This window comes from Cornus florida, unplaced genomic scaffold (assembly GCF_030987335.1).
Source record: "Cornus florida cultivar Cherokee Brave unplaced genomic scaffold, ASM3098733v1 CherokeeBrave_3.0.0_Hap2_Chr03, whole genome shotgun sequence".
NCBI classification, from domain to species: domain Eukaryota; kingdom Viridiplantae; phylum Streptophyta; class Magnoliopsida; order Cornales; family Cornaceae; genus Cornus; species Cornus florida.
In genome coordinates this window covers 50,120,202-50,192,290 of record NW_026775573.1, presented here as the reverse complement: position 1 = coordinate 50,192,290, position 72,089 = coordinate 50,120,202, and the positions used below count along the sequence as shown (strand labels likewise).

General features: G+C 34.6%; 1 protein-coding gene across 1 annotated transcript; it reads right to left on the bottom strand.

Moving 5' to 3' along the window:
• Nucleotides 1-41,937: 41,937 nt before the first annotated feature.
• On the bottom strand, nt 41,938-50,238 carry LOC132300483 (12-oxophytodienoate reductase 2-like). The gene is made up of 5 exons (XM_059797578.1): nt 50,084-50,238; nt 49,293-49,433; nt 49,039-49,169; nt 45,905-46,081; nt 41,938-42,730 (listed from the first exon to the last, which is right to left on the bottom strand). The coding sequence occupies exons 1-5, from the start codon at nt 50,182-50,184 to the stop codon at nt 42,138-42,140; spliced, it is 1,143 nt and encodes a 380-aa protein (XP_059653561.1). The 5' UTR covers nt 50,185-50,238; the 3' UTR covers nt 41,938-42,137.
• Nucleotides 50,239-72,089: the final 21,851 nt, after the last annotated feature.

Here is a 72,089-nt window from a genome sequence, read left to right as displayed (position 1 = left end):
CATTCAAAGTGAATGGGCAAAGGTTGAAACCCTACATTGAGGGACAAGTTTTTCAAAGACATGCGGAAGCCGCCCTCTTAGTAGATCCAATCTACAATGAGATTTAGTGTCTAGCTCAATGTTCTCAAGAGAAGTTCAATTTCCTGCATATTCTTGCATGTTCGATCGATCTCAAAATAAGTTCAATCGATCGAACAGTCATCTCTGCATCCAATCACCTCTCTGTTCCATCATGCAAAATTTCCTACATATTTCCTCTCCTATGTATTATGTGAACTGTCTTTCTGATCGATCTGAAAATTCCAAGATCGATCAAGTTTCCCTTAGATCAATCAAAGTTCTATACTTAGAAAATTTTTGGATATCTGCATATTTCATCTCTCTGTGTATCGTTCAAAGCTGTTTACAGATTTTTAGGTTTTGGATCGATCGAAGTTGGATCGATCGAAGTTAGATCGATCATTCTATGATCGATCAGGATGATTCTCCAATTCATTCTAAAAAAAAAATCAATCAATCAACACTTCAAAGCAGCATTCCGTCTTACTAGAGACGTTAAATTTAGCATCTACATAACACATTGTGCCCTTTATCTTTTATATCATTCATGTTCATGTTTACACAAAAAAAAAAAAAAAATTTCAACATACAAATCTTTGGTTCACCATTATGTCCCTTTTGTATAGTCATGCATACTTTATGATTTATATTGGGCTAGATCTCATATATGTCTTTCATCTTGTGATATATTGCCTTAGATTGCATGCCTTAGTTATTCTTATCCCATTTAATACTTAGTTGTGAGTTTGCTAGTGTGGTTATTCAAGTAGGTTGCTAATTCCAAGTTTGGATGAGACGTCTTTCGAATTGGATCATTGCCGAGCTTCATGTCTTTGCCACCACGGTATATTTTTTTCATCTTTTTCATTATTCTCATTGCACATTGAGGACAATGTGCGGTTTAAGTTTGGGGGTAAGGTGACCTTGTTGTATTCTACTTAAGTTAGAGCTTTAATTGCATGATTGAGATGTGAAATCCTTGCTAGCTATGATTTTGATATTTTGAGGACTATATTGCTTAAAATTTAAAAATTGCTTGACTTAAGAGTCCAATACTCCTTGTATGCCTTGTGGATGCTATTTAGGAGTAAATTTTTCAAAAGATTGATATCTTGCTTACATTTGTGGTCCACATTATCCTGATTTTGTGATTGTTTTGAGATTCACTCTAGGATTCTACACTAGTACAGGCGCACACTAGCATTCATTTGTGAAGTACATGCTTTGTTGATTATTGATTTAATTATATCCCAATTGAGCTAGTAGTGCATTGAAAGCTTTCATTCTTGATAAAGGTCGATAACAAACCCTTTTCATTGAGTAGCCGAGATTCTAACCTCATCAAGCACTGAATTTCTCGCGCCAAAAGGTGGAGGGCCCAAACTCTAGGTTAATAACTTGAAAAAGAAAAAGAAAAAAAAAGTTACAAAAAGCAAATAAAAAAGTGAGGACTTCTCCCAAAAGGTGAGAAGTGGGAAATGATTAGATGGAGGTTGTTTTGATTTGTAACCTAGTTGATCTGAGCTTGTAAGTCCTTAGGGGTGTTTAAACACCTAATGCCCTAAAGCCGTCCGATTTGAGAGTCATTGACCTAACGCTCGACCTCATGGATCGTTAGAAAGCTTAATAGATCAACACATTGCACCATACTTCCATCTTTGATCCTCTAGGTTAGTAAAAAAAAATCGAGTGAAAAGAATAAGCGTACCTAGATTAATAAAGTTTTAATAAAAGGTCCACTCTTTGTCTTAATAATCGGTATCAGATTTGTGTGCTAGTTTGAGCGTAAGAATGTAATCATTTCTTTAGTTGGCTTAGATAGCAACATATTTGATGCCAGTCCACTTAAAAGAATTCTAGAGTTGTTTTGATTTGCGTCATCATTGTCTTGATGTGTGGAGGACCATACTTGCTTGTTTGATGTTGAGATTTTGGGAGATTGCTTAAAAAGGGTTGACAAATTGCATACTTGAGGTAGTTTTCTTCCAATACTTGTTTGCAATATTGGTGCCTCTTTTGTGAGAATGAGCTTAATGTTTGTGGGTATCATTTCTAGAAACCCTCACGAGACTTCACTCGTCCACTAGGGGTAACCTAGGGGTTTAAAAGGCTTATTGCATATGCTAAATGCAATCGCGTTCCCTACGAAAGTGGCGTTATCCGTTTATTACTTTCTAATTCATAGTTGTATAGTTGTTTATTTCATTCCTTTACTTTGTAGTTCATTGTTATAGACTAGCAATATTTAAGTTTCGGGGTGTGTTGAGCGTTAAAAAGTGTGCATTTAAACCCCTTAAGTTTGAGTATTCTAGAACCTTTATCTATCTTATTTTCCCGTTTTAGACTAATTTCGTGTTATTGCCCTTTTCAGGCACTTATCCCCAAAATAAGTCAATTTAGCCAACTTAGAGCATAAAAGAAGCAATCTCAAGCTAAATGGAAGAAAGGAGCAAAGTGGTGGAAAACAACAAGTTTCGATCGATTAAACAAATCTTCGATTGATCTCACAGTGATCGATCGAGCCTTATCAAAATAGATCGAGCCTCTTATCCTTATCCCCAAGAATTTCCATCTTCGATCGATCCAACATCCTTTCGATCAATCTAACTTCTTTGATCTTATCCCCACCTACCACTTTTGTCTTTTTTCCAAAATATCTTAGATTTGTCTTATTCCAAAAAGGCGCCGCCATGGTTCTATCGATCTCATAAGAATTCGATCGATCAAACTCCCTCAAGTTTGAAAAAAAACAGAGTCTAGCTCATTAAAAGATGGCTCGTGGTGTAATCATTGAAGGGGCCCTAGTGTATGAGGCCTGACCATTGGGTGTGACACTTGAGCTACCTATATAAGGATTTTGAGCTATTTTTACAAAGAAACATCTTAGAGATACACAATCTTGGAGAAAAGTCTAGAGATTAGAGAGATACACACCATTTGGGAGTTCTTTCATTCATCCAGGGTTTCCATCAAGAAGAAGATCATTCCTACCATGGAGATAGCCCTTAAGGGTTGGATGACTACATCAATGAATGGCTAAATATCTTCTTGGGGCTAGAGTTAGCCTTAAGCATGCCTTCTAGATCTTAATGTTTTATATTTTGAGGGGATTTGTGTTGTAATTCTTGTTTTGACATTTGATTTATATATGAATCTTGTTTTTACAATGATTTGTGTTGTTTAATGCTTACAATTGATCATTTCATTCTACTCATATGTCTATGTATGCTAGAATAGATGTTCATGTGCTTATCTCTAGGTTTTGTGTTATTGATGCATGTCTATGTGTGTTGATTCTATGAATTTAGAGATTATCAAGGCATGGCGTTTTAATGGAATACTCTTGTGGTTTGTTTGATGATTCATACTTATTTCTTGATGGATTGTGCCTCTACCTTAATTTAATTAGTTTAATTTTCATGTCCCTACTTTAGTTGTAATGTAGTTGCCTTACTTTCTTAGATGGGAGGACAATCCATGCTTGTTATTTGATGTTCCATGCTTATGAATGCAAGTAGTATAATTCTCTAGCTTGTTAATGTGTTTTGATTGTGAGATTAAATGATGGAATAATGGCTTAGTTTGATATATTGTGTTATTCATTAGGTTGTCTAGACAATGTATACTTAATTAGTCATACATGCTTGTTGATTCAATCAATCACATATATTAGTATTGAAATATATATTTCCCCTCATTCATTACACATTGAGTATCTAGAAAGGTGATGTTTAGTGGTGACCTCTAATTCCCAAGATCCCTCTCTCTTATTCTCTACCATTTATTTACTTTAATTGCTTTGTATTGAATTTGTTTAACATTATAGTTTAATTAACCAATCAAAACATCTTTGATCACTCGACCTACTAGTCCAACGTTGTTTCCATATCAATATTGCTTCCTTTCCCTTGGGACGATCCCTACTCACCCTAGCTATATTAGTAGTTAGAGGTAGTAGTGGCACTTTACAAATTCAAACTTAGCCACTCTTTAGCATGTTTTAGCTAGTTGCCCACGACAAGCACACACAAAAAAAAAATAATAATAAAATAAAATAAAATAAAAACAGTTTTATTATACTTGTAGACTACTTGACTTCCCACCTCAATATAGTTGTACAACCCAAAAGAACTTAAAGTGTAATCTATGCAAAAGTAAAACCGACAATTCTGAAAATGCCCATAATACAAAAAACAAAAAATATCTAAAGATAATAAAGACAACAAAGATACTAAAGACAATAAAGTAAGGGAAAAGAAATGTAAATGTTTTGTTTGCGAGACCCAGGTTATACAAGATCAAATTGTCCTTATAGATTTAAGCAAAAACCTATCAAAAGAATACAAGAAAAAATTAAATATACTTACAGATATCGAAGATCAAATAGAAGAACTATATGAACTTGAAAGTATTTTTGATTCTGACATAGATGACAACAAAAGTATTTACAGTATCGAAAGCCTAGATGAAGAATTAGACGAAAATGAAGATCTTGAACAAGGAATTCAAGCGATAGGAGAATATGTTTATACAATGACAAATTCCTCATGCACTTATACTTTGCAAAAATTTCCTTTCCTATCTTTTACTTGCAAACAGTGCGATAATTCTATTCGAGAAGGCTATTATTAAAAAAATTATTGTAAAACTTTATTATGTCATGACTGTTATTATAAATACGAAGGCACGATAGTTTAAACGATAAATATTATATATAAACCATGTAGTCTTTTACAATTCCCTATTATAATATAATTTAAGAGAAACCCAATACAAACCTTAGCTATGTTAGATACTAGAGCATCTAAAAGCCTAATCCAAATACGCCTAGTACCTGACGAAGCTTTAATAAAACTAAATTATAATGTTAATATGAGCCAGTATAACAATCAAAAACTCCCAATAACCTATTGTATCCAAAATATTCCTATATTAATAAATAATGAATGTTTTACTTTACCACAAACTTGTGTAGTTTCTATTCCTAGTACGTATGATTTTATTTTATGATTAAATTTTATAAATTCACTCACCGAAGGATTCATGTATATACCAACTAGATTACAATTTTTTTTAAAAAGGAACTTTTTTCTCTTCACCTTCTACAAATATTCCTCAAAAAAAAAAAAAAAAAAAAAAAAAAAGAAGGGTACTTTACTTATATCAATACTTTACCCACAACAGAAGAGACTACAAAGAATTTATTTGACATCACTGATTATTTAGACAAGGTTTTAGAAGCCTTAATGTTTCTAAGTCATTTAGATGAACCAAAAATCTGCCTTAATAATAAAGTGATACTTAAAAATCCCAAGCTAAACCTTTAACAAGCCTTCCTAGGATTACTATGGACGCAACTTTATTCCCAAATTAGGACAGTTAGTTAAACCACTTTATTCTAAACTAGGAAAAAATGGGCAAAAGTATTTTAACTCCCAAGATGTTGAATTAGTTAAGAAAATAAAAACCCTAGTCACTCAACTTGAACCATTACAACTTCCGTTAGAAAATAGTTACAAAATAACCAAACCGACGCATTTGCTCTGGATGGGCTGGTGTGAAGACCGTGTCTTCTTTTTCCTTCTCTGATTTTTCGTCATTCATTTTTTATGTTATTTAATTGTTTGATTTATTATTTTTCCATGTTGCCTTAGGGTTTTGTTGCACATAAGGTAGGCTTCGGCGCTCGAAAACGATTTCCGGCACCACATGCATTGCATTATATTGTCTTTTACTGCCCGCGTATGTCTTAATGTCATTGTAAAGCATGCTCGTTTATTTTCCATTTCATAGGGGTATGGATGCATGATTTCTTCGGAAACATTTTTGTGTTTACGGGGTGCTTTATAGTCTTAGGGACTTTTGTGCAAATATTCCTTGGGATATCTAGAAAAGGGACCTCTTTGCAATTTGTAGGAATTAGTGATAAGTGTCACTTTTCCTTGGGGCCACTTGTCTTCCTCTTGGTGGTGAGACTTGGAAGCTTGTTTAGGTGACAAGTGTTGGGTGTAGGTTCACCCACTTGTTGGCCTTGGATTAGAACACTTGTTAGCTTGGGATGTTGATAAGTGTAGGCTTGTGATTAAGCCTTGTGAGGGTGCTTTGGGTGGTGATAAGTGGAGGGTGAAGATTCACCCACTTTTACACTTTTGATTGGAATACTTGTTGGCTTAGATTAATGACAAATGTAGGCTTGAGATTAAACCTTGTGAGGAGCCCTAGGATTGTGACAAGTGGAGGATGGATGTGCATGTGTATGAGAGAGAGGTAGTGTTGGTGTGTGTGTAGTTGGCTAACAAGCTTTTGAGTTAGTGGAGAAATGTGTGATTTTCATCTTCCTCATAAAGGCCACCATTGCAGCCACCTTGAACCCTCTCTACCATTTTCAGATTTTGACCTCCTTCCCTTAGGATTTTGGTCTTCCACCTTGAAGATCATATCTAGAACATTTTTTACTCAGTTTCTCCAATTGATGTTGATTGCCTTGGATTCTAGAGGGGCAATTCTTGGGTAAGGCAGTTTGGGAAATCCTGAAACCCTCTCCACCATTTTCAGAATTCAACCCCCTTCCTTTGGTAATTTGGTTTTCCACCTTGAAGATCAAATCTTCTTTATCTAGAACACATTTTCACAGTTTTTCAAATTGAGTCCATTTGCCTTGGATTCTAGAGGAACAATCCTCTCGTGAGGTAGGGGTTATAGTATGTTTATCTTCTTTATGTTTTAATTGTATTTGGAGTTTTATATATATTGCATAGATGCTTGTTATGTTGTAGGATTGCATTTAAATGATGATTCTATATACTTGACTTAGGTTTTAAATATTCAAGCATGTGTAGCTTATATATATATATATATATATATATATATATATATATCTTGTATAAGGTGTATTGTCAATTTAGTTGATTACTAAATTCTAGAGAGTATCTTGTTGTGATAATGAATTCTTGTGGAATATTGTAAGTATTTACCTTGCAAGCTTATTACTAAATTGTTGAGGATTTAGTAATTGTGGCCTACTTTGATGGGGAATTGATTTTGTATGATATATGATATCATGGTATGTGCAGCAAATCGCACATTGAAGATTTGACATTTTGTATGCCATTGTTTTGTGTAGCAAATCGCATATTGAAGATTGGAAATTTTAAATGCCATTGTAGACATGAAACCCTAGGATATGGTTTGTGTGGTTTCACCCTACTTGTGCATGGAAGGTGGTTTCATGCATTGTTGTTGAGTATGAGTTATGAACTTGTTGATTTTGGAAATGTTTGGGACATTGGCTTTGTGACGGCTAAAGTTTGGCTTTAGTACGGGAGATACGAGTTCTCCCCAAATGTGCGCACTTAGGTAGTACCTTGTGGGTTGTAATGGCTTGAAATAACTTGTAACGCTTTGGTTAAATCCGGGATTTTATGTCCAAACTTTCCACTATAGGATTTCACATTTAATTCTAAGTTGTTAATCATTGATTACTTGTAGCTTGTGATTTGGTGCTTATGGTTTCGATATTGCTTAGTATACTTGTGAATTGTATACTTGTGAATTGTGCATTTCATTTCAATTGTTTAATGTAGCTTGAGATGATCCCTTAGTTCACCTTGCTACTTAGATGTTAGGAGGAATGATCCCTTGTATTAGTCTATATTGAACTTGCAAGACTTTCGAAACTTTAGGGTATACGCATGCTCTTCTTCCTACGAGTAACTTTGGTTGCTCACCCTAGTGGATTGGGTTTTTTTCAGGTAAAGAAGTTATATTAATGGATGGACAATATCCTTAGACACTAATGTAGCTTGGTGTTGTGGATGTTTTTGTTTTTGGGAGCGAATGAATGCAAAGTAGGGCTTTTGTTTCAAATGTTAATTTTGATGTCATTGTTACTATTCATCGCTTTTTTTTTTTTTTTTTTAGTACTGTGCCGACCGTTCCAGGACTTCCGGGGTCATGAGAGTGTATTTGTATACCACATTATCAATTTAGGCCTTAGGAAAACCTCCCGAAGCCCCATTTCCATTTCTTAGGCAGCAACTCAACATGTTTTAAATTTACTTGACCTGATTTATCTTGGGGGGCATTTTGGGCATCCCAGGTTGTATATTATTTTTGGTTTGGACCATGGTTAATCAGAAAACATGATTTTAGGGGGGGTTACTTCACAAATCTTTTCCAAAAAACTTGATCATGTCCCTCAAAATTACATTTTTTTCTCAGATGTTGCAAGTAGCAGCGATCGTTCGCACTTGCACTCCTTTGTCTAGGTTTTTTTTGTAAACTTTGGGGTTTGATAACTTCTTCGTCTGGACTCTGAATCATGTGATTCTTGAGTCTATATTTATTAGTTTTTCGTTGTCTATCCATTGGTATGTACCGTGGTATTCATTTTTGTTTTAAATGACCATTTTAGTGTTAGTTCATTTCTTGTAAGGTTTTAAGACCCTAGCTTCCGTTTTGCTTCCATTGAGTCTCAAGACTCCTTGGGAAGCCACTTTGGTGTCTTAGAGATGACGTAGATCTCTAAAGACCTTGTTCCTTTTGTTTCGCTTCCGCATTTGGGATCCATTATCGGGTCAATTTCGGGGCACCTGCTGACGCACTGGGTTCTAAGAATCTGGGCTATCATAGCAGGAATATTTCTCCAAAGACCTACAAAAGAATGTCGCTATATAAGTGAAACTTTCAATAAAACCCAATCTACTGTCCCCTCAACAAATCTCAAAATATTAGGTGTTATAAATTCTATAGAAAAATTTCAAATCTTTCTCAATAAAGAGTTTCTTATTAGAACATATTGCAATAAAATTTGCAAATAAGACAAAAGAACAGAGCATGTTTGCGAAAATATGGATTTCTTTTATTGATTACATTACCGGAAAAGGTTTTAAGCCTTCATTTGAACATGTTAAAGGAAAGGATAATTATTCAGCAGATATTTTATCTCATTTACTAACGGACTACTAGTCTTAGAGGAATGGATCAATAGAGCTGTAATGTCGCGGATTTTTTTGGTTTTTTCTGCATTTTTATTTATTTATTTTTTAATGCCTCGTTTTGCATGCCATGTGGGTCCCAAGGGTCATCCGGAACATTTTCTTGAGCTTGAGAGTTTTAGAAATGTATTTTATTATCTTAAGCATGTTAGTGATTATAGGATTAATTTTAGGATTTTTCGAAGTCAGGACCGACTTCATGCGCTGGAATTTCTCCCGGTTTTCTCATTTATTATTAATTGTGGTATTTGGCATGTTATATATATGTGTGTGTTGAAGACATTTTAAGGGCTAAGTGGGAATGTTGTATAACTTAGAAGGGAATTTAAGTAACTTTAGCAAAAGGTGGTTTGGACCACATGGTGACATATGGCACATGGAGGACCACTTGGCCATTTTGAAGACTTGGCCAACACCTCCCTTTCTTCTCATTCTTGGCCAAGCCTCTCTCTCTAAGTTTCCTCGATCTTTCTCTCTATATATCTATATACATACATGTAACTACATATTTCAAGCCTACATTTGAGAGACTTAGAGTGAGATTTGAGAGAGGATAAAGAAGGCAATTTTGCTCTACTCATCAAGGGTTTCCATTTGACATTAAGTCTTGCCCCATTTGGAGGGATTTTGAATTTAGGCTAGCATAAGGCTTGTTTGGCTTACTCTCTTGAGTTGGGGATGTCTAAGACCTCAAGCTTTGTCTTTCATTGAGCATGTTGACTTTAAATTTTTTTTATTATTATTACATTCAAATTTGTGAACGAAATGCAAGATGTATGATGATGTGAAAAAGCATGCTTATATATATGTGATGCAAAATGTGCCATTGTATGCCAAAGAGATCCATTTTGTTACTTATGTGTAAAGGCGTTTAATTTTCAAATACTAGCATGATTGTGATGGGCAAATTTTAATGAGAAGCATGCTTATGTTTGATTTTTGATAATTGTCATGCCATACCAATGATGTTGTAGAATTGAGAATGAAGCTAAGTCAATACATGAATTATGTACATGGTATGTTATATTGGGGAGGTTGAATGGGAATGTTAAATGAGTCAAAGTAGAAAGATTGTGGAATAGATTTTATAAATGAACTGGATTTCGCGAGTCTGATGCTAACTTGACCTAAAGGAAGTATGTTGATCGGTTGGTCAATTAACATCAACCTTCGCAATAGCACGAATCATTGTAAAATAGGGCTATTGGTCGGGTAAGTCGAAATACTGTGACTGCGCTAATTTAAGGCAACCTAAGCGTCTAGAATCGTTTTAGAATGATAAGGGGGAATAGGGTTTTTGCTTGGTTTGTCACTAAAGCTATGAAATTAAGATGCATAAAATAGTAGATTGCAAGGAATATAAAGAGGTGAAATGCAAGTAGAGAAGACTAGGGAGATGAATCCGTCTCCATCCCTATACACATGCTAGATTAGAACTAATTAAGGGGAAAAATAACATATAATGGTCAAGAATTACATAACAACACATGGTTGCCATGTAATTGATCAAGAAGTACATTAAGTCTCAAACAAGTATAATCTATCAAAAGGGTAAACATGCTTAGACTACCTAACTAAAGTGTAGCTTATACACATTTACTTAAATGAAAGACTATCAAGTTCTTGACAAAATGATGAAGCACATGGAGCTAGAGATTAAGCATACACCATCAAAGGATTTCCTAAGCAATGGTCTATCAAAGTCACCTATCAACATGCCATGAAACCATTTCATAACCTTGTTCCCATTCTCACCATGAAAACTCAAGCAATAAGATTCATACAAGACATCACCTAACAATCAAGATAATGAACTTGAAGAAATCAACCATACATATATAAACATTCATTACAACAAATGAAAGGCTCTTAGTTATGAAAAAGACCATAGAAATATACATTACAATCCCCCAAAATAGACTACCCTAGGACATACTTACAAGGGAGGGACTTCATCACCTCCCTAGAAGAAGAGTTAGTTACCCATTGGAGCCTTAGAATGAAGAAGAAATTTGAACTCCATCTCCAATTTTCGAGCTCCCTCCTTTAAGCTTCAAGAACACCTTCTTTTCTTGCTCTCTTCTCTCCCTCTATCTTGCAAAAATTTTAGGATAGGATGCATGTGGCCCTTAGTTGCCTTATATCTATTAACTAAGCTCTCTCTCTCCTCCAAAGACATTCCCAACCACTCCATAAAGAAGGAGGGTGGAAATGTGGAAACCAATGCACAAGTGGGCTGAAGAGGGGTTCATTTCCGAGCTGCAATCTGGCTGATTTTTGAGCACTCGAAGAGTGGTCTCGAGCACTCTAACTTAGTGTAATGTGCAACATGCTCTTCTTGCTCAGCACTGACCTACTTTGGTAAAACTGCTATAACTTTGTGCCCTGAACTCCGAATGATGATCTGTTTGAAGATTTAGAGAGCTGATTCAGTGCTTCAAAAACTTCATGTTTTGATTAAGACCCAATTCTCAAGTCTGGTTGGTCGAAAATGGGGAGAAAGGCAGTACTTCAGTGCTGCCAGGCAGTTCTGCGCACCTCTGTTAAGAAGATCATAACTCTCTGTTCCGAACTCCGAATGATGAACCGCTTGAAGATTTGGAAAGCTGATTCAGAGCTCTAAATCTTTCATGCTATGATGAAAGTCCAGTTCTTGAGTTTTCTAGGTCGAAAATGGCGACAAAAGTCAGGTTCTACCGCTGCCAGAAATTCAGAATTGGCACCCTTTTTGTTCATAATTCCACAAGGCATCATTTTTGCTTCCTTTTTGCACTTTAACCTGAAAATGCACAAAAACATGCAAATGGAGTTAATCTACATAAAATAATCAATTAATGGACTTTGTTAATGTAATTTAGGGCGCCTGAATATACAGTATTCAGCGCTTATCATACGTGCCGGTTATAAGACATGTAACATTGATTACTAACCCACAAATGGTCGTTGGATTTGAGGCCATAGATAAGTAATCAATCTCATCTCGATAAAGTTAGTTAGCAAATTTTTAGTGTGACTTAGTTTGGTTTGGGATGGTTATGCATTACATTTCATTTACATACACTCGTATGTGAAACTGTATAAATGATGTTGTTTGAATTGAATTGCATTTTTAATCTCATAAAATCCCCAATGTATGCTCCTGGACTCTCTTAAACCCTTTTATGTGTTTTTTGACTCAAGGGTGTCTAAAGTTAGTGCCTTAAGCATCTCCTACTGAGCCTTAGTGCTCATCCCTTCCTCTAATATTTTCAAGACACGGCAAGGACGTTGTGGGCGATGCACTATCCTAGACGTAGATGAAGAATCCATTTTTTGTAATTTTTGTAATCAATGCATAGTTAATGATGATTATTTGTAAATCATTGTTTTTAAGACCTTAAGGGTCTCAAACGTGTATCTTTATTCCTTTGGGACTATTTTTGATATACTTTGGGTATGTAATGATAACCATGATCATGCTATCAAAGTTGTAAGTTTTTTAAGAGAAACGATGTTTATTAATGTATTTAGATCTTGTAATCCAATGTAAGATTTTGTTACCACTTAATTATTCATGTTTCTGAGTTAGGACAGGGGTGATAAGGTCAAAATGGCCAAATTGTTGCTTGGGGACGGGAACAAAATTGAAAAGGGGGCAAAAAAAGCCCATTTCTAGGTTCCTCTGAGCAATCGCTACCCCTGCTGCGAGCGCTCAGCCATTTAGCCGGGAAATTCCAGTTAGGAATTTCTAATACCTAGGGCTCAAACTGTGCCCAAGCTGTACTCATACGCTAGGGTGCTTATGGCACCCTCTGAGCGCTTGCAAGATATCCACTGAGCTCTCGGTGCATGCGCTGGGGTCCCTCTAAGCGCTCGAAGCCGAGCACTCGGTATTAGACTTTAGGGACTTTTTTTGGTGACTTTTTTTTTTGGCCCAGAACTTCAACGTAATGATCCTATTTGACTTCCACAATGCTTAGAATGACAAGATCGTGTCTAATTGTGAACTTTATGGCGTAAAATGACCATTTTAGCCTTATAAACCCTAGGTTGGAATCTTCACTCATTAATGAACCGATGTGGTTAGAAATGACTAGTATGACTTCAGTACGACCCCTAATGCATTATAAGGTGCACGATGACCATTTTACCCTTGGTGTCCTCTAGTCGGGTTAGGACACGGTTAACAATCTGGATTCCCCAAATTTAGGTCGTTACAAATTTGCTATCAGAGCAATGATTCGAAAACCATTAGGACGACGGGTAGTGGCTTACCTAGACGGGGTATAAGGTTAATTTTCTTTGACTATGTGTTACTTGTTAAAGTGTTTACATTTTCAAAGGCATGCTTACTTGTTATGTACTTACGTATTTAAATGTTGACGTATATTGTTAAATGATCATGTATGCTAAATGATTCGACATTGAGACCACTTTTCATGTATGCAAAGTGTCTAAGTGTTACCATTATCGTCGAGTAAGTTGCGTGAGGACGTCGTTTTGGACAGATCATATATTATTGCCGATTTTGTATTGTTTTCTTGTTTTATAGCGTCATGCCACTAAGGAGAGATACCGGGGAAAGTTATAGCTCCAATCTTGTGGAGCGGGTTATGGAGCAAGTTAAGGAAGATATGCTTTTACGTAATTTGGCCCCACCTAGAGGGGGACAAGCTAGGAGGAATGTTGAACCGCCTATTTAAGTGGATGAAGACCAAGTTAGGTAAACCCTATCTATGGTCTTATAGCAGGTTCTTTAGGCCACAGTGGCGTCTTCATCACAAGTCATTCTGCAACCGGTACCACAACCAGAAAAGAGTGAGTCGAAAAAGAATCTTGATTTCATTTCTAGGTTCGTCAAGTTGATGTCGATCTTGTTTGAAGGTGGCTTAGATCCGCTTGAGGCTGATAATTTCATTGATAAGGTGGAGAAGCATCTTAAAGCTATGGAGTTACCATCAAACCGGTTGAAGATTGTGTTGGCTACATATAACTTGAAGGGAGATGCGGAGATTTAGTGGAAGGCCATTTCTCACACGCATGATGTGAGCACCATGAGCTATGATACATTCAAGAAGCTCTACTACGAGAAGTACTTTCCAGCTCCCAAGAAGAGAAAGTTAAGGATAGAGTTTGTTAATTTTAAATAAGAAAGCATGTCAGTTATGGATTATATAAATAAGTTCACATCTCTTTTAAGGTTTGCACTGGAGATAACCAATGATGAGTAAGAGAAGACATTAAAGTGATAAGTAAGAAAAAACATTGAAGTTTGTTGATTGCCTTGACTTTTCCATTAGGCTGACAGCTCCAGCAGTAGAGTTGACAGAGTATGCAAAGGCGGTGAGAAATGCCTTAGTTGTTGAGGTGGAGAGCAAGGGTAAACGGGCTATACGCGAGTTGTTGAGATAGGGCAGGAGTATGGGTGTTACTTCTGAGAGTCAGTCAAAGAAGAAACATAAGGGTGAGCCCTCAGGTTTTCAAGGACAACAAGCTGCTAGATTTTCACCAGCAGCTTCAAAATCTATGGGATCTTCTAGGCCAGACGTTATGTGTTTCAAGTGCAGGCAACTCGGGCACTACAAGGCACAGTGTCCTCAAACTCAGTCAGTTCAGGGTGAATGTTTTAGGTGTGACGATGTAACAACCCTCACCCTATCTAGACACAATATTGTCCGCTTTTGGCTCACCTGGACCAGAGACTTTGCAGGGAGTTACCCATCCTGGTACTACTCTAGGTTAAGCATGCTTAACTCCAGAGTTCAGATGGGTTCACGGCCATCACGGCTTTAAAACGCGTTGTGTTATAGAAGGGTGTTAAATTTACATATAGCACTTGCCCCATCCATACCCAAGCGATGTGGGATTGTGCATATGTAGCTCGCCTAGTGTGGTAACCTACTAATGCCACATGTACACCCTCACACACACCTGCCCACAAGGTCACCACAATCATCCCCCTTTGGGGCCCAATGTCCCTGTTGGCCACATTTCCAATTGGGTCAGGCTCTGATACCATTTGTAACAACCCTCACCCTATCCAGACATAATATAGTTCGTTTTTGGCTCCCCCAGACCTCCCACGGGGTCACCCATCCTGGTACTACTTCAGCATGATTAACTCTGTAATACCCCTAAATTTTGCAAGGTTTAATTATTTATTTTATTTCATTTTATTTATCTAGGTAGCAATTTGAATTGTTTGTGCATTTATTTTAGGATTTTATTTGTTTGTAATTTAAATGCTAATTATTTTATGTTTTTAACTACTTGGCTATTTGAATTGTTTGTAGAGTGTTTATTTCCTTATTTTTTTAAATGTAATTATTTAGTAGAAATTTTATAGGTAGTTGTAGTTTTTCATTGATGTTTTTTTATTTTATTTTTATTTTTGGTTAGCTGTATAGATGGGTAAATATATATAAATGTATATATATATTAAAGTGTTATGTATATATATATATACATAACACTTTAATATATATATATATATATTTTATATGCACAGTAATCTAAAGGTAATTAGAATGAATGTTTTTATTATTATAATTTTCAATTTTATTATCATTGTGATAGTTTTTATATGCACAGTAATGTTAATGTTAAGGTAAATAGTATTATTACATACATTATTTTATTGCCTTTTAGAAGTCAGCCGAATCTTTTGTTTTGTGTATTTTAGTATTAGGTGATTAGGATTAGTAATGTTATATGGTGGGCCTGATAGTGTATTTAGGTTAGAAATAGGTTAATTCATTGCAATATATATATATATAGGTTTGTTTCTGCAGAACTGGTATAGCAGGTTAGGATACGAAATAGAGGGGGCGGCGACTGAAAGAGAGGAAGAAAGAGAAAAAAAAAAAAAAGGGAAAAGGGAAAAAGAGGGAGAAAGAAAGAGAGGAAAAGAGTGATTTGCGAGATGGGGTGAAGGACCTTGGACAAGAGGCTGCCATAGGTGATAACCGCTAGTTAACGGCGACCCGAAAGCCGCCGGCGTCAAGGAAAATTAGAGAAGAACGGTGTAGAGTTTTGACCCGAAACTCTAAAAGGCAAGTCTTTATTCTATTCATTCTCTTTTACTTCATGATCGATTCATCTCTAGAAAGATTTCTAGGGTTAAATTACAGAAAATAAACTATTTAATTGCATATGTAAATCGGCCCTTTCAGTGATTGGGTATGATTATGGTTGTTTTTTTTTTTTTTTTATATCTTTATGTATATATATTATTTTATTTTATTTTTGTTTTGTTGTCCTTCTGTTGGGTGTTGAGAAACTGAATATGATCTGAATAGATTTATTTTATGTTTCTTGTTCTTCTTGTTGATCTGAATAGAATTCAAATGTAAAGGACTTTTGATATGATCCAGTGTAATGATATTGTAAGTAACAGTACTTTAAGTTTATAAGTTGCACTTGATGTTAACCTTAGTCAGTTCCTAGGTCCTGCACAAGAACCTTAGTGTTCCAACTCACATGTCATACTTGTTTCTCCGAGCCACCAAACAGAGCATGGATATAACAAAACGAAACTAGTATTGCTAGTTTTTTTAGTTTTTTATTTTTATTTTTTTCCTTCTAGTTTACGATTAGTTTAGACCTTGGGTCTTTAATTTTTATAGTTTATTTGTATGGTATAAGTTATTATAATGGAACCAAATTAAGGTGCAAGATATTAATTTAGTGTCTATTAAAAAGCTTACCTTGTTATAAAAAAAAATTTATTGTAGAGGATAATATTATGTTAATCCTTTAGGAAACTATAAATGGCTTTGGTTGCATTTTAAGTTATTAGCATGAGACTTTTAATAGCTTGGAATTTTGTTTTTATATTTTTTGATAGTAATATAACAATTGATCATTCAAGAGTTAATGTAAATAATGTTACTTGCATTAAATTACTTGCATGATAAGTATAGAAGCCTATGCCGCCATTTAAAATACTCAGATAAATTATAATAATAATGTATATTAATTTTAAGTATACATACTTGTATAGAAGTGTATGATGGAAGACCATTGTCAGGATATGGTCTTAGCAGCACCATTGTTAGGATATGGCTTGCTGATACATATATGAGCTAGCTATTAAGTCTAGACCTATACGTTTTGTCATACCATTGTCAGGATATGGTTAAAACCTTATTGTGTGCCATTGTCAGGATATGGCTACAGTTACTTAAAAATATTTTTATTGGGTACCATGATACGAGCTTGAGATATCATGATCTATGGTTAGGATTGACGTATATTGTCAGATGGGATGGGTAGCTGGATTTAGGGATGTGTGTGTCCTGGTAGAAGAGGTACTCGTGACCACTTTGTATGCGATTGCATGAGACCTACTATCTAGTTGAGGCTGTCTTATGATCCAGTGAGAGTCTATAGTGTGTATACTTATGTACATTGACCTACATAGCTATTGCATGAGTCGGACTAGGATGGATCGTTTATCGGGTCTCTGTTTGGGATGTAGTAGAAAGGGCTTGTTTGTGGGTTTTGACCCACCTTTGTTGTTATCTTTTTAGGTCCTCGACAGTTCCAGACGTAGAGTCAGTTCGTGCAGAGCAGAGGCCAGGCTTCATCACTTTTCCTGTGTCATAGACGTAGGACCTCCACTATGTTTTCGTTATTGTTTATTATTTTTGAGTTAGACATTTATTTATTTCGTCTTTAGTTTGAGATTATTATTTAGGGTCCATGTTATATGGATTCCCAAGTTGTACTCTAAAGATTTTATTCTTATAATTAGAATTTATTGGGGATTACTGTATTAGAGGATTTTTTTATTTAATTATTAATTTAGATTTCTCTTTCAGCGTTACCTTTTTATTTAATTATTATTTTTTTTTTTTGTATTCTGTGCTTGTTTATTATTGATTGACTGATATCCCCTAATTTTGTGTGCGGACCTGATCAACCCGTGTTCCGAAATTAGGGGGTATCACAACTTCAGAGTTCTGATGGGTTCACGACCATTATGTCTTTAAAATGCGTTGTGTCATAGAAATGTGTTGAATCTATATATAGAATTTGTCCCATCCACACCTAGACGATATGGGATTGTGCATCTGTAGCTCGCCCAGTGTGATAGTCTACTGATGCCACCTGCACACGCTTACACACACTCGCCCATAATGTCGCCACAGGCCAGTAGTACCATATGGTAAGAGATTGTCCATGACGAGGTGGTATTATTGGTAGGGGTGGAGGTTCACAACAAAGGCCGACACAGTCCACTGATGAGCGCTGAATATTGCATATTCGAGCCCCTAAATATATGTATGTTAAGGCCTAAAGTGATACTTTTATCTATTGTTAGACTCATTTATGTTTATTGTGTGTTTATAGGTACTTTTTCAGAGAAACGGTTAAAACCGGGACCTTGTGATGAAAAGACTAATATCGGAGCTTACAGAGTCGTTGTCGATCATTCAAAGCAAGCCGAGAGCTTAAATGGTGAAGTTTGGAAGAATTCAAGTACCAAAGCTCGAGCCTAAGTCCTGAGGCTCGAGCCTTGCAAAGAAAAAGAAGAAAATCAACAAGGCATTAAAGCTCGAGCCTTGTACCTTCAGAGCTCGAGCCCTATTTCAATGGTGCTCGAGCCTTGGCCTTCAAGCTCGAGTATGAGGCGTTGGAATTTGAAAAGTTGATTTTAAAGAAGAACCAAGCTTCCAGGGCGTCGTGCTAGACCTCAAGGATTGAGCACAATCATTCAAAGCTCGAGCCCTGAGTACCAAAAGCTCGAGCTCAGGACCACAAGCTCGAGCCCTATGAAGTTTGGATTGAGCAATGTTAAAAGAAGAAATCCCCAAAATATTCTAAGTGTTGAAGGAAAAGACACTTAGAAAAATAGTTGAAGAAATTTGACTAAGTACAGAATTGAAGATCGAGCACCATCTTTTGAAACTTGAGCAATCATTCCAAAGAGCTCGAGCTTTGCTCCTAAAGCTCAAGCCGAGCCCCAAAGCTCGAGCTCCACTTCTTAAGCTCGAGCCTTCCAGGACAAATCAGATCAAAAGTTATGGGATTATTCTTTTCTTTGTCGTATTTCACTCCAGATGGGTCAGAAGACCTAAAAGCCCACTAGACCTTTATTTTCTTCTATAAAAGAAGGCATAGGCCTTGATAGAAGGAGTCTCTTGTTCTCATATTATTCAGAAAGCTGATATTGTGGTGGCGGCTTTTAGGGTTTCATAACTGGTGGCTCGTCGTCGGAATCATAAGCTTAAGAATGTGCATTAAGGCGAAGGCCAAGTTTTACATTTATAAAAGCCACTACTACATTCACTAAAAATATAGTTAGGGCAAGTAGGGATCGTCCCAAGAGATTGTGGATTATGCTAGGTCAAACTATGTTGTCGAATGATCAAGCAATAAGTTGGTTGGTTGATTAAACTAGAGAACGACTAAATTAAACTAAGTATGAATGCAATTAAGAGTAAGTAAAAGAGAGAGAGAGAATTCTTGGGGTTTAGAGGTCACCACCAAGCAATGCATTTCCATACCATTGACAAGTAATTAATGAGGGAAATAGTGTGTTGCAATATTGGTGTATGTGTGTGTGTGTTTTTGGTTGGTTCAATTAGTAAGGATGCCCAATTAAGCATGTATTGTCTAAATATCATGTGAAAGGCGCAATATATCAAGTAATGAAGAATATATTGTCTAAACAACATGTGAAAGGCACAATAGATCAAAACAAGTCATTAATCTTTTCATTAAGCTTACAATCCAAATACACCACAAAGTTAGAGTCATATGCTACTTGCATTCAAAAGCATGAAACATCAAACAACAAGCATTGATTATCCTCCCATTTAACACTACACTACATCTACACTACTAGCATGGAAATAAACTAAGGGAGAGGCACAATCCATCAAGGAATAAGTATGAACCATCAAGAAAATAGCAAAAGCATTCCATTAAGTACCATGTTTTGACAATCTCTAGATCTATAGCATTAATACACATAGACATGAATCAATAACACAAAATCTAGAGACAAGCACATGAACATCTATTCTAGCATACATAGACATATGGATAGAATGAAATGATCAATTGAAAGTATTAAACCATATAAATCATTGAATAAACAAGATCTATATAAAATCAAAGTGTCAAAACATATATTACAACACTAATCCCTCAATAATACACAAGATTAAGGTAAAGAAAGCATGTTTGGGGCTAACTCTAGCCCAAAGAGGATGTCTAGCCACTCATGGTGATGCTCCTCCAACCCTCAAGGGCAAGCTCCATGAAAGAAATCTGCTCATTGGAAGATGAAAGACCTCCAATGGTGTCTCTATCCTCCTCCTCTTTTCTTCTACACTAAAAATAGCCTCTAAAGTTGCCTCTACCAAAATTGTTCATCTCCCCTCAAAAAGTGCATCATATTCCTTTTACAGGTAGGTCTAGTGACACACAAAATGAGCTGGGGCCGTGCAAAGCATATTCCCCAATGATTGGATACAAGACAACTTGAATAAGCTGGCTTTTTAACTTTTTTGCACTAGAGGAAGTTCGATCGATCGAACATTGGACTTGGATCGATCGAACTTAGGCTGGATCAATCCATCTTGGCTACGCTTCTTCGGACAAGAACAAATCTGAGATATTTTGGGGAAAAGGACAAAAGTGGTTGGTGGGTGGTACAAATGGATAAGATCAATCATTTGAATAAGGACAAAGGTGTTCGATCGATCGAAGGATGGTGTTGGATCGATCGAACTTTGACCTTTCTGCTTTGGGTCAAGGTTTGGATCTATCTTGGAATGCTGAGATCGATCCATGTTGGATCGATCGAACCTTGATCTTGGATCGATAAAAAATTACTGAATGTCCACCTTTCTTCCTTTTTACTCCTCTTTTTTCTCCACTTTGCTCATTTCTTTGATTAATCCCAGAATTGCTTCATTTAAGCTTTTATTTGGCTGAGTTAGCTTATTTTCGGGATAAGTGCCTGAAAATGGAAATAACACGAAATCAATCTAAAACGGTAAAGTAAGATAGATAAATGTACTAGTATATCAAGCTTAACGGGTTAAAATGCGCACTTTTCAGTGCTCATCACACCCCCAAACTTAAATATTGCTAGTCCCTAGTAATGAATTAGAAAGTAAAGGAATGAAATGAACAACTATACAAGTATAAACTAGAAAGCAATAAAATGGTAGCACCACTTTCGTAGGGAACACGATTGCATTTAGCACATGCAACAAGCCTTTTAAACCCCTAGGTTACCCCTAGTGGATGAGTGAAGTCTCGTGAGGGTTTCCAGAAATGATACCCATAAACATTAAGCTCATTCTTTCAAAAGAGACACCAATATTGCAAACAAGCATTGGGAGAAGACTATCTCAAGTATGTAATTTTTCAACCCTTTCCAAGCAATCTCTCAAAGTCTCAACATCAAGCAAGCAAATATGGTCCTCCACACATCAAGAAAATGATCATGCAAATCAAAACAACTCTAGAATCCGTTTTGAGTGGACCGGCATCAAGTGTGTTGTTATCTAAGCCAACTAAAGAATTAATCACATCCTTACCCTCAAACTAGCACACAAATCTAGTACTGATTATCAAGACAAAAAGTGAACTTTTATTAAAGCTTTATTGTTCTAGGTGCTCTTATTATTTCCACTAGATATATTTTTTTTTTTTAGGATCAAAGATGGAAGCATAGTGCAATGAATTGATCTCTTAACCTTTCTAGCGATTCATGAGGTCGAGCGTTAGGTCAATGACTCCCAAACCAGACGGCTTTAGGGCATTAGGCATTCAAATACCCCTACGGACTTACAAGCTCAAATCAATTAGGCTACAAATCAAGACAACTTCCATCTAATCATTTCCCACTTCTCACCTTTTGGGAGAAGTCCTCACTTTTTTATTATTTTTGCAACTTTTTCTTCTTCTTCTTCTTCTTTTTTTTTATCAAGTTATTAACCTAGAGTTTGGGCCCTCCACTTTTCGGTGCGAGAAATTCAATGCTTAATGACGCTAGAATCCCGGCTACTTAGTGAAAAAGGGTTTGTTATCCACTTTTATCAATATGAAAGCTTTCAATGCACTACTAGCTCAATTGGAATATAACCAATTCAATAATCAACAAAGCATGTACCCCACAAATGAATGCTAGTGTGCGCCTGTGCTAGTATAGAAGACTAGAGTGAATCTCAAAACAATCACAAAATCAGGATGATGTGGACCACAAGAGCAAACAAGATATCAATCTTTCGAAAATTTTACTCCTAAATGGCATCTATAAGGCATACAAGGAGTATTGGACTCTCAAGTCAAGCAATTTTTAAATTTAAGCAATATAGTCCTCAAAAGATCAAAAGCATAGCTAGATATGGACCAATCATAGAAATGTCCCTCAAATACACAAGTCATGCTCAAAAGATATGCAATTTAAAACTAACATTGCAAAGCACCATTCCCCCAAACTTAAATTGCACAATGTCCTTAATGTGCAAAGCGAACAAAGGAAAGAGTATACTAGTGCAACTAAGCGAGAATGATTGGGACTGAAGTATCCAAAGTGGGTGGCATGGCCCCCCCAAACTTGGGATAAACTGTGGTCCTGAAAAGATGGCATTTGGATAAACTCATCAGATAACAAAATGGGATAATCAGTGCACAGTGGACATGCAAGTGTAAATGGGCCAAAGAAATGAGAGAGGTATAAGAGTGGTCCTGAAAAATCGGGTAGCACTCTCTCACTGAAGTTACTGGGATGCACCTGATGGAGTCAAATGGATAAATGTATCAATAAAAACATGCAACATCTATCATAGATAAAAATAACAATAAAGTGCAATACAACCAATGTCAAAGCCGACAGACCCGGTTGCAAAAATAATAATAGTAGCACAAATGTAGCAGACACGCATCATAGATATAGAGCATAGAAAGATAAAGAGACTGGGAGTCTCAGGCAGAGGGGGCAGGATGAGTAGAGCGAACTCCGCGGATCTCCCTGGCTAAGTCATCAATGGCAGTTAAGATCTCCGTTCGGAGGGAAGCAATGTCAGCTCTAATGGCTGCCACCATATTCAGACGGATGGTATTCATGTCAGCTCTAAGGGCAACCAACATATCCTCCAAACTCTGAAGGTGCTCTTCTAGGTGACGTATCTGATTATGAGCCTTATGTAACGACCCGGGTTTTGATTCAACTTGGTACTATAGTGATGAACCAAAGATTGATCCGGTAACGGATCCAGATACGGAAGCAAGAAACAAGACAACTGTCTCCCAAGGCACAACACACCTCTAAGACACTTTGATGACCTTCCATGAGGTCGTGGAACTCAATGAGAACTGACGCGAAAGCAAAAGATTATAAATATGACGAATAAGCCCCCAGGGGCAAAGTGGTTATTTCTGAAAATATAAAGTCGGGTGCTACCGAGCACACCACTGGAAAGACAGCGAAAAATTAACAAATCTAGACTCAAGAATCACTTGATTCAGAGTCCGGATGAAGAAGATATGAAATTCCAAAGTTTCATAAAAATCAACTTTCGGGTTTCAAAACAGTGCGACAAGGGTAATTGACAAGGGGTAAAATGGTCTTTTTAGATAAAACTGGATGCAACTGAGCATACTGATAGATAGACTAGGAAAAATTAATGAATCTGGACTCAAGAATCACTTGATTCGGAGTCCGGATGAAGAAGATATGAAACGTCAAAGTTTCAAAAAAATAACTTTTGGGTTTAAAATCAGTGCGGCAAGGGTATTTTACAAGGGGTAAAATAGTCTTTTCAGATAAAATTGGATGCAACCGTGCATACCGTTGGATAGACAAGCAAAAACTAATAAACTTAGACTCAAATATCACTTGATTTGGAGTCGGGACAAAGAAGATATGAAGCCTCAAAGTTTCAAAAAAACAACTTTCTGGGTTTCAAGCATGTGCAGGGTCTGCACAGATTTTCGGACTTCAAATGTGGTTTTTGAGGACTTAAACTACATTTTTTGGCAAAACGTTGTGAACAAACCCCCCTCCTAAAATCATGTTTTCTACATGACCAAGTCAAGAGAAGATTTTATTCACCAAGTGAAATACCCGAAATGCCCCTAGGATCAGAACATTTTCTGGAAAAACCTGAAACGCACCAGGTTCCCAGATTTGCGAGTTGTTTTCGGCATCAAAAAGAATTGTTTTGCAAAAACACAAAGAAGAAACCACTCTCAAAATTGAGTTTTCTACGTGACTTGAGAGATAATTAAAAAAAAAACGCAATGTAGAATGTCCGAAATGCCCCTCCATGAAATCTGGTCATGGAGGTCCAAAAAGCTACTAAAAAAAAAAAAAAAGTTGAACTTTGCGATCGATTTCCGGCACCAAGACGACATTTTCTGGAAAAACACGAAAAATAAGCCCCCCTTAAAATCACATTTTCTAAGTGACCATGTGAAACTGGAATTTATTTCCCGAAGGAAAATCCCGAAGTGCCCTAAAATCAGATTATGCAAGAAAATTGAAAAGTGAGTCCGTAGGAGGCTCAAATCTCCAAGGATGAGGTTTTTCTTGAAAACGATCATGCACGCAAACGTAACTTACCTATTAAGACGCGCTACAATGGTCCATGGCTTAAAAATACTACCGATACAAAATCCGACCCCTCAACGGGCAAAGAGACAAAAATGAACAAAAAATGTGAAATTTGAAAACCAAAATTATTAAATGATCTCAAATTACCGTTTAGCCCTTGGCCATACTTCAAACATGATTTATAAGACCCTATGAAAGAATAAAAATGGAATTCCCACACCCGATGCAAAAGTTATGAAGCAATGACTTAGCATTTTTTAATATTTTCTCAATATTTCATGAAATCAGAAATTACATAGAATGCAATATACATGTCATTGGTCTCTGACCTTATCTCATACATGTCAAATTCATTGAAAAGAGTGTACTCATGTACGCATTACATGTTTAGAATCAAATATACACATTTTGACATAAAAGGCTACAAATAGCATTTCAAGCCAACCTTTACAAGAATTGAAATCTTCAAGTCTACAAATCATCCAAGCATGACAAGAATCACGAACCAAGTCTTCGTACCTGATCAAAACCCCCAGTAACTTTGGGGTGAGTAAACAAGACTAACAAGTTTACTCGTAGAGAATGAACACGCATGACTCGATTTCTTTAAGATTTTTAGACTGACATGCAATAGTTCAAATGGATCATGCCACCTAACGTCTATATCAAGATTTGACTCAGAGATCATCCTAAGCTACCATCGTGTAATATCTACAAGAATCATGATATGTATACACATATGAAACGAGTTAAGGTTGGGATAACCCAAGGAACACGATAAGAAGTGATACATGGATTCAAGGACAAGGCATAATATCTATATGCAATTTTAGCACGATTGGAGCATTCCAATTTGCAAGGCAAGATTTATACATGAATCAAGAACAAGGCATAATATCTATGCAAAGACAAGGCATAAAACCTAAGCAAGGACAAGGCATAAAATCTATGCAATTAAACAAGAATGGGATAATCCATATAACACGATGGTAAGTATACTTAGATATAAATTAACAAGAATTACATTATCAATGCAATTTACATGATTGGACTATACCAATTAACATGACATGAAGTATACTTGAAATCACGAATGAGGCATAATATCTATGCAAATGACAAGATTAGGGCATTTCACATAATACGACAAGGTTTAAATCTTCAAGGAATAACAACTTGAAATTTAAAGAGTGAAATCAACCAATGTGGAAACTTGGATATCGCCCGGATTAAAACCGTACTCTTGAGATCAATTTAGGGCTACTAACCCATGGGTACCTTTCCCCTACTGCGCATTATAAGATAACCGTTCAATTGAGATCACTTTAGGGCTACTAACCCAAGGGTACCTTTCCCCCAATGCGCACTGATAATAGGGAGCTCTCTATCTCCCGTACTAGAACTAAGTCCTAGCCATGTCATTTCTTGATTGATATCCCAAGTTCCAAAATCAACATGTTGTGTAAGTCAAGATAGTATCAAATACTAGAAACACATTAACCACGTCTCATGCACAACCAAGATTTTGAAACGTACAAGTCATGCCCTAAGTTCGCATTAATATGATATGATGAATGTCGAATCTTCAGTGTGGGATTCGTCACACGCTATGCATGAAGGATGTTTAATGCGAAGTGTGAAAATCATTATACAAGGCAAGTCCAATGTCAAGTTACAAGTTCATTCTAAGCAAGATACAACCATGTGAATTAAGTTCCATACAAAGGAATTAATTAAATATAAGTTTCAAAACTTATCCGATTATTCTCGATTTGATACACGTGAATGACTTGTCTAGAAAATCATGAATACAAGGTTAGAAACTGAATCAAGACCAATGAACCATGAAATGGATTTTAATTACTTCAGTTAATTAAAATCTCTAGGTTTTGAAATTCATCTAAATGATCTCAAATTAATATATATTATACAACATGCCAAGACTTGATTTAAGAACATGATACAAGTACATTTCATGCAATGCACGGCCATGAGTATTAAACCTTAATACTAGAAAAATAATAAATGAAAGGTTTCAAAACCTAATCAAATATTTTAGATTAAATATATGTGGAACTACATGACATGCATATCAAGAATATCAAGTCGGAATTTCAATGGAATGAATAGTATACTCGGAATAAATTAATTAATCAAATTAATTAAATATTACTAGATTTCAAAGTACGTCCGAATACTCTCAAAATAATCTATGTTAAAAAGCATGCTAGGGCCTAATATAATGTGCTAACACATATTGATTTCAAGTTAGTTAAAACCATGTGAATTAATCTTTCACTTAAGATAAATATTAAATAAAACATTTAATACTTATTCAAATGCTCTAATTTTTATACACAACAATGAGCATATCAAGGGGTAATATAATATCATGCTACATGTTTAAACCAAGTCATGAGCAACCGGAAAAAACAGATCCAGTATAAGAAAAATAAATAATAAAATCCATAGATTTTATATTTATTCATGCTAACAAGTTGTATAAGCATCACAAACATGCTATATAATAAGAAAATAAATTATAACACCCCCTACCTCAATTTGAGATGAAATCTCAAAAGCCCACCAAAACAAAAGTGCTCCAAATCCGACGATACCAAAGGGTTTTGTCGGGGACTACACCAGGAACAAGAATCCACAAGAATCCCCATGAAAATCCAAACTTGACCTCAATCCCAAACTCAAAAAATGGTCGGAAACAAGTTCTAATAAGGGTGGAAGAAGCGCGTAGTCAAGACAAACACAAAACGCGAAGGCACTATGACTTTATAACAAAGGGAATGAGGTTTAAATGAGAGGAGAAGTGTGGAAGCCCCCCTTGGGCAGCCATGGGAGCTGCTGGTCGTGCTTGATGAGAGGAGAAGATGGCTTTTTGACTTTAAGTCCCCTTATTTATAGAAAATCTCAAAAAGTGCCCCGAACGGGCCCTACCGGGTCTGGAAAAGTGAATTTTGAGCAGACCTGCTCAAATGGGAAAACTCCGTGAACAAAAAAGATTCAAAATTAGAAAATATGAACAACGGAAGAAACGGCGTAAAAAACTGAGTCTCGAGCGAAAAGTTATGCCTCGAACGAGTTCGGCGCAAACCGGGGCCAGAAACTCTGAAACTGGAGAAAAACGACCAGGACGGAATCCTAAGAGTACATGACTCAATGAAATGTGAAAATGAATCCCACACGAGGATCTAGGCACCAGACGAGGTATTTTACAATAACTTTCATTAATTGCAAAATGACCCCTGCAAAAAGGGTTAACTGCTAACTGCCCCAGAATAAAAATATCTTCCAAAATATATTTTCTTAGATACCCCTGAAATAAAATATCTTCAAAAGATATTCATTGAAAAACACCCCAAGAAAAGAAAAGAATTCCTAAGAATTGTGCATCCATGCCCCTATGGACACCGGGAGCAACCAGAGTACTTTCTTGCACAAGTAAAGATACGTATTTCATGGAAACCACTCAAGATCAAGATATGTGAAGTCAAAAACTAACTCCGAGCACAAAAAATTTAGGTTGTGCCAAAAACTGACAAACGGGAATAAAGACAGAATAGGGAAAAGGATGAAATAGTGCATAGTGTCCGAAAAGTGAAAATGTGAAAATGACTCGGTCCTCAAAGGAAGTTGTCAATCCAAACAAAAGAGTCTCAGAAACCATTTCCGAGCACTAGAGACGACGCTATGAGATAAGAAACTGAACTCAGAACAGAAAATTAAACAAAAAAAAATTATCCGTAAAATTTCAGAAAAAAAAGAAAGGGAGTCAAATGACCGGGTCATTACACCTCAGGTGCAACTGAAGCAGAGGAACTGTCATTCTGAGCCATGGTCTGCAAAAGGAAATCTTAAAATGAAAGTTAGTGCTGGAATAAAGAATTGGAAGCTCAATATAGAAACATGCATGTCAAATAAGATAGACACAACAGAAATGACATAAATCTATGCAGGTGACAGAATGTGAATCATGCTAAGCAATAAGTATGAAATGCATCTAATGTGGAGTATCACAGGCATTGGGTATATATAAGATAGCTTGAATACAAAATATGATGAATGAAGTGTGTGTATGAGATTTGTGAAGTTCGATCAATCCTAAAAAGAAGTGAGATCGATAACAAAAGTTGGATCAATCGAAAGTAAGTGAGATCGATCTCACTTAGATCGATCAGGACATAAGTTCGATCGATCGAACTGTGCGACAATGAAAACTGAAAGGTCACAGATCGGTGACTATGGAAGCACGGGGCCCACACGAACGTGTTTGTGGGCCCTTCAACACATCAAATCAATAACAACCATCACCCAAACAAGGCCCATACTCCCAAATCGAGTCAAAATATCTAAAACATATACACACATATACATATATATATACAATGGTTTGAAGCTTCAATAATGGAGGATTTTATCATGAAAATGACATGGATTCGGCATATAAAACATAGATACATGAGATTGAAGCTTGCAATCAATTATGGTGCCTCGGATCTTACCTCAACCGAAGGAGAGAAGTGATGAGATGCGAAAGAGGTGATGAAGACCAAGATGAGAGAGAGATTCGAAGCTTAGATCTCGCCTGAGATGGGGAAGATGATGGATGCACAGGGTCAGCGACGAGAGAGAGAAGGGGGTTTGAGAATGAGAGAGGGTTGAGATCGATCTTGAGTATCGATCTTGAAACCCTCGGTTCTGTTTTTAAAAATATCCCCGACAAAGTTCGATCGATCGAACCTCAACTGAGATCGATCGAACTTTCTCTCTTCAAAGTATTTTTGGAATTTTTGAAAAAATTAAAACTAAAATTAAAAATTAAAATTGAAAAATAGAAAATATTTTTGGATTTTTGAAAAATAAAAAAATAAAAAAATAAAATCTTTTTGATATTTTTGGAAAATAAAATAAAATAAAAATATTTTTGGATTTTAAAATTTGAAAAGTCAAAATAAAGTCAAACAATGAAATGTAGAAGTGAGATCGATCGGAACAAAAGTTCGATCGATCAGACAGAGGGCAAAAATATGCAGGTTTTTGGCTCAGAAAATTTGGCTAAGTGTTGGAACTTGAGATCGATCGAAGTTCTTCAGATCGATCTTGAAATTTTTCAATCAATCGGACAGAGAGGTGGTTTGGATGCAGGTTCTGCAGGCTCAAAAATAATCTAAGTGTGGGAACAGGAGATCGATCGAATGATGAAGTTGGATCGATCGAAGAACTCTAGATCGATCAAGGAACGATTTCGATCGATCAGATAGAGAGCTGAAATATGCAAGTTGGATGCAGGTCGAAAATTTTTCTAAGTGTTGGATGTAAATGGGAGTTCGATCGATCGAAATCCAGAGTTGGATCGATTGAATTCATGCAGAATGCTCAAAAATGACATGAAAGCTCATGCAATCCTCACCAAAGTTCCTTCTAATGCATATGAACCAAAAACAAGTATTTAGACTTCGCAAGAAACAAAATGTAAGATAGAAATAGGGGAGAAATAGGGTTTTGACACCCTACGAATGCTTTTGCTAGTCTTTAACGTCTCTAGCAAGACTTTGGGCTCTTTTAGCCTGGATCAAAGATCTTATTATGCATCCCCTCCTTTTCGGGGTGATAGATATCTTGAGATCCACCCAACAAATGGTTCTTAGAAGAACTTGTTGGTTCAAACTCAATAGAAAGTTTTGGTCCCTTGTCAATGCAATCAACATTTTTGGGCTTCCATGCCTTTTCACAACGAGAATTTGAAACAATGGTCTTAGAATGCAATGTTGAAGATGGTCCCTTTGAAATTTTAGTCTTACCTAAAAGCTCAATTTCTTCACATTGAAAATCAAGACATTTTTCTACAACATTAACCTCTTCTTCATACTTGTCAAATGAGTTAGAGGTTGGATTGAATATATTCAACTTCACTTTTATATGGCCAAAAGATTTCTTCATTACCCCCGTCCTACAATTGATGTTGGCATTTGAGGTTGCCAAGAAGGGACGGCCAAGGATAACGGGTATTTGGCTCTTAGGATTGGGAATCGGTTCCGTGTCTATGACAACGAAATCAACCGGGAAGAATAATTTATCAATTTTAATCAAAACATCCTCAATGACACCCCTAGGCTTCTTGATAGATCGGTCGGCAAGTTGTAAAACTACCGACGTCGTTTTTAATTCACCTAAGCCTAGTTTGACATAGATCGAGTATGTAAAAAGGTTAACACTTGCTCCTAGGTCAAGAAGCACCCCATTAATGATATGCTCACCAATGATGCATGATGTAGTGGGTGAACCGGGGTCCTTAAACTTTGGGAGAGTGTTGTGTTGCAAAATTGAGCTCACTTGTTCGGTCAAAACCACTTTCCTTGGTGCTTGGCTTTTATTCTTCCGCTTTTGGGTGCAAAGATCTTTTAAAAACTTGGTATAAGCCGGTATTTGCTTGATTGCATCCAAAAGTGGAAGATTAACTTTCACTTGCCTAAACATTTCTAAAATTTCATTGGCTTTAACCTTTTGCTTTTCTTTTGAAATGGACCCTTTCAAGGCGTCCGGAAATGGAGCTTTTTCAAACACATTTTCAGAATTTTCTTTCAAAATCTCTTCAACACAAGAATTTTTTAAATCATTGTTCAAATCACTTTTCAACAAAACTTTTTCAACATCATTTTTCAAAACTTCTTTTTCAAACACATTTTTCAAGACTTTCTTTAATGAATCACTTTCAAAATCAGTTTTCAAATCACATTTTTAAGCTTTCTCATTCATAAGATCATGAACATGCAATAAAGGAGGAATAGAATGTGAAACGGGATGGGTGACAACTTAAGGTTGCACCGGTTCACTCTCTTCATTGGTCATTTCAACTTAATTATCCACAATTCTACCACTTCTCAATGTGGTCACCGCATTGACATGTTCTATGGTACACCCTTCCGATGAGGATTGGGTTTCCACAACACATTGTTGCTTATGCGGGGCATTCATTGGCATCTTTCCCTTCTCTCTAGCATTAAGAGTTTTAGCTATTTACCCTACTTGGGTTTCTAGCTTTGTAATAGATTGAGAATGAGAATGAAGCAATTGTGCGTTTGCCTCAAGAGTGCCCAAAGCATTTAAAACTTTTTCTTCAAAGACGGGACTTCTAGAATTACCTTGGGAATATGATTGATTGGGAAAATGAGAATTCGAGAATTGATTCCCTTGTGATTGGTAAGACCTATAACCTTGGGATTCTTGGTTTTGCATTGGAGGTGGAATATACTTCCCTTGAAAACCGCCTTGGGAAGGGTTTGAGCCCTCCCCTTGGTTTTTCCAAGAGAAGTTCGGATGATTTCTCCAATTTGGATTGTAATGAGTACCATAAGGATTTCCCCCTTGATTCACAAAAGTTGCATTGACTTATTCATTGGGTTCATTTTGCACTTGCCCGTGAGGACACTGAGAAGTAGAATGAAGAACACTAGAACGAGTCATATAAGATTCATTGGATGCACGATGAGAATGGTTAGGAAAGGAAGATACTTGGTTCGCTGAGTTTTGGTTGATAAAAAATTGATCAAACCTTTGAGATAATGACTTTATTTCGGTGGCTATTTCATTGGAGTGGTCGACTTGATATAAGCCAACATTCTTCCTACCTTGTGTATTTCTACCATTCTTTGAAGACAATGTTCTATGCAATGAATTTCCACTCATGCTTTCATAGAGACACCACACATCATCCTCATACCTATCAATGTAAGAACCACCCATGGAAGCATCAACCATACCCTTGTAATTGTCCGATAAGCTCTCAAAGAAATATTGAACCAATTGCCATTTGGGCATGTCATGATGTGGACACTTCCTAAGCAATTCATTAAAGCGTTTCTATGCCTCATGAAACGTTTCCCCATCCCCATGTGTAAATTCTCTAATGGATGTTCTCATGGCATTGGTCTTAGAAACCGAATAGTACTTCTTCAAAAACTCTTGTTGCATTTGCCCAAGTAGTGATTGAAAAAGGCCTAAGATTGTTAAACCAATATTTTGCCTTGTCTTTAAGGGTGAATGGAAAAAGTTTAAGCCTTAAGACTTCTTCCGGCATGTCCGTGTATTTCACGGTAGAACAAACTTCAAGAAACTCATCCAAATGCTTGTAAGGTTCTTCACTAGGAAGTCCATGAAAGTTAGGAAGCATTTGAATGGTTTGTGCTTTAATTTCATAATGGTGTGCTCTAAATGGTGGCAATTGAATGCATGTGAGTGCATTATACTCATTTAGCACATAATGGTCTCTCAAAGCAAGTGGTGGGTTAGCAACTTGAGGTGCAACATAGACACCTTGGTTTTGAATTCTTTGATTAATGATGGGAGGTTGTGGAACATACATTGGCCTTGGCATTCCCAATGGAACTTGGCCTTGTTGTTGCTGAGGTTGGTGAATGTATGGCCTTGGCATGCCTAAAGGTACTTGTATGTTCTCATTGTGCACATTAGGATGAAGAATGTCTTGTTGGTCTATGTGACCAAGGTCATCTACATGCTCTTCCTCATGCACGTCCATTGATAGATTGGTTCTATTTGAACTTCCTCTTCCCCTAGGATTTCTAACGATGGATTCAAGATGCAAATCTAAAGGGATAAGAGTGGGTCTCAATGAACGACGACCATGCATGCACAATGCAAAACAAGCAAGTACAACAAATGAATAAACACTATGCCTTCACAACAATACAATTAGACTTCTTCCACAAACACTATTCCCATGTTTGAAACAACAATGATGCAATGACAAGTAAAATGCCTCCACGCGGGCTCACGATTTATCTACAAATGAAATGCAATGCCTCCACGCGGGCTCACGATTTAACTGAGGAGTTTGAGTTGAGAAAAGCTCACAAAGGTCCTATAGCACTTCAACTCCAAATTTTTAGCTTAGCTTAGCAATTTTTTAATTTTTAATTTTTTTTTTAGCTTTTTTACTTCCTTTGTTTTGCTTTGTAGCTTGGATTGTTTTTTTTGCTTTCCTTCTCTTCAATAATACACCTAGTCAATCAAGAACAAACATAATGAGTAACCAAAAAGAAAAATAAAAATAAAGACACGATCAAAAGAGTACTAATCCTAATTGAATTCCACAAATTCGACGTTGCCTAATCAATTCAATCAATCAATCCCCGGCAACGGCGCCAAAAACTATGGTGGCTCGTCGTCGGAACCATAAGCTTAAGAGTGTGCATTAAGGTGAGGGCCAAGTTTTACATTTATAAAAGTCATTACTACCTTCACTAAAAATATAGTTAAGGCAAGTAGGGATCGTCCCAAGGGATTGTGGATTATGCTAGGTCGAACTATGTTGCGCAATTGCTATTAGGGCTAGTAGGTTGAATGATCAAGCAATAGGTTGGTTGGTTGATTAAACTAGAGAGTAACTAAATTAAACTAAGTATGAATGCAATGAAGAGTAAGTAAAAGAGAGAGAGAGTTCTTGGGGTTTAGAGGTCACCACCAAGCAATGCATTTCTATACCACTTACAAGTGATTAATGAGGGAAATTGTGTGTTGCAATATTGGTGTGTGTGTGTGTGTGTGTTTTTGGTTGGTTCAATAAGCAAGGATGACCAATTAAGCATGTATTGTCTAAACATCATGTGAAAGGCACAATATATCAAGCAATGAAGAATATATTGTCTAAACAACATGTGAAAGACACAATAGATCAAAACAAGTCATTACTCAGTTCATTAAGCTCACAATCCAAATAGACCACAAAGTTAGAGTCATATGCTACTTGCATTCAAAAGCATGGAACATCAAACAACAAGCATGGATTATCCTCCCATTTAACACTACACTACAACTACACTACATCTACACTACTAGCATGGAAATAAACTAAAGGAGAGGCACAATCCATCAAGGAATAAGTATGAACTATCAAGAAAATAGCAAGAGCATTCCATTAAGTACCATGTTTTGACAATCTCTAGATCTATAGCATTAATACACATAGACATGAATCAATAACACAAAATCTAAAGACAAGCACATAAACATCTATTCTAGCATACATAGACATATGGATAGAATGAAATGATCAATTGAAAGCATTAAACCATATAAATCATTGAATAAACAAGATCTATACAAATCAAAGTGTCAAAACATGTATTACAACACTAATCCCTCAATAATACACAAGATTAAGATAAAGAAAGTATGTTTGGGGCTAACTCTAGCCCCAAGAGGATGTCTAGCCACTTATGGTGATGCACCTCCAACCCTCAAGGGCAAGCTCCATGGAAGAAATCTGCTCCTTGGAAGATGAAAGACCTCCAATGGTGTTTCTAGCCTCCTCCTCTTTTCTTCTACACTAAGAATAGCCTCTAAAGTTGCCTCTACCAAAATTGTTCATCTCCCCTCAAAAAATGCATCATATTCCTTTTATAGGTAGGTCCAATGACACACAAAATGAGCTGGAGTCGTGCAAAGCATATTCCCCAATGATTGGATACAAGACAACTTGAATGAGCTGGCTTTTTAACTTTTTCGCACTGGAGGAAGTTCGATCGATCGAACCTTGGACTTGGATCGATCGAACTTAGCTGAGATCTATCGAACTTAGGCTGGATCGATCCATCTTGGCTGCGCTTCTTCAGATAAGAACAAATCTGAGATATTTTGGAGATATTTTTGGGAAAAGGACAAAAGTGGTTGGTGGGTGGTACAAATGGATAAGATCAATCATTTGAATAAGGACAAAGGTGTTCGATCGATCGAAGGATGGTGTTAGATCGATCGAACTTAGGCCTTTCTGCTTTGGGTTAAGGTTTGGATCTATCTTGGAATGCTGAGATCGATCCATGTTGGATCGATCGAACCTTGATCTTGGATCGATCGAAAATTACTGAATGTCCACCTTTCTTCCTTTTTGCTCCACTTTGCTCCTTTCTTTGATCAATCCCAGAATTGCTTCATTTAAGCTCTTATTTGGCTGAGTTAGCTTATTTTCAGGATAAGTGCCTGAAAATGGAAATAACACGAAATCAATCTAAAACGGTAAAGTAAGATAGATAAAGGTACTAGTATACCCAAGCTTAACGAGTTAAAATGCGCACTTTTCAGTGCTCATCAATAACCTTAGAATGTGAAGATCTTGAGAAGAGAAGTGTCGTCCATGACGATGAAGACGACAACAACACAGATGATATTCTGCATCGTCATAAGTAGCTAATTCCTCTCTTAGGGCACTGATGTAACCCATCTGATTACTATGGTTTGATTGTTTTAACTTTAGGATAATTTAAATATATATTATATTTCTTGATTACATAATTATGAGCAATTGAGACAACTCAATTGGATCTTTAGAGTTTTAATAGTCTTTGAATTGCTATTACCTTGTCTTAGATATAACTGTTCATTAACTATAATCAACCCATTCTTATTGGATGGTATCTAGCGGAGTCCTGCCTGACATAAGAATGGAGATCATGTAATGGTTTTCTAATGCTTTTTATAAATAAATGTTTTCATAGTCTATGATTAGGAAAGATGGATTGTTTGCAAATTAGTTAAAGTAATTAAAGTAGGTAGGTGGATAGTCCATGCTAACCGCAGATAGATTATAATTAACTGCAATTTATAAAACATCTTTCTTTAAAACTCGAATTGAACAAATGTTATTGAGTTCAATTAATTTGAAATATAATTTGTTAAATCCCCTGAAATAGTTAACCATAGTATGAAAGTTGTGGTGAAGTCAAAGCCCTAAGACCTCTCTCTTTCTGATCACTTTAGTTTAATTTAGTTTAATTTTATTTTATGTTCGTGAAAACCAAAATCAATCAATTCAACCAGTTACCTGTAAACCAAATATTAGTTAAAAACAAAGCAAAGAAAACTCCTTTCCCTGTGGGATCGAGACCCTCTATATAGTACTATCCTACAAAGATTCGTGCTTTTGCGAGTGGTAATAAACTGAGGACACATCATCCACCACAGTTCAGTAAGGGTTTCGACCACAGCCACCACCACCACCACAACTAACTATGACATCTCAGGGCTCTCGACTATCTAAGGGAGCTCTATCTAGTGCACCGACATAGCAATCTGGCTATCATGTTAGCAGTTCTCAGGGGTAGAGAACCCAAGGTCGAGTGTGTGCAATTACTCCGGTGACTACTCTAGCCGAGCCATCATCTAACCCATCAATTGTCAGGGGTATGTTTCTTGTGTCCAATTCATGGGTAAAGGTGTTGATTGATTCTGGTGCATCATACTCATTCATTACACCATAATTTGCACATGCATTGGGGTTAGAGGTTAGTCGGTTGGATAGTTCCGTTTGTGTTGACATGCTAGTCGGGGGTTCGTTATTCTTGATCTAATTTGTCTTGGTTCCACCATTGTGATTACGGGATAGACATTTGAGTTCGATCTTATTCTTCTTGAGATGATGGGTTTTGACATCATTCTTGGTATGGATTGGTTGGCATCTTTTCTAGCAATGAGGTGATTCCCTTCTTTCTTCATTTTATGGCGTTAAGGGTCGTGATCGACGTGATTTCTTTTTAGCTCGTCTCTTAGCCGATGACAATGAGTTTTACTGGGACGTTTATCCGGTGGTTGTGCATGATTTTTTTATGTGTTTTCGGAAGATTTGACGAAGTCACCTCCACATAGAGAAGTGGAGTTTGCTATTAACCTTATGTATGGTACAATGCCCATTTCCATTGCACCATATCGTATGGCACCGGTAGAGCTGGAAGAGTTAAAGAAGTAGTTGGATAATTTGAAGGCGAAAGGTTTTATTCGACCTAGTGCTTCGCCGTGGGGAGCACCAGTCTTATTTGCAAAGAAGAATGATGGTTATTTGAGGTTGTGCATTGATTACCAGAAATTAAATCCTACCACCATCAAGAACAAGTATCTGTTACCTAGGATTAATGACTTATTTGATCAATTAAAAGGCACTTGTTGTTTTTCAAAGTTCGATTTGAGTTCTGGTTATTATCAAATGAGGTTTAAGGAGGAGGATATTTTGAAAATAGCTTTTCGTACACAGTACGGTCATTTCGAGTTCCTAGTAATGCCAATTGGTTTGACAAACGCACCGACTACGTTTATGAACTTGATAGAATTATTTCTTCCACGCCTATCTTGATAGGTTTGTTGTTGTATTTGTGGATGACATACTTGTGTACTTACCAACAAATAAGGAGCATAAGATGCACTTAAGGACGGTACTACAGATATTGAGGGAGCATCGATTGTATGCTAAATATGAGAAATGTGAGTTTTGGTTGTTGGAAGTGAAGTTTTTCGGACATGTTGTTTCCGGATAAGGAGTTTCAGTTGATCCTTTCAACATTGAGGCCGTTTTGAATTGGGAAAGTCCGAAAAATGTTTTTGAGATTCAGAACTTTCTAGGCTTAGCAGGATATTATCGAAGGTTTGTGCATAATTTTTCTCGCCTAGCCGCTCCTATGACGAGGCTTACCCAAAAGGGTATAAAGTTTGTGTGGAATGAAGCGTCTAAATCCATTTTTCAAGAGTTGAAGACTAGGTTGATCACGACACCGATTTTGGTCATACCCAAGTATGGCTTAGGTTATGTCATTTATTGTGACGGTTTGGGGTGTGTCTTGACGCAAAAGGGGAGGGTTGTTGCTTACGGGTCTAGATAGTTGAAGACTCACGAGCACAACTACCCCATACATGACTTAGAATTGGTGACGGTTGTTTTTGCTTTGAAACATTTGAGACATTATAAGAGCAACAACATCTTTAGCTTTATACCAGGAACTTCTAATCCACTTTTAATTATATAGAACCCAGCTCAACAATTCCCAAATAAACATAAACTTTTTCCAGACCAAAAACTTATCCTAGAAAATTTATGGTTTAATCGAAGTAATTCTCATAGTACCCTAGTCAGAAATCTCAATGTTTTATAAGAATATTTTGTTGAGTTAAACTCCTCTTATTCCAAACTCCAACAATTTCATCAAACTCTTATTTCTCATTTTAGAAAATTAAATCTAGCTTATCAAAAGGTTACAACTACATCCATAGTAGAACTAACCGAAGAAAATCCAGTGCTTCAAAAAATTCAATTTTTGCCTGTCCAAAAGAAGTATGCAAAATTGCTACCCTTCTTTTCTCCTGAATTCGGAGAAATCCTCAAACAACAAGTCAAACTTTTTCCCTATGATATCAAAGATCTCATCCTTGAAGAAATAAAGTCTGACGGAATTAATGAATGGGTTGCAATTCAAAATTACTTAAAAGACAATAGTCCACCCAAAGGAGCTAGATATCACTATTTTTCTCTAGATTTTGTTTATCGAAGAGATAATGAAACAATTGTATTACCGGACATAACTTTAGACCATTTTGTTCCTTTTGAAGTCATAAGGAGAACTAACTTTTTAACCACCAAGACCATTTGTCATGCTAGTAAACTTCTTGAATTAGAAATGGTTAATAGCATCACCATCCCAATAGATATCCCATTAGAGGTATTAGAAGTATTTAACTTTCCTGACTGCCTAAATCGAGCCATTATTTTTGAACAAAACAATTGGTACCAAAGATAGTTGCCAGAAAGCCCAATGCTTCTCCAGATCCATAGTACACCACCAGAATGGGTAAAAAATGGTTCAATCATACTTGGCCAGCATCAAATTTACATAAATTCTGAGCCTATTGAAGTCCAGAATCAATTACATCATACACCATACCTTAATGACTTCAAAAATCATATCGAACCAGCTACTGTAGATCACCTAACCTATTATAAAGCTTGACACAATTTTCATCCAAGTTTAAACCCAAGTTTCATATTAATTGATCATAATATCAGCATAGAAATTTTTATTAAGGCAAGGCTACCATATGTCATCAGAAATCCTTCGGACATGGAAATCTCACCAGAATTCATGGCTATAGTTGATAAAGAAGAAGAAAGTATCCAATGATTGATTGCATTCCTTATTAGACGACGACAACATTGATGATCATTCAGTTGACAACATTGAAGCTCACAACATGGCAAATATGCTTGAAAGATAAAAGCAAGCGCTACACAACAACAAGAGAAGCAAAAGCAAAGATTCGCCAGCAAAAACAAAGATTTTCGATCTCTATAAAGCAAAAGAAAAGATTCATCAGCTCAAATGATAACAATAGGGAGTCAACTACTTTAAAGCTTTATCACACAGATCACATTTAGTCATTTTAGAGCCTTATCACAAAAGCATCTTCAATCTCATTCTTTGATGAAGGGTCTTCAAATCTCTATTGTCCATTTGTTCCTGTGATTTGTCTATATAAGAGCATTTCGGTTGAAGTTCAAGGTAGAGTGTGAAAGACAGACTTCAAAGTTTTAGCCTCTTTCAATTCATAAGCCTTAAGCTTCCTTGTAATCTTTCTTTGTTGTATCTTCTATAAAATATAGTGTGTACAAGTGAACCTATGTATAAATAGTGTGTACCCATGTATAAAATTTTTATACAATAAAATATCCCGAGTTTGTTTTCTTATCTTATTCTCTTTCTTTTCCTTGGTTTTCTTTGTTTTCTCAAGAAAAAGACTTCAGTTGACATAAAAGATCTTAGCATATAGATTTCCTTTAGACAGACAATATGGAACCAAAAATTTCTTGAATCCGACCAGTACAAACTGCCATAAAGCAAATTAGCAATTTGTTCTGTGAATCGACTAGAATTGTTGGCTCGGTTTTGCTGTTGTTTTGGCATTTGTTGCAGAGCGTTATCAGGTTCGTAAGTCACCTCTGTGAATTATTGTTAATTTTATCCCTATGTTATCGCAAGATTCTATTTTGGCACGCCTTCAATTTATTTTAGTTTCAAAGCCCATACTGTTTTGTTAGAGAAAATTTATACGCTAGATTTTTTTGTCATAAGAAGTCTATAAGTCTATAAAATATTATTGTGTATTTCTTTTAATTATTCCAGAAAATAAAAGTTTTTATTCTAGTAAGAAAAATTTAAAAACACGGCTCTTTTCACAAATACCTTAAAATTAGTAGGCATATTATATAAATAACAAAAGATAGAAAGTTTTATAAGCATCTAGAGATACCATGTCAGATCTATCCCCATTGGGTGAGTTTTATTGGTGAGCTGCAATCTTTTTCTGTGCACTGAACATCCACTCGGTCCGAACTTTTATATGGGATTGACTATGCAGCAAACTTTAAAATTAACTCCAATTGGTCTTAATATTTTTCTAGTTTTTCGAAGGTTTTTTTTTTTTTGGTTAAAGGTAGTTTTTCGAAGTTGTCCCAAAAGGAGTGTTACTTTTGGGGAGTAGAAATTTTTAAGGGGACATTCATTATTTTTCAAAAAATTACTAACTTGCCCTTTTAAGTTTTGAAGATTCAAGTTTGAAATTTTAAACTCTAAAGACATATATGAAAAAATGTGAAATATATTGTTTGAAAAAGAAAAGTAGTCAATTTTTTTTGGAACAACCCAAAAAGAAGAGATACACGCTTTTTTGTTTTTTTTTGGGACAGTATTAGGTATTGGATAACTCCAAAAGTTTTTTATCAATAGATTCGGTTGACAGTTGACATACAGCCATTCTATGTGTTATAACATTAGATAAATTATTGGGTATCTAAAGCAATAAATAAAAATAAAAAATAATTTTACAAACTTTCTTATTGCGTGGATCTCAAATTGATTTTACAAGTTCAAATAAGTGGAAGTCAAAAAATAAATTTCAATTATTAGTCTGAATAGATGTAACTATCAAGATAGTGACTTTGGTACTAATAGAAGTACTTGGTCTAGATTTATATTTCATTTGAATTTATTCCTTTCTCTAATTCTTTTTTTAGTTTTGTAGAATGATCAGAGAATCCCTTCAGTATTGTTAATAGCATAATTTGAGTGTTTTATTGTCAACAACCTAATAGCAATCTCTTTCTAAAGTGATGGCAAGAACTTTTAGGAAAGTAATTCTACAATCTCAGAGTTGCAGAAATTTGCATCATTTCTGATTCATCTTCATGCTACTTTATCAACATAGTAAGTAGACTTTCGCTTCTGATTCGTCTTCAAGCTACTGTATGACTACCAACTGGCCTGTCTAATGAGCTGAAGCCATCCGCAAAGAGGATGAACGCACGAGGCGTGGAGTAGTCACAGGAACCATTGCGGGTGAAGATTGGCGGGAAGGAAGTTGGCTGCACTCGTTAGGGTTCAGGAGATTTCACATTGCAAGAAGGATGCAAAAGTACGCACTGAACATAGAAAGATTATCTTAGGTTCAGATTTCTAGAGTCCAAATGTTAGATTCAAATTTATATAACCAAAAGCAACTGCATGATATTATTTATCGCAAGTACAACAACAATAGCATGGCTGAAAAATGAGAAATTTAAACAAACCTAATTCCCGTGTGGGATGGCACTCTTACAGCAGAAAACAAGCACTAGAAAGAATGGAAAGTTGTAACGGTCGAGAACAATTTTTTGGTTCACATTCTCCTACATAGAAAATTTAAGCTGTTTTTTCGAGAAATGGATAATCAGTGTAGCCAATAACAGGATATGGTAGATAGAAGGTGTCTCTGTTGTACTTGTTGAGAGGAGCATTGAGCTTGAATCTCTTTGGCAAATCTGGATTAGCCAAGAATAAACGTCCATAAACAACTAGATCTGCTCGGTTCTCAGCCAAAGCTTTGATACCATCTTCCTTGTCATAACCCCCGGCAACAAGGAAAGTACCATTGAAAGCCTTTCTCATGGGCACAAGACTATGGGGACATTCACATTTTTCTCCTCCAGTTTTCATCCTAGGCTCAACCATGTGACAGTAGAGAATGCCATATTTATTCAATGATTCAGCCATATAGAGGCCAAGAGCCTCTGGATTTGAGTCTCCGGATTCCATCAAATCTGCAAAGGGAGAGAGCCTTATTCCCAGTCTATTCGCTCCTATCTCATTAGCAATAGCTTCAACTATTTCTAGAGCAAATCTGCAACGGTTCTCCAGAGAACCTCCATACTTGTCTGTGCGGTCATTCACTTGGTCTTTCATAAACTGGTCGACTAGGTAACCATGAGCCCCATGGATTTCAACCCCGTCAAAACCTGTGCAGCAAACAAACATCACTGAATCAGAAAATGAAGAGTGATAGGCCCTGTTTGGTATTTTGTGCATCAAACAAACATCACTGAATCAGTATCTGTTCAAACAAATGTTGCCTTCATGCTCACTTCCTGACATAAAATTTGCCGAACTTCAAGTATTATGCACTTAACCTTAATATGTGTACCATGTTTTTTCTTTTTCTTTTTCTTTTTCTATCCTTGATGTGGAAAATTTTGCTTCTATTTTGTCTTTTACGGATAAATCATTGTGAATAAAGATATCAAGTGTCTTCACAAATGATTCGTAAAAAGATGGCACCCTTCCCGTGAAACTCTCAATTAAGTAATGCAGCAAGTTATGGTGCCATTTTTTAATGGACTACCTTAAAAAGCGACAGTAATATACAATAGAACTAGTTGGTTTCTCCTAAATGTCAAAATGCATCCTTCCTTTCTCATATAAAATTTGGCGGTGGGTGATGGAATCGCACAACTTGCAACACGGGAACAACATGGGCAGCCATTTTCCATGTCATGCCTTGACATGTCACTCAGGGCCATTAACGAGGTTACAGTATTGTGAACTAAGGCCATCTGTACCAGCTTCTCCAAATTTTGGCTCTCTAAAAATATCACATCAACTTTTCCAAGAGCCACGTTAGCAATTCCAAGAGTCACGTCAGCAACTTTCGCTCTCCAGAAACATGCACTCCATCAGGCTCTCCGAATTTTCGCTCTCCAAAAAAATAATAATAAAAAATTAAAATTAATTTTTTTTTAATTTTTTTTTTTAAACTTTTCCTAAACAGCTATATTTTTAAGTAGATGGATTTGTAATTTTAATTATTTTTTCTACAAAAAGTTTTTTAAAAAAAATATTTATATATTTTTTTAAAAAAATTATAGCCGTTAAGGCACTATTTGTGTCAGCCAAACAGTGCCTTAATGGCCAAATCCATTATTTGTGGTACACATTTAAAATTTAAAGCAAAAAAATAAAAAACAAATTTTAAGGGAAAAAAATAAGCTTTTTTAATTTATTTTTGGCCCAAATAAAATTTATTTTTGCCAAACAATGCCTAAACAATATATTTTTCATTTAATATATTTTATTTTATTTTTTATTTTAAAAAAGAGCTCAAAATAACCTATTTTTAGGTTTTATTAAAACCTAAAAATAGGTTTTTACGCAAAAAAAAAAAAGATGCAGCAGAAACGACGCCGTCAAAAAAACAAAAACAAAAACAAAAAAAAAAAAAAAAAATTTAGCGATCGCGGGCCGGCTCGCAGTAATGGGCCCCATCAGATTTAGCTAGGTCGCTGCACAACCTTTAGTGCATTGGCTCGCCTAAAATGGGCTTTGAAGAGCCCGGAGTAGGTGCTCTAAGAGAGTGTGCTTGCTAGGTGGTCAGGCCAGTGGTCCCATCCATCTTACATCACATGAGTGCCAACGTCCAGTTACAATGTTCTCACACGAGGAGGGAGTAGAATAGAAATGGAGAGGCATGTGCCTTTCTTTAGAGCAACAATGCATTAGACATTTGTCTCTATCTCCCTGATTGTCTTTCACATGTGTATAGGCGACATATGTGGTAGTGTATACGAACACCTCAATTAATGGAAAAGGAGTCCTCTCTAAACACAGTTTACAGAAGGGGGCTTCTCTCTCACACACTTTTCTCATCTCCTCCGTCTCTGTCATCTAATTACTACATGGATCATCTCAGGGAGATGCCCTGTGTTCTTTTGAGACATGTATTCACCACTTGATGCACTCTGCATGCCGTCTCACCTGAGAATATTCTCCTATGATTCATTAGTCTCTCTATTTAGTCAAATTTCCCTTCGCATGCACTAGCCATCACCTATCACCAATAATTCATTACATTCCTCTAACATTAAAAGGATGACTCCTTACCTCAGTTCAAGAACTTCTGGAATGAAGGATAACAATGGACTCGGAATTCTCCTATTTTTTCTCCATTATTGCTACTCTACTATTTCTCCAGAGGCTACCTCAGTTTTAACCATAGCCCATTAGCTTGGGACCTCCATTATCCTATGTGCGATACCTTCATCCATAGTTGTTAAAGGCACGCCGAGGCTCCAAAAAAAAGCCCCAGGCTCGTCAAGGCTCAGCTAGAGCGCCTCAACCTGCACACAGTGCGACCATGTTGTTGCACATGGTCCAGAACGGTATTTTAGTGGTCTTGTATCCTCAAGGCCAAAATTCGAGGGCTCACCAAGGTGTATCCACAATTACAATCTATATTTTGGTTGGTCGTAGAAAGAAAAATACCATGTGTCCACTGAGATGTTTTAGCCACATGATGGCGCTCAACAGACACTAACTCACTTGTTGAAAACTCATATGATTTGTTGGTATCACCATTTAGCCACGCTTTTTTGTCATGCCAGTTAATAACCCCAGCTGTCCTTTACACTCCTGTAATCCTACAAATACGGGATTACTCCTTAAATCAGTTCATGAATTTCTAAAAAGGGAGGAAAAGTAATCTTGAGATTATCCAAGATTTTCTCAATTACTGCCACTTTGCTAAGGCTGCCTTGGTTTTCATTCTAATCCACTCTCCTTGAGTCCCGGGACATCACTAGACCTTGAGACCCATATTTTGCTACTCTAGTAGAGAGGTTACTTACTTGATTCCACTAGGGAGCTTATTCATAACCTAGTACCTACATATATTAAATATGATGGCAATTGATTCTGCTATTATAACAGACATAATATTCCTTAAAATAATAGATACAAAACTGACTCGCCATATTTACATGTTTATTGAATTTCCTTCAAAGAAAATTGAACAATTAATTTTTTTCCAGAAAGAAAATATATATATATATATATATATATATCTCACTTGCTTCACAAAAGAATAAAATGCAGTTGAACTTGCAAAACAAAATTTAGGTCATTACAACATCAGAGTAGAAATATTACCAAACCTATGATCTCATATTTTATTCTTACCCACTAAAGACAGACAACCATGATTCATAAACAAGTTCAGCATATATTCTTTCTGCAATTCATTTCAAATAAATATATTTCTTTATCTTATGGAATCAGCAAATCAAATACCATTTAACTTTCTGAAGTTGAAGAACAAGTTTACTTTTCATTAGTGTCTAAATGTAGCTTCAAAAGCTTACCAGCTTCCATAGCATTCCTGGCTGCAAGTTTAAAATCATTGACAACTTGAGGAATTTCATCTATACTCAGGCGTCGTGGAGGTGAAAATTGTGCAACATCGATGCCATTACTACGAAGTCGAGGAGCCAACGGCTTGTCAGTACAAGATATCGGATCTTGCCCATTTGGCTGAAAACCTGTACAAGAAAATGGCTAAATAGGTTAAGATGTGACGTCAAAGAGGCCTAAAAATATAAAGTACATCATTTCATCAAAGAAAACAAGGAGACATTATAACCACAAAGCATTAGCTTGAGTGCTATCCCCTCCACCTCTCAAAGAAAAGGTTGAGATTTCAAGTTCCAATTTGACAAAATGGGTGTATATATTTTGATTTATAAAATATATAACCACAAAGCATTAGCTTGAGTGCTTCTTACTTTAGTTGTTTTACAGAAGTAGGAAAGGAAAAGGTACCTAACAAATATGTTAATATATTTTGATTTATAAAAACAGAAACTATATAAATTCATATATAAGACCCTCATCGTTTCCATAATCCAATGAAAAAGTAACCATGGTTTTTTTCATGCTTTTGGAAAGAATCCAACTGAAGCTTGCTAGGTCTTCTACATTTGATGTTCACAACAAAAGAAAAGAAAAATAAATGAGAAGAAGAATAAGAAGAATTAGGCAGAAGTATCACGCCAAAAATAATGGCTAATGAACCTCCTGCACCAAGTGAAATACTGAACCTAGTTCCACAACACCTTCCAGGTCTTTCAGTAATATTGGCGGCAGTTCAACATGGATGACCCCAATTTTAATGTTTGGCATTCAGGAAATGATAGCCCTTTGACGGAAGAGGTTTCTAGGAAATTTTATAGGTAACTTAGAAAAACGATGTGGACATAAAATTTGCATAATGCAATAGATTATCCTTTAGACTCGCCAGAAAGTCCACTTGCTGACCCTATATTTATAACACCAACAACTTGGCAAAATTAGCACTCACAGACTTGTAAATATGCATTTAAAAATTCCACGTGTTTATCATTGTCTTCATAAAATAATTGTCAAACATAATATATAACTTAAGAAATAGAGCTAAGATTGAAGAATTGCTACTGACAATTTTTACAGTAAACATAATATAATCAACAAATGACTGGTCAGAGTACTGCAGGATGCTTTCCTCGTCTCACATAAGATATTAAAAGAGAGGCGAGCAACACTATCCTTGTTTTTTTAACTCTAAAATAATTAAAGAATTAACCAATGTGAATACTAGGACTCTGTTTAGGTAAAGTATCTGGTTAACTTTAGAAAATAAAAATGACACTGTTACAAAAGAGAAACTTTTTAAGCATGGAAAAATCAACAAAAATCATCTTCTTCATCTTCCAACTATCAAATTCAGTCAATATAACGTGCTATTAAAAAAAAAAAAAGTGTTTCAAGAAACTACTTTTGTCGGAATACACACTAAGTAGTAAACATATAGATTCCATAGTCAATCAAAATTCTCTAAATTTATAATGTGGTAGAGCACACCTATTCACCCACATCAATCTCATATCTTAAATTTTAAATAGGTCTTTACTGCCAATAGGACTGGAACCTGAGTATTCAAAAGAGTAAAACCAATAACTTGTCTGCATCCATAATATTCAACAGAGGACAAAAAGAAGATATGTCTACATCAGTAGTGTATGGTCACTATAAGCCACCAACTTGCCACCAACTTGTAATTACTATTACGAAATCCCTTATTTAATGTGATTCCAATTGACAATACAAAACATTCTTCAACTAAATCAGGTGAAAAATTAGTGGCCACATGATAACTTAGGGCCTGTTTGGGAACCATAGTTGCTTTGTGCTTTTTCTTTGACCCAACGCGGAAGCAATGTTTCTGCTTTGGAGTGTGTTCAATATTATTTGGAAATATGTTTGGTAACATATTTGTTGCAAATTTTTGGAAGCAAAAATATGATAACATTTTTGGTAAAAGAGTATTGCAAGTTTGAAAAATAAAATAGCTAGTTTAAAAGGTCATTTTATAGGGGGTTTTTTTTTTTTTTGGGTTACTGTTCATCGCTACAGTGCGGAAGCAACCAGAAGCACCAATTTGGGCTGCTATTGGTGCTTCCAATTTTGGCCTCTTTTTTGGAAGCGCTTCAGTACTATTCAAATCGCAGCAAACATTACCAAACATGCTTCATGCTTTTGCTTTGCTACAGTAGACTGTCCGAAGCAAAAAAACTCAATGCAAAAGCAGTTGCCAAACATGCCCTTAATGTTTTATTTTATGAGTTGTATGGATCCTTCAAATTAAAAATTGTGGCCACATGACATGTAGCAGAACATTGGTTTACAAGGTTATATCGATGAATTCTTGTTAAATTGGGTGATACTAATACCAAGATCTCCCCACCGAATCTTAACCTTAAAGGATCATTTAAAATGGTTTAATTTACTATCCCTTTGTGTAAATCTAGAGAATATTTCAAGAGAGCTTCGAAAACATGTTTAAAAATGTTGTTCTTACAGTAGAGTGTTGCCTTGATTATATGTAAATGAGAACTTATGTTTTAAGCTTTCTTTCCCTTTTTATTTCTAGTAAAGGAGATTTTATTTAGCTAGCTTTTTATGTGGAAATTTCAAAAAACCCATTTATTGACAATTGAGACAGGTAATCAACCAAAACCAAATTTTCAAGAAAAAAAGAGAAGAAGAAAAAGAATAGCATATATAAATATATGAAAATGCCACAGCTGAAAACTAGCAATCAAAAAGTTATGCCAACATATTCTGTTGCACTTGTTTATCATGTTGCCCAAACAAGGAAGCTAATCCTTTTCTTTAAAAAAAAAAAAAAAAAAAAATGAGAAAAAAAACCTAGAAAAGTGATTTTAAATCTGATGAATTGTTCAAGTCAGTTCAAACTTCTGGACACGAATGCATCATGGGCCTTAAAGTATCCACTGTAGGACGCATCCCAACAACTCCAAAACTTTAAATATACTGTTTTTTCAAAAAAAAATAAAGCATGTTTTAAACAACATTTAACTCACCCTATCCTAAGTGATGCTTAGTTAATAGTCATCCCATGACAAAAGAGGATAAATGAGATAAGAAGTCAAAAAAATACCTTGATTTGAAACCCTCCCCACATGCCAAATCTGGCAAAAGAAGGTACCGCCTTTGGCATGAACAGCATCTACTATGGGTTTCCATGCTTCTATTTGCTCCTTTGTCCATATACCAGGTGTATCTGTGTACCTACAGTGAAGATAGCAAAACTACAGATGAAATTATGAAGAAACCAATCATATGCTAAAATATGTATGTTGTTTTTAAAATCTATGACCACAAAGAACTCGGATAAGTACAACTATTAATTACCCTTGGGCTGTGTCAGAAACTCCAGTTGCCTCTGCTATGAGAAGGCCCCCTTTGGTGGTTCTCTGAGAGTAATACAAGATAGCATGTGGCTGAGGAACATTTCCGAAAGATCGCTGCCTAGTCAATGGTGCCAAAACAATTCTGAAAATATGTGTGCGTTAGAAAATGAGAGGCATTCTTGTCAAAATAAATATATATAAATAAATAGCAACATAAATATAATAAAGAGATAAATAAAATAAAAGAAACAAAGATCAATACATTTGGACCAAGTGTTTAAGGTAGTCTACTCTGCCCTTGGAGAACAATACCTTTTCTTTATTCCAAATACTACTAAAATACTCACCAACTACAAAAAGGATTTGCTGAACACAAGGAAATTAATTGACAGTTAATTACTATATTTCACAAATCAAATTATATTCGAAAAAAGAATTCACAAATCAGAGAATTTGTCGACTGGATTTTCATCAAACACTTGATGCACAAAAAGTAAAAATTCATTCTACAACAAATCTATACAGCAATAACACTATACAGCAATAACAGGCAAGAAATACACAAATAAAAAATAAAAAAGAAACCAATACTATTGGGTTACATGTGTGTATGTGTGTGTGTGTGTGTATATATATATATATACACACATACACATTTATGCATACTATACTGTAAAACTAGAATAACTCACAACCCAAAAGGCCCCCAACAAGATGAAAATGGTAACACGGAATGAATGAATTCAAGTGAATAATAATGGGAAACTGGAAGTGTTGAAAAGACATATATACCTATGGGAAAGTTGAAAGTTTCCCAATTTGTACGGAGTGAGAAGAGGGATTTGGAGGTCATTTTCTTGCCCTTGACCTTCTGCTACTACTTTGTTTTCCATTTTTGGGTTTCTATTTTCCTTTCAAACACTGAAGAAGAATGAATGGTAGGAATACAACCAACTCAATGGGGGCACTTTTAACTACTTACATAGTTATATATAGACAATAAAAGTATGCATAAACCAATGAGGTTTGGTTAAATGGGCATTAGCCACATGTCTATCTGAGAAAAAACAATAATAAAATGGTTTTTTTTTTTCCTTACCACTTGTTAACAATAATAAAATGGTTTTTTTTTTTTCCTTACCAATGGTTTGTATAATTGTGATTAAGTCACACAATTCTTCTTAACATGTGTCGTTTTTACATTCTGAGCACATTTTTGTTCAAATTTTTAATGTTTATGACTTAATTCTACTGCTCTCATACTCTTATTTTCGAATTCGTTCTTACTCCCTCTCTTGATTTATGTGACTTAAGTTGATGACACTTAATAAGAGTAAAATGGAATTAAACATACATCCTTATACGGTTTCATCTAATCGTTCATATACAATCGGTGTAATGTACTTATTATATTATGTAACGGGCGCATCCAATCATTCATATATGTAATATATCGTGAACATATATATTATACAAATAGTTTATAAGTACTCATTGCACGAGGCAATACACGGAATAAAAAAAAAAAATTTCTAAAGATCTGACCCTTTTTGTACTCGAACAGTCACACCTAACAAAAAGATTTGGTTGATGCCAAAATATCATTCCTTTTTTCATTGAAAATTTGATGGTTGGGACGTCTTTGTTTTTTTTCCTCCTTCCTGCTGTCAGAGGATGACGACTAGGCGGCTGTTGCTTTTTCACCGACGTCCCCACCACCAACGGAGCATCTACAAAGTCCAAATCATTTGTTTATATATGGTACTAAATTATAAATATTAATGGTGATTTTTTATAGAATAATTAAAGCGGCCCTTTTAAATTTTTTTATTTATGATTATTAATAGTAGTTTGTAAATAAATTTAAATTAAGATATACATTAAAGTAAATCCGTCTTTGTTATTGTTGTCAATGTGTATACGAAAAAAAAAAATTATAATTATTTATTTTATTTTTATATATTAATTTCATATTATTAATTTAACTGGTAGATTTTTTTTTTTTTGACCCTGTCCCGTGCTAACATAGTTAGTCCGTCATTGTTATAGTCATTGCTATGCCCGCTGCTTTTAGAGGGGTGTGGGTTCAGATGACGATAGCCATGACAGCACAAGATGTCCACTTTTTCAATATGATAGTAAATTTTAGAGGGGTAACATAAGTGGCATAAGTTTTTTCAACGGTCTACATTCCAGCTCTCACATTTTTGGCACTCTCTTGCTTTCTTTCTTATTCATTACTTAAATTTTGATATTTTTATACTCTCATTTTAACTTTCACTCCCACTTTATATGACTTAGCTTTCACTCCCACTCTATGTGACTTGGGCCATCAAATATAATGTGTGTTTTTGTCGTACTGACGTAAGAATTACTGGTAGACAAGGGGCGCAGTAGCAAAAGATGGAGCCCACAACTTGAATATCAATTGCAATCGTCACACATCACAGGCTTGTTGCTAGCTGCTTTATTGATTTTTTTTTTTCTTTTTTTTTCAAGGGATGACCTTAAAGGAAGGTGTGTGTATGTAAAAAATAATAATAATAATAATAATAAAGTGTTAAATAGTGATTAACTATATGGTGAAAAATCTGTAATAACATATTGTTGCTGTTCACGTTAGCACAATTGACGTAAAAAATCACATGTACATTATTAGCCGGTATTGTTTATGTTATAAGGTCTGCCTTAGCTAGCACCAAGCCCATTCTGCCAATTTAGATGACAATAGCCATGACGTACACATGTTTACTTTTTCAATGTTTGAAAAAGAGACTCAATAATATGGGATTTAATTAATGAGACAGATAACTCCATTATTGGGTTCATTGAATTTAGACAAGACAGTCACTCAATAACGGGTATAATTCTAAAAAAGGCCTTCCTAGATTGTGTCTTCCATGATAAAGATTTGGATGGTCCCGTTGAAACGCTAAATAAATTATAAATTAGAGAGGATGCTGTTGGAAATTATTATATATAAATAATAAAAAAAATTATTTTATGGTAGCACTACAATTTAATTATTGATATGTGATAATATGAATTGAGTTATACTTTTTAATTTGGTGGTCTAATTAGGAATACGATTTTTTATCATTGGATTGTGGTTTTCTAATTCTTTTAAATCTAATCATTGATATTTAAGTTTTCAGGATAGCGAAAGAGACTTGAGTATGTTTATTTGTAGAGAAGTCATCCCTTATTTTTATATATAAGGGCCTGTTTGGATTGCCTTTTGAAACCCAACTTTTGACTTTTTGGGACTAAAAGCTATTTTGAGTAGTGTTTGACTATTTTTTTAAAAAAGCTTTGGGTTTTGGAGAAGCTGGAACCCCCCAGCTTTTTTAAAACGCTCTTCTAAAAAGACACAGGTAGTTGAATTATTGTTTTAATGAAACTTTTTAAATTTTAAGAGTATCCTTTTTATTATTTAATAAAAATATAGAATTTCAAACGTATCCCTATATAAGACCTACTTATTTTCTTTCCAACCCAAACCCTAGTACACATCAAAGCTCTCGCATGAATTAGAGATACCTCTAGGAAACCAACGTTCCTGCTTATCCAACAACGGTCATCGGCGATTTCATACTAATCACCATCTAATTATGCAACTAAGATTGAAATGGTACCACCTTCATATCTTATGCCACACAAATACTTTTCTTTTATGTTTTTTTTTTTTTTTTTTTTTTATCTATAAGCTTGTGATTCCATCCGGTTAGTTTTGCTGGTAGATAATGAGGGAATAATTTCCTTCACAGATGGCCAAAACTCTCTCTAACAGGACGAAAATCAAGCAGATCTAATGGTTTAAAGAAAATTTGGGGACTTTAGAAGCAACACTTGCCCAGGGGATTTAAATTATAGACGCAAAAAATTATTGGTTATGGCATGAATGTCAAAAAGAAAAGAAAAATTTTATATATATATATATATATATATATATATATATATATATATCCTGACTGGTGTTTTTAGATTAATGGGTATAAGTTTTCTTTTGAGTTATGATGAGAATTTCTTTGGTGCGTGTTTCTTACCAATTGCTATTTATCAATCTCTGTACTCTCTGTTTGTTATATTTGTGTTGTTAATCTGTCTATTCATTTTATTTCCTTTTATATTAATCTTTTATCAAACAATCAGTATGAATAAAGGAATCAATAAGAATTTGCATATAATAAACTAGATACAATCAAAATTTCTTTTTCACTCATGGCGCAGATGAACATTTTAACTGGACTAACCACTCATTAATTTTTTTCTAAACCTTCTCTATGCCAAAAAAAAAAAATTGTCTATTCTTTTATGTGCGAATTTCACATTTATTTTTTGTGATTCACTGCATTTACTAGGTATTTTACCACTTAATAATAATTCATTGATTATTTTAAATTAGATGGCAACGAGGAAAAAAAAATAAGATAAAACAAAAATAAAGATTATGTACCCAATCAAGAAATAGAATGATTTATTCATATGGTATTTAAGAAATAGTTGTTCACTCTATTTAAGGATAAAATAGGTATTTCAATAGGAGAAGAGCTTCAATAAATGTTTTTCCAAACATACCTAAAAAATTGTTGTGATATAAAAAACTATTCTAAAATATGCGTTCCAAACACTGATCACAAGCCAAATGGAAGTGATAACTTCTACTTCTCTTTTTCTATTATGTAAAAGCAAAAGCAGAAGCTATGCCAAACGAGCTCATAAGGGTTTTAAAACTCTTATTCAGCCCTATCGTATCGACAATTCTTATACGGGTAAAACATTCTAATATTTTGGAGGATCACAAAGAAATCTGAAGGTTGTCCTTCAAAATCTAAAAGTATCTGTGCTTTAATTATCAATCAGGTAAGAGCCTAAATTTTCTCTTTAATTAATTGTAGTATTCTTGATTTCTACATGTAAATTATTTGATTAAAACTCAACAATTGGTATAAGAGCAAAGTTAGGGTTAAGTTTTGTAGCAATCAAAAATAGTAAAGATTAATCCACTTAAGGTATTATATTTGAATCGGTGTATTTGAATTAATTATATTGAAATTATTATTATTTCAAATCACACCACACCTTAAAAATTCTGTATTTGTACTAGTACATACGAACTCCATGGATATTTAAAGTTTTTGTTTTTGAAAGTTCTGACCATATACATATATCATATAATGTGCACACCGAATGAGAACCTTTAATAAAGTACATATATTTTGTGTTATACACATCAATCAAAATTTGTTTTCTTTTGTAAAGCACGCTCGTGGAACAAGGAAGACCATTCAAGTGTAAAAACATATACTCTCTCCGTTTGTTTGGATGTAAAAAAGAATATTTTTTTATTTTTTAGTGTTTGATTGTCGTAAAATATTTAGGAAGCAAAAAAATATTAAAATCTAACACTAATAATTTATTCATCAATTTTTGACAAATTATTTTATATGTCCCGTTTGATGGAATCGGCTTCAACTTCGACTTTGAACTTTGCCAAATACAAAAAAAGTAATAAAAAAAAAAAAAAATTACGACAAAAATATTTTACATCGAAATAAACTGAGCCTAAGTTTTTAGTGTTGCTATAAGTTTTTAGTATTGACTACTGTTTTAGTAAAGGATGGACAAAAGTGGAAAAATAAAGAAAAAATCTTAAAGATTTGAATAGTAAAGCTATCGTAAAGTTTTGAAATTTGTCACTATCTAGTTGGTTGGATCAATCAATTATAGTGGTGCTTTATATATATATATATATATATATATATATATATATATATATATATAAAGCTGATTCATATATCATTATATATAAAACAAATGCAAATTGATTGTATGAAAGTTTGCTAAGAAACACAACTAACGAGTACTACGGATACATATATTGGTATGCATACATAATTAATTCATGTATATATATTCATGGGTTAGAGATATACATGTACAAGTGATGTGAATCTTTTCATGCCATTTTGCCCACCTGCTTGACGTATTGGTTTTGTGAGAAAGCCTTTGTATAGTGAATATATATATATATATATATATATATATATATATATATGTATTTGCAAGATTGCATGTACAGTATAGTGCGATTAAAGTAAAGGAAAAAATAAAGTTTTCTTTCATGAATTTAAAGTGGACTTGTTTATTTGAATGTGTTTATACATATACGCATCAAATGCATAAATGGACAGCGAGGTATTAAAATGTGATTTGTTTTGCCTAATTTACATCATGTATGGATAATCTATTTGATGTCACATTGAGATTTTTAATTCATGTTATATTACATGTATCAGTGACCTTTGAGTGGGACATGAGGTTATGTGGCTATTTAGTCACACCCTGCCCAGTGTTTTTATTAAGTAATTCATGATACTTGTTTAATTTTTTGCCCGAATTTTATCGGAGTTTGTGTGCCATAAGCAAACAGTATTAACCTAATTGATTTTAAGATTCAAGTATTTTAAGTTATTTATCGGATATATAATATACATGCATCAAATTTTTGTTATTTTATTTCAATTAAAGTATAGAAAGAATTAAGATTTTAAGGGTATAATAGACTTTTACCTAAAACATATATTTACATATAATATATTATTATAATTTAATGAACTTTTCAGTATAAAAAGTCACTTCCTGGTGGCCAGAGACCGGATAAGGGAGCTCAACGCGGACAAAAAAAATAAACAAAACAAAAACAATAACAAACAAACAAACATACAAAAAAACTAAGCAATAAATAAACTAGTCATTGGATAACACGATCTGAAACGTGCATGCGGACAAACAAACAAGTTGGAGAAATTTCATTGCATTGTTGGCATTTGCTAAATAAAAAATAAAAATAAAAAAGTGAACAATGAATTATCTAGTGATAACAAGGTTGTACTTCTGCTAATATTTCATAGTTGCTTGAAGTTCAAACTATAGCTTCAACCCCCTAAAATATTTAGCTGTGACGGGGAGAAATAATTTGTCAGATGAGATAGCCACTTCCACTTATTTTTGGATATCTAGGAGCGGGGGATTAATGGCTACACATCTTGGAATTGTATAAGCTAGAGAAATAATGTGTATATATAGCCAAAATTTGGCTATATATACACATTATTTATTTATTTATTGTGTCAAGATTTGATGAAGCATATTTGTTCCTTTTGGTGGTGTAATAAGGATAAAAATCGGGCAATTCATTGGATTCATTGGGATCTTCTTTGCCGAAGTAAGAATTGGGGTGGACTTGGCCTTTTTTGCGAAGCATGCTTGGCATTTTAAGGTTACGAAGAAGGGATTGATGTATTAGCTTTTTAAGGCCAAGTATTTTCCTTCGTCATTTTTGGATGCTTCATTGGGGTCTAATCCTTCATGGGGTTGGCGTAGTGTTTGGTTTTCTCAGGCTTTGTTACGTCAGGGCTTACAATCATTGATTGGGAATGGTATCTCTACACATGTTTGGAATGATCATTGGGTCCTTACGCTGCCGCAGAAACTTTCACCACCCACGGTTCATGTTCCTTTCTCTTCTGTTGCGGATTTGATTGATCCTGCTACGTCTTCGTGGAAAGTGGATGTTTTGGATCAATTTTTCCATCCTCTTACAGTGCAGGAAATTCTCAAAATTCACATTAGCCGGTGGAATAAACCAGATGTTGTCATTTGGGCTCCGGAGAGGTTGGGTAAGTTTTTAGTTCGGTCTGCTTATAAATTGGCTATGTTAATGTCTCACTTTTATAGGGTTACTTCACCCTATTGTTCTTAGTCCTCTATTTGGCGATGTCGTACTCTGTCTAAGGTGCAACACTTTCTTTGGTGCTGTTGTCTTAATGCGTTGCCGGTTCAGGTTTCTTTGTTGGCTCGTGGTTGTGCTGTGTTGCCGTTTTGTCCTCGTTGTGGGTTATATGAGGAATCTGTGGTGCATCTTCTTTTTTTGTGCCCCCATTCTATTCAAATGTGGAAGTTATCTCCGTTGCGTCTTGATTTTTTCGATTATTCTTTTTCTAATTTCTGGGATGGATGGAGATTTCTGATACATCGGGCTATGATCTCATTGGAGTTTGAGGGGGTGCTTAGTCTGATTTCCTTTTGTATTTGGGGTATTTCGAAGGCGAGAAACCAGTTGGTCTTTGATGGGCTTCTACGTTGTTGTGCGGAAGGCGGTTACCAACTTTTGGGAATTTACAGATGCTAGGTCCCTCTGTTCCTCCTTAAATCCAGTGCTAGACAACAATTTGGTGGATTCTTGGAGTCCTCCTCCTTCTGGAATTGTTAAGTGTAATTTTAATGCTTCGTTTAGTCAGCAGTCTTTGATGGGGGGAGGTGGAGCTGTTTTCCGGGATTCTAGTAGTGATGTGCTTAAGGCGGTTATTTTTTGCCCCTTTTTTGCTTCTTCTTCTTTGCAGGCGGAATCTACGATGTGTTAACGTGCTAATCTCTGTGCTTTTGAGTTGGGTTTTTCTTGTTTATGGTTTGAATCCGATGCTAACGTTGTTGTGGATGGGGTGTTGGGTGGGGCAACTTGTCCGTTGGAAATTGCTCCTATTTGTTTTGATATTAATCTGGATCTTCGGCGGTTTTCGTCTGCCACTTTAACTCATGTGCGTTGTTAGGGTAATAGGGTGGCTCATGCTTTGGCAACTCTTTCGCGGCCTGGGCTTGGGACGGATCAGTTGTTGGATTCTTTTCCTCCTTCAGTTATGCCTTTTACGGTGGCGAATGTTGGAAGCTAATTTTTTTGTGGTTTTTGGGTTATTGTGTTTTGGTTGTCTTTGCTAGGGAAAAAAAAAAATCCTTTATTAGAAAATTTCTTCAATATAGTTAACTGTAGTATTCCAATGATTTTGTTATATCCATAAGGTGTTCTATCAAGAATCTGATAACGCATGAACTGAAGAAAAAAAAAAAAAAATGTGGTTTCAGACTACGAATAGATCAAAATGTTGTTGAGTTATACGCAGCGGAATGATTGTGAAAAATAATATGGATAATTTATTTAGAAGGATGGTGAATAGATTTAACTTGTTCATTTATCCAATTTTTTATTTATTTTAATTTTATCAAAATAAAACCAAAATCAAACCACAAAACAAAAATAAAGTGCAAGTAAATAAAGTTTGAGAGATGACACCAGGATTTTTAGCGAGGAATTCCCAATTGGTAGAATAGACCAATTATTACGGGAAAAAGCACGTTGGACTATGCAGTCCAAAGAAAAACAATTCACTATGTTTGAAGCAAAGTACACCGAACTTTGACTCAGGCTCACACCCTGTCGTTCTACCAAAAACCAATCGCTGACAATCTCTGACTTTGCGACTCCCCCGTCTAACGGGTCTCGACCTCAGGCTTACTCTTGATCTCTGTAAAAGAGTTGCAGGTAGATCAAACAACACTCCACGAATACTTTGACCCCTTCAAAGTGTGATTGATTCACTCATTTTCTTCAAGATCTGAATTTGATGAAGAACGAATGAATTCTGCTTTTCGGAATTTCTAAATCTTCAATTATGATCCAATTCTGACGAGATAGAGAACAACACTCCTAAATCACTCTCAAAAATAAAATCAGATTGATTTTTTCAATAAAAATAAAAATCTCTTCCAAACAATTCTCTCAATTAGAAAAATATATATTTTCAAGCCGTAAAAGGTTAAGAGAGAAAGCATATATCTCTAGACTTTTGAAAACCTAATTGTACTTGGAAAATAAGTTAATTTCATTTATATGATTTTGGAAGGAAGTCTATACCAAATAGGAAGTTTAGACAGAACAGGAAACTAAAATCCTAAATTATAAGGGAAGGCTTAACAGTTTGGAAAAATTCTGCTTTGGAAACTTTGAAGAAACATACCATGTATGTATAGTGTCCTAAGTGGGAAACAACTTCCTAAATTATTGTTCATACATTTTTCATAGATCATAGTTTATCAAACTTGAACAACTTTCCAATTCTGTAGCCGATCTCAATCTTGATATGATAACTTGAAAATTACAACTCGATCGGACTTGTTTTGACACCGAAAGTTGTCAATTATAGAATTTATATCTCACAATCTCCCCCTTTAGCAATTTCGTGACAAAACCCCTAAGGCAACAAGTAATCTACTCAAACAGAAAAAGTAGATTACATTAATTGTCCAAAAACCAATAAAAGCGGAACTCTTCTTGAACAATATGAAGCTTCAACACTTATAGTATCTCCAACTTTTAATTTGCACATCAGCTCAACAAAACTACTCGTGAAGCTTAATCAAGAAAGATAAACAATCAACATATATCAATACATGAATATCAATATATATATATATATATATATATATATATATATATATATATATATATCTCCCCCTCAATTCTAGAAATTTTCCCCCTCAAATATGCACACTACTCCCCCTTTTTGTTATAAATTGACAAATAAAGCTCAGCAAAGAATGAAACAAAATAATGTGGGAGAATTAACAAGAAGAGAGATCAAAACTATCATCCATGCATAAGATATTGTAATAAATACAAAAACATGATGATATATAGTAGCAATGGAACCAAAGACAAGTATCCAAGATAACACATGTTCCATCCATAAGATTAAAAAGACCAAACATACTGAAAATCACACACATGATATCTCCATCTAATAAAAAATGAAAATTCCTAATAAAAACTAAAAGGAAAATCTTTTTGGAATTTTTTTTTTCTATTATTTGAACAAAATTATGAGATAGCAATTTCTATGAATTTCAAGCATACATGAGATCCAAAAATTTCTAAAGAATTTAAGAGAATTTAAAAACACGAAATTTTTTAGACACCAAATTACTCAATCAAATAAATTCTCAAGCATGCAATCACAACATAAAATTTAACTTGCAATTTTTATAAAAATTTAAAAATTTGCCTAACAAGTTCACATGTGTGTATGCAATCCAATCTCATCAAATTTCAATCATATCACATTAGCCAATTATCTAAACCAAATTGATCGAAAAGCATTAAGATAAAATTGTTTTGAACAAATTTTACTAAGCAGTGTGGCTTTCACTCTAAAGAGTAGACAACAATTCCCTATTTCGACTTATCTTCTCCTTTCTTTTTACTCAATTAGCTCCTTTTCAAAGTCTAGTAGGAGCTTTTGAACTAGTTTCAATAAGTAGTCTTTTTCTTAGCAAAGATTTTCAGCATTCTTTTGATTTTTCTTTTATTTTAATACTGAAATTTCATCATTTTTTTTTTCAAACACATGTTCTTTTTTTAAAAAAACAATAACCTTTATAGCTTTTATGAGCAATATGACCTAGTCAACTTCATAATGATTTTCAATTAAATTTTTCAGATTTGGACTAGTGCACATGAAAAATATGAACTCAAGAGACTCATCTCTAAAAAGAAATAAACAAAACAAATTATCTTTCAACCTTTTCAATTACACATCAAGAACCTTTTCATCAAATAATCATTTGTCCCTAATTTACATTCAAAAATAATTAATTCAAGGGAAATAATTATCACTCATGTATTGACAAGAAAAATATGATCTATCACTTTCTCATGAAAGAAAAATAACCTAAATCCTAAACTACAAGATATGATTCAATGGAAATAAGATATTCATCAAAGCATAGTTCATGACCATAAAATCTCTTTAGGAATTAGTTAGGAGGGTTTGCACCCATAGACCTAATAAGAACAAGTCATGTAGCATCAACATGCACATAATTAACCAAGTCTTCCTTTTTGATCCACACAGTCTTTACATTTAACTTTTGAAAAGACTTTTCAATTCCAACATTTTTCTCGTTTGAATAATTCTTAGCATGCGAATTTTTGAGTTGATTTGCAAAATTTTGCTTTCTAGCATGAACCCTATTCTTCGCATAAGAACCATAATCATGAAATTCAGAAAAAGATTCTCTTCTCTTCCTATAGCAATAATATTGGCAATGTCCATTCCTACCACAATAAGTGCAATGCAAAATAGTAGGCACATAAGACATATCAGCATGTGATGAATCAACAACCTTAGATTTATTTTTAGGCACATTCAAGTTATTGGGTTTCACAAAAATAGTTTTACCCTTACTACTAGATAAAGCCTCATTAAAACCTAAGCCAGTTTTGTCATTCACATTCTTACCAATATTAATCATCTCATCAAGTTTAATCTGCCCAGAAGTAAATCCAATTAATTTTTCTTGTGACTTTTTCAATTCAATTTCAAGAAATTCCAATTTAGAAATAAGAGATTCTTTTGCAAAATTAACTTGACTTACCTCACCCTTTAGGAATTTTACTTTTCCTTGAAGATCTTCAATCTCCTTCTTTTTCTGTTCATTTTCCTTCTTCAAAGCATCTCTTTGCTTCTCAACTTATTTCAATTCTCTACCTTGCTTATCGAAACCTTTTTTTGATTGAACATATGTAACATATAATTCATTGAAGGCTTTATCATAATTCTCATTTGTTGCTTCTTTGTAACAATCTTCATCATTATTGTTGACCTTAAGGATTCCATCCAAGGACAATCTAAAGGTTTTGATGATAACAAACCATTAATGGTGTTTAAGGACTAATGTTTACATTGAGTGTTATACATTATTCACATTCAAATGATGACCTCAATGAAGCACGAAAGATCATTCCAAGTATTCCATTATTCAAGATCACATCAAGGAAAACAATGGATACAAAGAAGACATGAAGTGCCAAAGAACCAAATGCAAAGTCCATCCAAAGATAGCTTGGACTACAACGAGCAAGAAAGCAACTCAAAGAAAGGAACAAAACGAGTCTACCTAAATGTGATACCCCCGGATTTCCGAATGCGGGTTGGCCAGGCCCACGCCCGAACGCCCAGGGATATCAAAAACGAATCGGCAATTAACGAACACAGAATACAAAAGAATAAAGAAGAATAAATAAAATGCTAATAAGAAACTAAAATGATAATCTAATAATAAATCTCAGAATATATTTCTATTAATTAATAAACTCTTCTAATATAACTGATCCTCCAAAATACAACTCGGGAATCCATACTGTGTGGACCCCTAGAAAATCCAAACTAAATAAATGACAGCAACAACTGTCTAAATCAGGAAATTGAATCATAAATGAACTCCTATGTAGCATCGGAATAATAAAATAGACTGATCCCCGCTCAGCACGAACAACCTCTATTCCTGACGAACACCTGAAAAATATGGTGGGTCAGGCCCACAAATAAGTTCTACTCTACTACAGTCCAAGTAGAGATCCGATACACGTATACATCCTAGTCAATCCAACAGTAACTAGTAGTCTGTATATATATATATATATATATATATAAAAATACTAAAGGAACCTCACTAGATTATAGGGTTGTCTCAACCTGAATAGTAGGCAACATGCAAAACGCACATATAGTGGGCATGATTACCTAGACATACCAGGGTACACAACTACACTATATCTAGCTACACATCCCTGGCCATATACGCGCCCTAACCACTGATCCTGAGACTCAAGCTCATATCATGGCACCATACTTATATATATATAATCTAGTAACCATCCTATCCAGTATAAATTAATCCTCCATAAGTCATTCAACTTGTTCAGCTGACCTGACTTGAATATAAGTTGGACTTAACATTTTAGTTAATCCATTCCCTTGTATAATAAATTAATCCTTCGTAAGTCATTCAACTTGTTCAGCTGACCTGAATTGAATATAAGTAGGATTTAACATTTTAGTTAATCCATTCCCTTATATAAAATACGTAGGACTTAACTGATAAGTTAAGTCGTCCCTAGAATGTCACCGTCCCATACCGGTGCATTAAACCACACAATTCAACAATTGATGTAACGATTAAGGAAATACATCAAACAATTCAGAAATAATTATGATAATATGATATCAAGTTATCACAAAATAGGAATGACTTATTATTTATTTAAGATTCCTATATCATATGTCCTACACAAACTGAATCTTATACATGATGATATTTTGTTATACCGTCAAATAAGTATTCTCCATATCCAATTCATCCTACACATTTAATCTCAATTGCTGAAACATTTTAAAAGATTAAATCCATTCGTTTGTTTAAAACATTCAAATAGCAAGCATCATTATGATTGAGTCTATTTAAATTTATTTAAACCCAAACCTAGTTCCTATTTAATGTTCAGGAATCCTAGGCATGTTTCTACGTTCCATCATTCCACATATATGAAAAATACATAATTTAAATATGTAAAAATTCACACCAAAAATCAAATCAAAATCATGCATTTATCAATTCATAACATAATAACAGATATAAACCAAATTCATAAAACCTATATTCTAATCCAATTAAACATGCATAATTATTTAATTTTATGTGTTTAATAAATTCTAGAATTTCCTAGGCATGTACAGAAACACGAATCAAAGGGAAAGAGATAGAAGAAGAACTTACCTTAAACTTCCGGATCGAAAGTTAAACTTCTTCTTCCTTGATCTTCTCTCTACAGGGTTTTTCTCCTCCTTCCTTCCTTTTCCTCCTTCCTTCTCTAACTCTCTTTCTATAATATATCACGTGAATATTTCTAACCCCCTTTTTACAACCTATAGCTATATATTTATATGCTAAATAACCTTAACCCTTTTCACAATCCAAGTTAACTTAATAAAGAAAAATTAAAATTAAAATATAAAAAGGTAACGTAAAATATGTTACGCATATAATTTATGTATATCCTTATTAAATAAATAAATTATGTATATCCCATTATTTATTAGTAGATTATGTAATAATATTTAAGTTACCATAATATTATAAGGTAACCTAAAACATGATACGAATATAATTTATGTATATCCTTATTAAATAAATAAATTATATACATCCCATTATTTATTAGTAGATTATCTAATAATACTTAAGTTACCATAATATTATAAGGTAACCTAAAACATAACACGTATCAAATTTATATGTATTTTTATTATTTAAATATAAAACATATACATCAGATTAAATATCACTGCCCAAGTTACCATAAAAGTAATTAATAAATTACTTTCCCTTTTATATATATTAAAAAAAGTAAGTAAAATATGTTACGTATATAATTTATGTATATCTTTACTAAATAAATAAATTATACACATCCCATTATTTATTAATGGATTATCCAATAATACTTAAGTTACCATAATATTATAAAGTAACTTAAAACATAACACGTATCAAATCTATGTATATTTTTATTATTTAAATATAAAACATATACATCAGATTAAATATTATTACCTATATTACCATAAAAGTAATTAATAAATCACTTTCCCTTTTATATATGTATATAATATATATCTATATATATACATACACACCTACCCATGGGTAATAATTCATACACATCCAACCTCCTATCCAAGTAGTTCATGGGACCTAATTGGTTGGCCCATTACTACTAACCAAAACCATAAAAGAAAAATAAAAGAAAATATTTAATTTTTAATTAATCAAAACACCATTTAAGCACATAATTTAATTAAACAATTAACACATAGACAAATACAAATAATATGTAGTCACATAATCAAATAATCAAGTAATACCTAATTCAATTAAACACATAAGCAATTAGTCAAATAATTAATTAAGTAATTAAAAATACAATTAAAACAAATAAATAAATACCTAGACTTTCCTTTTAAAATTAGGGGTATTACACTAAAAGCCTACACAATCATGGACAAATCTTGAAGAAAGGGGTAGATAGGATGGTGAGTGTTTAGGATTCGATGTCAAAGTATTTATGAATTCATTTGAAACTCATCTCTATAGGACCATATATATCATATCATCATTTATATGCTCATATATCCATTAGCAATAGACTATCCACTTCATTCATATATAATTGCACATGAAGTCATTACTAAAGAGTGAGTTAGTTCAAGCTTGCATAAGCTTTGAAAGAACTCATCACTTGTTCTAGAAATGCTAAGACCATGCACATCAATCATATAATTCATATTGGTCAACAATTAAGGCATGAGACGCCTTCATTACCATGAGTTGGTAACGGACATTAGGACCCCAGAATGCGCTTCATGAAAAACTGTGTTTTTGGCTAAGTGTGAAAAATGAATTTTTGAAATAATGATTATTTCAAAATAATTTTTTCCGGTAATAACTCCTTATACTTAAACTAGCCTAAACTGATTTTATCAGAATTTTTGACCAAGTCTACATTGGTCTATATGCGGATTCATTTTTACCAAAACTGTCGAAAATCCAAATTTGTACTTAAACTGAATTTCTACATTTTGATTTAGTTGGATTTCAATTTTCTAGTATTTTTTATTGAATCCAAATGGGGAGTACTTCCTTATTTACATTGTAAACTTAAAGTAAATGGACATATAAATTAAAGTAAAAGACATTTACTTAAATGTTTTCAATGAAAATAAAGTCTATGCAGATGTCCTGTAGAGCACTGTCACACCTGTTAACTTAGAACAAATCATGAGGCAGCAGGTCCATTTCGGTCTACCGAAACAAAGGACCAATTCATTTCGGTTTACCGAAATAAGTTAATGAAAGAACATTACTAGGCATTTCGGTCTACCGAAACAGAGAAGGGTTTTACTTCGATCTACCGAAACAAAGAGTACTGAGGATGATGGCCAACCTGAACCATTCCGGTCTACCGAAACAGAGAAGAGTTTCATTTCGGTCCACCAAAATAAAAGTACTGAGAATGATGTTCAAATCTTAAAATCATTTCGGACGACCGAAACACAAGGGTGTTTCATTTTGGTCGACCGAACCAGCGCAGATTTGAATCTGAACGGCTATTTCCTCTTGGGCAGTGTGTATAACAACTCTATTTTTTGAATTGGCTGCTGAAACTCTATAAATAGAGTAAGGGGACTTCGGGATTAGTCGTTGCTACCATAGACAAATATCATATAGTATCCAAAGAGCTTTTGTTTTTCATCTCATAACATCCCATATCATTAGAAGAGTATTGAGCTTCATTGTATTCATATATATACTCTAGAGTGAGAGCTTAAAATTTGTATTACAAATCTATGAGAGATTATCTTGTACTGAAAATCTGATATTCAAATCTATTGTAAAGCCTAAGAGGAGGTGTTCTCTTAGCAAAGGAAGAAGAAGCTAGTTGCTTCAATTTGTAAGGGTTGGTGTGACCCAAAGGAAGACTAAGAGAAGTTATCTCTTAGCAAGGTGAAGCAATGAGTTGCTTCATGTAAAGGTTTGCTCTCTACCCGTAAGGAGAAGCCATAGTGGATTGGGAAGTCTCAATAGGGGTCTTAAGCCGAGGAGTAGGAGTTTTCGAACCTCGCTAAAATCGCCGTGTGAATGTTTGTAAATCTCTCTTTCCTTATCTCCTTTACATTTATTTTATAAATTGTTTATGCCTATATATTGATTATTGCATAATTGTTAGAAGGTTTTAGTTAAATTTGCTAAAACTGAAAATTGGCCATTGTTTGCCATAAACTCTATTCACCCCTTCTCTAGAGTCAATACTTGGGCAACAATTGGTATCAGAACCTAACTCTAATTAAAAAGACTTTATCGTCTTAGAGTACGATCATAGCCAACAATGGCATATTTACATACCTAGAAGGGCAATGTATTAATAGACCTCCAATTTTTGATGGAACCAACTATAACTATTGGAAAAGTATAATGATAGACTTTCTTCAATCCATAGATTATAGAATTTGGCTTGCCATAGTTAATGGACCATTCATTCTCATGAAAGAAGTTGAAAAGACAATGGTTCCTAAAGAAGAGAAAGAATGGGATGCAAATGACCACAGATTAATTCAATGCAATGCTAAAGTCATAAATAATCTTTATTATGCATTGAACAAAAATGACTTCAATAGAATTGCAAATTGTAAAACGGCAAAAGAAATTTGGAACTCACTTGAGATATTCCATGGTAGTACTTGTAATGTTGAGGAATCAAATTTTTGCATGCTTACCAATGAAAATGAATCTTGTAGCATAAATGACAATGATTCAAATAATGAGATGAATTTTAGTTCTACTAACATTACTAATCATGTGAATGATCTTGCTAGAACTTACTCATCCTCTTATAGTGAAGAAAATGAAGCAATTCAAAGGAAGAGTGAAACTCTCCAAGCTTCTAGCAAAGAAGTAAAGTACATCAAATATATGGTTGATCATCATGAAAATATTGCTCTTTGTCTCATTGCCGACAAAGATGAGGTAAATCCCAACCATGATTCTTTTGATTTAAATGCTTCATATAATGAGTTAGTTGATGATCATAATGAGTTGCATGATGCGTTTAAAGAGTTGCATGGTGTACTAGAAAAAATGCTTATGAAATGTGATTCTCTCAAAAAAGAAAATCATGATCTCTCTCAAAGACATGAAAAAGTTCAAATAGAAAATGATTCTTTAAAAATGAAAAATCATTATCTTGAGCAAGAATTAGAAAAGATTCAAATTGAAAATGAGTCTTTGAAAAAGGAAAATGATAATGTACTATCTAAAGAGTCACCATCAATTGATTGTGCTTTCAAATATATTTCTTCAAAAGAAGTCATTGATGATCAAAACGGCATCTTAGTAAAGTTAACAAAAGGAAAAGAGAACTTGAATACTATGCTTGGAAATCAAAGAAAGGTCTCTTTCAAAAATGAGATAAGATATGATCATTGCAATAAAGATGCATACCTATTGAAAAAGAGAAAGCTCTTAAATGATTCATTTGACAAAAGTTCTTTTCAATATTCTAAATGCAATTATTGTAAAAAGTTGGGACACAAAATTTATAATTGTCCATTCAGAAAGAAGAAAAGGATCAAGAAGATTTGGGTTGCAAAAGGAACTTTTGTGCCATTGCCTAACCTTTATGGACCCAAGAAAATTTGGGTACCAAACAAAGATTTTCTAAGTTTGCCTTGTAGGGTTGCTTCAAGAAATCCTCATCATCCATGGAGAATGGCTTCTTGATAATGGTTGTTCAACATGGGATGTAAGAAACGTTCCAAATTCTTCACTCTCAAAGCAAAAGGATCATTACAATTGGAACAACTACAAAAGCATGATCATTGGTATACGTCATAGAAACTTTTTATTGCTTGACTCTTTTGGTATGTTAGAATCATTTATGATCAACAAATTATTGCTAAATGAAATCAAATCCTTAAGTTTTGGTCATCATATATGAGAAGCTCTTAAATGAATTATGCTAAAAATGAAGACTATAATAATATGCTATTTATTATGGAATTCTTAATCTTCATGCTCCAAGTACTCATTATTCATGCAAACTGTTTCTAATGTATGGTTTATTGATTGAAAATGATTTGATTCATGCATTATAATGAGCACTGAAAAGTGCGTATTTAAACCCGTTAAGCTTAGGTATTCTAGAACCTTTATTTATCTCACTTTACCGTTTTAGATTAATTTCGTGTTAATTCCATTTTCAGGCACTTATCCCGAAAATAAGCTAACTCAGCCAAATAAGAGCCTAAAAGGAGAAAATCTGGGATTAAACAAAGAAAAGAGCAAAGTGGAGAAAGAAAGAAGCAAAAAGGAAGAAAGGTGGTCATTCAAGATTCTCGATCAATCCAAGATGAAGGTTCGATCGATCCAACCTGGATCGATCTCAGCACTTCAAGATAGATCCAAACCTTGACCCAAAACAGAAAGCCCAAAGTTCGATCGATCCAACACTATACTTCGATCGATCGAACACCTTTGTCCTCATCCAAATGATTAATCTTATCCAAAGTTGTCCACCCACCTACCACTTTTGTCCTTTTCCCCATAAATATCTTCAAAATATCTAGAATTTGTCTTTTCCCAAAAACCTCACCCAGTTGGATCGATCCAGTCTTAGTTCGATAGATCTCAGCCAAGTTCGATCGATCCAAGTCTAAGGTTCGATCGATTGAACTTCCTCCAGTGCGAAAAAGTTAAAATCCCAGCTCACTAAAGTTGCCCTCTCTCCAATCATTAGAGAATATTGGGTGCACGACCCCAGCTCATTTTGTGTGTCACTTGACCTACCTATAAAAGGAATATGATGCACTTTTTGAAGAGATATACATTAGAGATACATTAGAGATTATTTTCTTAGGGAGGCAATTCTTAGTATAGAAGAAAAGGAGGAGAAGGCTAGAGACACCATTGGAGAGTTCTTCATCAACAAGGAGCAGATCTCATCTATGGAGCTTGCCCTTGAGGGTTGGAGGAGCATCACCATGAGTGGCTAGACATCCTCTTGGGGTTAGAGTTAGCCCCAAGCATGCTTTCTTTACCTTAATCTTGTGTATTATTGAGGGATTAGTGTTGTAATACTTGTTTTGACACTTTGATTTATATAGATCTTGTTTATTCAATGATTTATATGGTTTAATGTTTCCAATTGTTCATTTCATTCTATCAATATGTCTATGTATGCTAGAATAGATGTTCATGTGCTTGTCTCTATCTCTTGTGTTATTAATGCATGTCTATGTGTATTGATACTATAGATCTAGAGATTGTCAAAATATAGTACTTAATATAATGCTCTTGTTATTTTCTTGATGGTTCATACTTATTTCTTGATGGATTGTGACTCTCCTTTAGTTTAATTTCATACTAGTAGTATAGTTGTAGTGTAGATGATAAATGGGAGGACAATCCATGCTTATTATTTGATGTTCTATGATTTTGAATGCAAGTAGCATATATCTCTAACCTTGTGGTGTATTTGGATTGTGAGCTTAATGAAAGGATTAATGACTTGTTTTGATTTATTGTGCCTTTCACATGTTGTTTAGACAATATATGCTTCATCGATTAGATATATTGTGTCTTTCACATGATGTTTAGACAATACATGCTCAATTGGTCATCATTGCTTGTTGAATCAACTAATCACACACACACAAATGTTGCAACACACCTTACCCTCATTAGTCACTTGTGAATGGTATAGAAATGCATTGCTTGGTGGTGACCTCTAAACCCAAGACCTCTCTCTATCTCTTTTACTTACTTTTAATTTCAATTAATTACTTAGTTTAATTTAGTTGCTCTCTAGTGTAATCAACCAACCAACCATTTGTTTGATCATTAGACCTACTAGCCCTAGTTGCAATTCTACCTAGCAAAATCTCCAATTACTTGGGACGATCCCTACTCGCCCTAGCTATATTTTTAGTGAAGGTAGTAGTGGCTTTATAAATATAAAACTTGGCCCTCGCCTTAATGCTCACTCTCCAAACTTGGTGACAGTGCGTCGGAAGTGCCGCCACATTATATTTAAATAGATTGCTTGGAATTGCATTTAAAGAACTACACTTAGAAGTAGAGAAAATTTTCCTAAAAAGTGTATGTCTTGAGAAGGAACTAACTTTCTAATGAGCTAACACTCTTTGAAAATGAAAATTTGATTTGGAAAGAAATACATCTTCCTTCTAATTGTTGAATTCTTAAGGATTTCTAAAATGGGAACTTTATTCATGTTTGACCACTTAGGAAAAATCATATTCCTCTTTGTCAATTCTTGAATTTCATCATGGATAATCCACATAGAATCACTTTGTGATCCATATATGAAATTATACATTCCACTCAACTATTATTCATTTCATATGGATTCATCGAGTTAAATGTAATCACAAGCATATCCATTTATTTGATTGTCAAATGAATTAGCATGCTAGAGACACTTAAATTGATGATTTAATTTGAAGCATGTTAATTAAGGTGAGCACCACGTTTGTGCTTTGTATTGAATTGGTTTTCAAATGGAACCTTATCATTGTGTGCTAACTCATAAGGACCCTAAAAGAATGGGGTACCAAAGATTGCCACTTGATTATGTTTTGTAAATTCAAAATCCATTTCACTCAAGAACAAGTGGATACACAAATATGGATGGCAAAAGCACTTGAAGAGAAATCAAGTCATGAATTTCTCTCAACATCAAAAGGATGAAGGGTGCAATGTATTGAGAAACCATGCCAAAGCTAATGTAATTAATTACTTCAGTAAATATACCTTTCCTCATTACAAATGTGCTTTTATTTGATGGGTTAAAATGTGACTTAATTGTGCTTTGTAATAATGACTATAGTATTTTTATATCTAGTCATGGCATAATTAATAAGGTTAGTGATGTTGACGTGAATGCTACTTATTGTTAACAATGTCTATCCTATAGTAGCTTGTCTTGGATTATGCGACTTAAACATGCTAGCATGCATCTATTGTTAATCAAGACTAAAATTGTGAAAGATACTTGGAATTACATGCCATCAAAGAAAGTCACCCAAAGAGGATAAAAGTTACTTAATTTGAATTTGTTTTTAAAGTAGCTATCTAGAAAGTCATTCATGTGCTTTTTGTGATTTTTAATGCTTCATTTACATTCTTTTGGAAACACTAGCACATAAAATGAAATCATTTAAACTTGAAAATAATTGGATCAAATTTGGAAAGTCAAGTTTTATTTTAATGAGGATATTTACTGTTTTTGCAATTCCTGCACAAACCGGTCTACCGAAACATAACTTCGGTCGACCGAAATGGAATAACCACTTGAAACAGTTGACTGATATAAACAGAGAGTTTTGGAACTAAGCTTCAAGTTATTTCGGCCTACCGAAATAGAACTCCAATTTATTTCGGCCTACCGAAATGAATTCATGAAAACCAAACCTCTAGTTATTTCGGACGACCGAAATAGAAGGGCCGAAAGAATCGGTCGACCGATGTGTGTGTAGCATAAGTACTTAAA

Bases quoted from the DNA above. Each gene is read 5' to 3' on its own strand.
- LOC132300483 (XM_059797578.1), bottom strand. From the start codon at position 50,184: ATGGAAAACAAAGTAGTAGCAGAAGGTCAAGGGCAAGAAAATGACCTC. The intron at 49,170-49,292 runs GTAATTAATAGT...TCTTCACTGTAG, and splicing joins GTTTCTGACACAGCCCAAGG to GTACACAGATACACCTGGTA. The intron at 42,731-45,904 runs GTAAGCTTTTGA...TTTGCTGCACAG, and splicing joins CAGGAATGCTATGGAAGCTG to GTTTTGACGGGGTTGAAATC.